Source organism: Babylonia areolata, chromosome 23, assembly GCF_041734735.1.
Source record: "Babylonia areolata isolate BAREFJ2019XMU chromosome 23, ASM4173473v1, whole genome shotgun sequence".
NCBI lineage: Eukaryota > Metazoa > Mollusca > Gastropoda > Neogastropoda > Buccinidae > Babylonia > Babylonia areolata.
In genome coordinates, this window is record NC_134898.1 from 28,981,836 (window position 1) to 29,053,924 (window position 72,089).

Consider the following 72,089-nt stretch of genomic DNA (forward strand, 5'->3'; position numbering starts at 1 on the left):
GACTCACACATGCATGCATGTATACACATGCATACATATACACACATTTCAATTGATACCACCAACACTGTCATTAACAGGACAGTTTGCAGTTATGCAGTGTGCATTGCTAAGCTGTTTGTGATTATGCAATCATTTTCTTTTTGGTTGGCTGGTGGTGCAAATTGGACATGCTTTTGCCATATTTCTTTACAAAGCTGATCAGTAGTTTGATTTAAAGTAGTGTGTTTGTGGTTGTTGTTGTTTTTTTTTGGGGGGGGGGTTGTTTTTTTTCCCAAATTGTTTATTTGCATTTATATGCTGCAGATGATGTACATTGTAATGTTTGTATGTATGTGACATATTACAGAGGGTGTGTTTGTTTTCAAAGTAGCGTGTGCATGCAGTTCTGGTGCAGAGGCTGTGTAAATTGTGTATCTGTTGATCATATTATTAGTTGAACTACAACAGGTGAATGGATTGAGGAAACAAGAGGGTTTGTTTTTTTTAAAGAGGCCTCAGGTAGTGTCTTGTATGCAGCAACATTTTTTAGAAAATTAATTTCAGAAAACCAATTTTTATCTTTTGTCGTTTCAGTCCATACACATCTGCTCTTGTTGGTTTTAGTCCTTACACATTTTAGCTTGAAATCATGGGTAGATGCTGCGCAACACTGGGACTGTTCAGTCCATAGATTCTATCGTCATTTGTGGTCAGTGTTTGGGCAGGGAAAATTTGAAACCCTCTGGATGTGAAAAGGTACAGTAATCACTATCTGCCAGTTCCAGAGGCATGATATTGCAGGCTATAGATATGTAGACATACAGAGAATCATTTCAAAGACATGTTTGCAGTGAATAAACATTTGTTCGCTGTCAGTGTACGTTGATGGGCAGCTGTAGATCTGTAACATATGTAAGCCATTGCTGTAGATGCGTAACGCGTGTAAGCCATTTCTAGCAAAGCCTTCCTCCGGTGGGAATGAAAACTTGTCTTGCATTCTGTGTTTGAGACTGCAGAAACTTTTACCGATGATCTCCCCTGTGTCACGTCTTTTTTTCTCCTTCACACCCTCATTGCTGAATTGTTGTTACTGGTGTACATCCTCGTTGTTTTACATTTTGTATTCTGACATGTAGACAGGTGTACATTCTTGTTGTTTTACATTTTGTATTCTGACATGTAGACAGGTGAAGAACGATGGTTTCTTTGATGGATTTTACCATCTGTCTAAAACATCCTACTTCCAAGCCTTTTTGATGTTTGAATTTTGTGTCCTGGATATGTTAAAGAGGCAAACAAAGAAATTTCTATCCTGGTTGACCTATGAAAAAAGGGGGGGAAAGATGTTTTATTTATAGAGCATATTGCACAGGTGATATTATGACATGAATGACTAGATGAGTGGTAACTCTGTAGTGTTGCTGTGATCCTGAGCCTCTGATCAAACCTCATTTGCTGTTATGCATGCTGGGAGCACTGGGTTCCTTGGGGCAACATCCATCTTTACTGCTGTGCTGAAAAAGGAGGGTGGGGGGTTGATGCGTGGGGTGGGTTGGGGGGAGCATTTTACAGGTGGTGCTTATTCAACAGTCCTTGACGTTCAACATCTCGACATACTTTCAAACGTTCAGATTTCTTTTAGGTCATTGTGTTGGCTTTTCCCCTCCCATTTTCAAGTTGAAGAGTTTTTGTCTTTTTATCAATATATAAAGAAATCACAGATACCTGACAGCCTGCAGTGAATACTGAATGCTGTTATTGTGATCACTCCTTTTCAGGCCTCTACTGGAACATGTCAAGTTTGAAAGTAGGATTTTTTTTTCTTCTGCATCATCTGTCTTCTGATCTCCAGTCACTTGGTTCCTGGTTTGGACAGAGAATCTGTCTTCACACTCTCAGCAGATAAACTTGAAGGTTTTGAATTGATATTAACTCTCAACAATATTGCTTGGTGTTTGCAGTATGACTGAGATGAACGGGACTAGGTGTGTGAGATTTGAGAACAAACTGTACTCGTTTATCAGATTCATATTATCAAGTGAAGTCCCACTTTCTATTCTTGTAATCTCCTTTATCACATACCAAACTTTTTCTTTGTCATCAAGCTCACGCACATGTTGCGTTGATATTTTCATTAACTTCTGTGTTGTCAGCTTCACTTTCCCACTCCCACCCCACATTTCCATTATTGTTTTATCTGGTTAAACTTTCTGTTCTGGTGATCCAGCTTTTAAACTGTTTTCTTTATCTTTTACATCAACATGCATGTGGCTGCTGAACATTTGTGTAGTCAATAGTTTAGCACAAGTTTTAAGTGACAAAGCATATTTTTTTGTACCTTTTACAGATAATAATTATTTTAGAGAGATTAAGTATACATGTAACGATGTTCCATCTAAGTGACATCATGATGAAATGGGTGCCTGAAGACTTAGGGGGTTGCCTGAAGACTGAGGGGAAAAAAAAAGCTGTCATCAGTGTTTAAGGTCAAACCAAGCCTTCACTGACAAGCTTGCTTGTCAACAGCAGTCAGAATAGTTTGTTGCTTTTGGCAGGAATAGATTATTTTCTCATGATCACTATGGTTCGGTTTAGTCATTGTGTTCCACAGATCTCGTCTGTATCGTTGTGATACGGATCACTTTGAAATCTTCAGATGGTATTATGATAGACATTGTGTAGAGTCTGTGGCTTTTTTCCTTTAGAAGTTGCTGTGTTGACATCATTAAGTATCACGAACACTGTCACAAACACACACATACACAATAACAGGGGTGAAATGTAATGCAACATTACACAGATGATTTTTACTCCGCTGTGAAAACATCAGTACCCCTGAAAACAAGAGTATGGTTTCCTACATGGCAGGGTAGGGTAGGTATGGGTAATTGCAAACAGCGTGTAATTGCGAATAATTCGTATACCACCGCACTTCAAAGCGTTCTTAACGGTTAACCGCCTTTCACAATTTAACGTCTGCTTTGACCTTTTTCTAATACCATAATGAATATCCATTTCCAAAAACCAGTCAAACAGCTATTTCAGGCTATTTCCGCGCTCCTCCTTCTCTTCGCACACCACTGCCAACCAGTTATAAATGTGCTCTCAAAATCCTAAAACAAATGGAAGGTGAAATAGTTGATTTGATCGGGTATTTCGAATGCATATTACCAGTGCTGGGACAATTCAAGAAAGTATACTGGTGACAGATCAGAACGTCAGTTTTGACAGGAATCTGCAATGGTGTCATTTGCAATTAGACCATTGGATATTTTGACGCAAGTCTATTTGCGAACGATACTGTAGTTACTGAGCACTCTCAAAAGGGTGTGTTGGTGTGGGGTGTGTGTGTTTAAACTTCTGTGTGTTTGTGTGCATGCATGATTAAAACCAACAATACAACAGTCTGGTGCGATGTTCAAATAGTATGTAATGTCTAATGAGTTAAAGACCTGCCTCTGTTTTGATTGTCTACATGTAGCCAAAGCCATCGTTCGCAAATTAGACTTGCCTGTTCGCAGTAACCCTCAGGCACCCCTGCTATTTCAAGCATCGACAAAACGATGAATAGAAAGAGCAGATGGACTTTCTGGTGCAACCTGCCATAGCCTTCAAAAACAAAAGAACTATGTTAGACGATCGTTCGATGTTTTCTTTACAGTACACATGTTGAGCTGGTCGCTTCGACTGGACCATTCGCAATTAGGCATACCTACCCTAATAACGCCTACTTGTATGTATACGAGTGAATGTGGGAGATGCAGCCCATGAATACTAGAGAAGAAAAAGGTGTGGGTAGACATTTAGGTGTCGGCTGTCCAGTCCAGAGCAAACTGCTGCAGTCAAACGGTGACCCTGTGGAGGGTCTCCCTGGTTCAGTCAGTTGGTTGAAGGGAACTGTATGGCTTGGGCTTCAGTATCAGACTGTGGGATCCACCTCATTACTGCTTTTTCTCTTCAATTTTTACTTTATTCTAAGAGGCAGTTATATGACTCTTCTATTTGGAATGTTGTGGGGCATCCCCACTTAGTATTGGTGTTTTTTTTGGTTTGTTTTTTTGTTTTTTCTTCACATTTTCACATTAGATGAGGGAAGGTTGTGTCAGTATAAGAGATTTATATACAAATCTAGCATGCGTTTTTGGGGGCAGCCCTGAGGCGGTTGTCCAAATCAATATGAAAACCATTGCTCATTTATAACTGTTCGTCCTTTCAGTTGCAGCATGGACAATAATTTATAAAAGCAAGACCTGTATTGGCTCATTTTTGTTGTTCCATTGTTTGAAACACTGCTTAAATAACTGTCACCAACTTCAGAAATTGTACTTCTGATCAGGAATACAGTGTTTTCTTTTGTAAAGTTAATCTGACATAAACCCTAAACTGACTGTCACTGATCATATCTGATGAAATGTCAGAGAACTTGAAATGACATTATGAACTCGCGTTGTCAGGTGGCGTTTCTTAACGAAGGTTGCTGCACCATTGTGAATTAAGGAGTGCTGTGTTCAACAAGTGTATGGCCTTTATCCTGTCAATCCATCCATCAGCTGTCTCTGTGCCTTGTGACGGTGTCCATGTCTCTGGGGGCATGGGCGAAGGGGAGAGAACAAACACACAAGCCGTGTTGGACGCGGTGTCCACAGGCCAAAGTCACCGACATTTCTGGGGCTGGGCGATGAAGGGGAGAACGTTCCCTGGCGGTCAGCATCTTGTGTCATGAAAGAGCAGTGCTGTTGATGCCATTGTCTTCTTATACAGTCCGTTGCAAACAGGACGCATGAATACAATGTTGTCAGAAAGAACTGCAAAGAAACGCAGTTTCATGAAAAGAAATTCATCTCCAGCAGTCCGTTTCAGAAAGGTTCACCAGCCATCAAGGGAACACCATTTCCTGGTGTTTCTTGCAAGAGGACACAGAAGGGAGTTGATGATTAGTGAGATCTTCAGCAACAGACTCTTGCAGATTGTTTTCTTTTCTTTGCAGATTGTTTTCTTTTTCTTTTCTTGTATTTGGAAAAGTCAGGAAATGGAATCCCATTTTTCTTGACAAATGAAGTGTTGGTGACATGAACAAAATAATTCTGTACAGAGCTGTGTTTTTCTCTCTCCTCATCCCATGCTTGCAACTACTGACATTTTCCTGAAGCTTATACTGAAAACAAATGCAATATTGGAGGCTATCAAAGCAAAAGCTGCAACTGCATGAAGTTTCAACTGTAACACTGAAAAATGGCAGTTCTATATATTACCATTGTTGCAGAAACCTTTCATGGTGATGAACCTATACTGAAGGTATTTACTACATTTTACCTAGATGTTTAAACATTTACAATAATGCTGCTAAAATATTTTATGGAATAGGTGTGTATCATGTCATCATCAGTGTCTGGTTTTGTCTGGAATGAACTGTGCAGCTGCATTGTTGTGAAGAACTGAATGTACAGTCACTATTTACAGTGTTCGGGGAGGAGAAAGGGAGAGTGTTGAAATCATGTGCCTTGAAAACTGAATATCAAGAAGACAAGAAATAGTTTATCATGTCGTTTGTTGAACGCCACATGTGCTCTGCATTCTTCACTTTCATTGCATTCTTTATGATGTTCAGTTAAAAATTCGTACGTGAGAAAGAAATTCGTATATGAGAGATAGTGCACTTGACACCTGTACAACATGTGTGTACACACACACACGTTTTACATACTTTTATTTTTTCCGCAAGTTCATGAGGATGGCATGAAGAAGTGAATGAGAAGTTTTTATGTTGATCATTTTTAGAAAGAAAAAAGAATGACAGGGTTTGGAGAAGCCCGTGTGTGTCAGAGTTGTGTCAGAAGGGTGGATATCGACTGCTCCTGGGTAATTGTGTACACTGATTTAGCGAGCTGCCTGCTGTGTGTCATTGACTTTACAGTGTGTTCAGTCACTGGTCGGTCTTCATGGAGTGTACTACTTTTACAGGCCTTGTTCATGTTAAAGCAAACTCTAATATATACTTACATTATCATGACTATATACAATTACTGTTTGTTAAAATAAAATCTGCTTTCAGAATCAAATGTGTGTCGGCTTACCGTTTTGTTACTTGGTATTTAGAATGTGTGGATTAACTGAGATCTTTTGTCACACTGCCACTGTCTGACACAAATTTTTCAGCTCTGTCCAAACAAAGCAGAACAAGTCAATCCTGGAGAACATGCTTTTGAAAATGCTTTTGAAAAAGGAAACAAAAGCAAAAGAAACCAACAAAAAACTCTAAAAAAAAAAAATTAAAAAATCACAGCAACATACAAACACAAAACCACAAGTGATACACAGACACAACAAACATAAAAGTAGCACCCAAACTCGTGCGCAAAGATTCATTATTAACTTTTACTTTTTTTCTTCTTTCTGTAATAAGTGTTATCCATTAAATATTGCTTGGAGAGCGTGTCGAGAGCTCCTGAAGCCCAGCAGTACGACAGTACCACAGGAAGCAAGCAAGAGCGTAACACAGACACGGCACCACAGACAGTGCCGTAAACAAAGACTAACAACTTCTACACCCAGGGAGACAGGGGCCTATGTACACATGAACACCGCCTACATACCTACCCTGCCGTCAGAGCGCAAGGCAAGCAGTAGAGAGCAACAGACTGGGGCGTGGGGAAGGAAAGGGGGTTTGGGGGGGGAGAACAAATCTTTGGAAATAGAAGATTATAATAAAAACAAATTTAAAAAATAAAAATGATGAAAAAAAAAAGAAGAAAGAAATGGGTGACGTTAGGTCTTTAGTCTTGTGCATAGCTGGGTTAAAAAAAACAAAAATGGCTCCCTCACCCTTGCATTACTGATGATTGAAAAAGAACAAGACATGTTCTGGCTGGCAATCGGTGTTCTGTTACAAGCTCCACATGGAACAATGCTGGCTGTCAATTTCTTACTTCTATTCTCCACTTGTCCATGAGATGGTAACAAACAGGACAAGGATTCCTGCCACAACAGACAGGAAAACCAGTGAGCTTTTCTATGCTGTGACAAGACAGGGCGACAAGACGAAGCCCGGATCCTGCACCGTTTCCATGGAAATCCAGACGCGCAGTGTGAGGTACTGACTGGCATGTCATGCCAGCATGGACCAATCAGCTCGCTCCTAACTGCACGGCATGCGGAGTTGTGAACGGCACACATCACAAGTCTGTCCAGTTGTGTGTGGGACCTGCACACCAGCAGTCCACAAGACCAGACAGGGAGGGTGGGGACAGAGCCAGTCCCTGATGACCAAAGACTAAACCAAAGACTCTAATGACCCAACAGTCAGCTCTGACAGAAGAAACAAAGAGCGAAAGACAGGGAAAGGGGAGGGAGGGGCGAGGGGCAAGAGAAGCTAACGCCTGCAGCCTGCAACAGGAGTGGTGAAGGTGTGAGTGTCCTTTAACACCATATTTACCCAAATCGATAGGCACATGTGATACAGTCTGGCTACAAGCGGCATCATCAATGTTAGTACTGTGGTAGTAATGTGCTCATGGTGTGTTTTCCAGTGCCTGCAGCCATCACACCGTCTTGTGTTCCATCGTCGCATCTCATCATCAGCGTGTTCTTTTGTTCTTGATTTTTTCTAAATCTGCCATGGCTAGCAGCTCCCGTGTTGAATGAACGTCACTTTCAGTGCAGAACAGTCCGTGAAGCACAGGCCTCGATGTTGTCAACGCTCTCTGACCATCTTCACACAGCTTCTTGCGGAGCTTGGACATGTCTGTCTGTCCAGTGGTCACTGGTATGCCACTGGGAGTTGTCATGGTGACCACTGACCCTGGGGGTCACGTTGACGTTGACAGGCAACTGGTGTCATGTCCTTTGTCTTGTTTCTTGCTCCCCAAGAGCGTGGTGGGTCGTCCTTGCACAGGGAATGAAGGGAGGCAGGGAAGGGGGCACAGGGGGTGAGAGGGAAGAGAGAAAAGACTGGCCAGGTTGGTTCAACTGCATAACCGGTTGTGGCTGACACACACCACTGTTCTTTCTGCTCCACTCACACACTCTTCCTCTCGCTCTCTCTCTCTCATGTTAGATTAAACCCGTCATCTTGCACGCATGCACAGATTTACATTGTGACAACTGACTGCATGCAAACACACACACACACACAATTCCCACATACACTCTGCATCACACACAGTCCCATACACTCTTGCCACACACTGACCCACACAGTCATCAGCACACACCAGCACACGCCTGAAGCATTCCATCACAGTGAGTGAACAACAATGATCACAGTCAGGGCCGCCTCACAAAGCCAGGGCGTCGCTCAGCTTTGTGTCAGACGTACACTGGAGAATTGGAATCCGGATCCTCTAATGTCGTTGCCATGGGGTGTCCACCGTCGTCGAAAAATCTCCGAAACGTGAACTCAAAGAAAGCATGTTCTGGGTGCTTCCCGTTTTCCAGTTTCTCCACTTTTTTGTTTTCCTCAGAATCGCTGTTGCGCAATTTGTCCGGGTCGACTGGGTCGAAGTTTGAGGTGTCGGTCGCGTGACGGATATTAGGGACGTATGGAGGCCGCTGCTTGCGAAGTGTCTCAAAATTGATTCCAGAGAAAAACGGGTGAGCCTTGATCTCGCCGGCTCCTTTCACGCCGAGCCGATCTTCAAAGCCACAGCATAGCCTGACGATCAGGTCTTTGGCGGCTTGGGTCAGGTTGGATTCCCGTGGAATCTTCAGCGTTTCTTTCCAGTTTATAACCTGAAACAAAGGGTACCGCACCATCAGCACCACACCCAGTTTGAGTTTTCAGTCAGGAGACGTCACTGAGTTTAGACAAATTCATATAAGCTAAACCACATCTGCTGGGCAGATGCCTGACAGCAGCATTACCTGACGCGCTAGTCAGGCTTTCAGTGCATGCTTATACAATTGTATGTTTTTGTGTACCTATCACAGTGGATGTCTTCTACTGAATTTTGTCAGATAACACATTTTGCTGCCATAGGTTCTTTTTCAGTGCGCCAAGTGTGTGCTGCACATGGGACCTCAGTTTATCATTTAATCCGAAAGACTAGATGCTTAGTTTGATTTTCCAGTCAAACGTGGGAGACAGGACGACAGCGGGATTGAATCCAGACCCTCAAGGACACTGTATTGGCAGATAAGCATCTTAACCATTCTACCACTTTCCTCCTGTGCCCATGTGACGACGAGCACATTTAAATTATTACAGTATGATGCCTGCAATCATGATCACTGGTGATCAACTTTTTATTCTTAGCATTCTTTCATCAAGATTTAGATTTTAGCTTTTGCTCTCGAAACCTGTAGAAAGCCAGATGTAAAACTATACCTGCAACATCTAATATTACTCTTATTCAACGCAGCTTTTTTTCTCAAATTCTGCAAACATTTTTCCCCATCATTTTACGGACCCCCCCCCTTCCACCCCCCCAAAAAAAGAAAAAAAAAAGGGGCACAACTTCTAAGCTTTGGCTCTGTTGTGGGCAACTGAGTCACAACAAAGAAATGAGTTAACTCAGTCACTCTGGCAGTAAACATGAACACAAACATCCAACACACATGCTGGGCAAACGCCCCAAGGAAGTGGCAGCTGCTGCTTCCATGCATCATACAGACAGAGGGAGCAGCTCACACACACCTCAGCCAACACACACACCACCGGAGGGAGCAGCTCACACACACCTCAGCCAACACACACACCACCGGAGGGAGCAGGTCACACACACCTCAGCCAACACACACACCACTGGAGGGAGCAGCTCACACACACCTCAGCCAACACACACACCACCGGAGGGAGCAGCTCACACACACCTCAGCCAACACACACACCACTGGAGGGAGCAGCTCACACACACCTCAGCCAACACACACACCACCGGAGGGAGCAGCTCACACACACCTCAGCCAACACACACACCACCGGAGGGAGCAGCTCACACACACCTCAGCCAACACACACAACACCGGAGGGAGAGGCTCACACACACCTCAGCCAACACACACACCACCGGAGGGAGCAGCTCACACACACCTCAGCCAACACACACACCACCGGAGGGAGCAGCTCACACACACCTCAGCCAACACACACACCACCGGAGGGAGCAGCTCACACACACCTCAGCCAACACACACACCACCGGAGGGAGCAGCTCACACACACCTCAGCCAACACACACACCACCGGAGGGAGCAGCTCACACACACCTCAGCCAACACACACACCACCGGAGGGAGCAGCTCACACACACTTCAGCCAACACACACACCACCGGAGGGAGCAGGTCACACACACCTCAGCCAACACACACACCACCGGAGGGAGCAGCTCACACACACCTCAGCCAACACACACACCACCGGAGGGAGCAGCTCACACACACCTCAGCCAACACACACACCACCGGAGGGAGAGGCTCACACACACCTCAGCCAACACACACACCACCGTGCCAGCAGGAACTCTGCCACAGCACCCAGGGTTCACAGAAAGTTCAGGCCATGCCAAAAAAGGACCTTGCAAGGACTTACCAGGACCACTTCCTCTTTGTGTAAGGACCTATCCGCATCAAAGACAAGTGGAGCAATATCTCATAAACTGCACATCCTGCATAATTAATGCTTATCTTTTGAACCTCTGATCAGTCAGTCCCAATATTCTTCCTCTTCAAGCCATGGAAGCTGTAACCAACACTTGCCTGGCATTCAGAATGACTTGAGCGGACTTGAACAAGCAACAAGAAAACAAAAGTTTCCAAGCTTTAATCTGAAGTTCAGGAATGGTATGGGGCATGGGTTGAAGTGCTACTGTGGCGATCAAATTTTTAAAATAGGATTTCACACTCAATTTTTTCACTGGTTTAAGGACTTGTGAGAACCCTGGTGTAAATTTAAGCACTTGTTAAGACCAAACTTGGGGATTTCAAAATGTCAGTACTAGTAAAGACTTGTAAAGAGCTGAGACCCTCCTGGCCCTGTGCACCCACCTTGTATTGTGTTTCAGCAGGCGTGTTAGCGTAAAAGGGAGGGCGGCCGACCAGCATCTCGAACAGGATGACTCCCACACTCCACCAGTCGCACACCGAGGTGTAGCCAGCTGAAACATGCCATCACACCCACCTTCACACATCACACACGTCTCACCTTCTTCCTACTGCTTTTAGCTTTCACCTTTATAACAACATGCTCTGATGTGTTCCAGCACATATTCTGTGACTAAATGGAATACATTATACACATCCGACCTCCTCCTTGCTGCTTTTATGTTTCATTTATAAAATAATATACTTTGATATATTCCAACACAAATTCTTTGACGAAATGGAATACATTATACTCCATTTTATGTTCTGTGAATTCTTACTATTTTGTAATTCAAAGTTTACATTCATAATATAATATGCTCAACACAGACAGAATCAATTTCATTTCCTGAAGGCTGATCATAAACAAGTACTCAAACCCAAAAACAATTTCTTTGCACTCTCTACTGAATAAATCACACCAAAAAACAGTTAGCCTATCACAAAGAATGCTTCTTCAGATACCACATATTTGTGAAACAAATGACATCACAAGAAGAATAATCATTATTTCTTGTTCATTACACCATGTATGTATCCCTCTGGGAAACAAGAAACAAAACTGCCCACTGTCCCAACACAGGGGTCAGGTTCCCCCAGTTGTGTCCAAGTGTTCAGCACTGAAAGGAGCAAATCACACTGACTGGCTGAGCCAGGTACAGACCTTAAGGCATCTCAGTACTGCGTCAGCCAGAAGAATCAGGCCATCTACCACCTATATCTTGCACCAGTTTGACATGGTCAGTAGTTATGTGGTCAGTAATGTCTAAGAGAAATTGACACAAATATGCTTTAACAGGAACATTATGCATAATTATTTTAATTCTCAACCCATTTGCTAAATACATCCCACTAGCTTAGTTTGTAAGGCATATATAACACTGCTTTAAAAAGGAACACTGTCCATTTTAATTCTCAACTCATTTACTGATATATATATATAATAATATATCCACCAAGCACTGTCTGTAACATTGTAAGACATGTATAAAACACATTTTATAATTAACACCATTCTGCATGACAACAAGCTGTCTTCTGCTACCGCCCACCTGATCGTAGGAGCACTTCGGGTGCAATGTAGTTAGGCGTGCCCACCAGGGAGTGAGCCAGGCATCGCTGTTCTCGTCTCCGCCGCCGCTCCAGAGGTTTGAGAATTTCACACTGACACTGCTCGTCCAGCTGACACTTGACCTCCATGGAGTCCTGTCGTGCGTGTGTCCCTTCTGCACACACCAGTAAAAACTGTTAAAGATCAGATCCCACACCCTTTGACCGCCCCCAGGGGTAGTGTGAATCCGCAATTAAATCCACTAAGTCTAGGGCTTGGCATAGGACTACGGAAGGTGGGGCCCACACTTCTTCTTCTGTCTCAATCAAAGTCAGGTACCCATTTACACCAGGGTGAAGTGAGGAAACCTGGTACATGTGTACTACAGTGCCTTTTCCAAGGACACTACACCATGCCCAAACGGGGCCTTGAAGCCTTGAACCTATTCACCAAAGTGTTCTGATAAACACATCTCTCTCTGCACACAACATAGTGCCCTGATTCACATGAATGCAACACAATACACATGCCATAGTGTCCTAAATAACACAACAGACTACACACATCACATTGTCCTGATTAACACAACACACTACACACACACTGTTCTGTTTAACACACCTCTCTACACATAATGATTGATAGTGTCCTGATTAACACAAAGTCTACACGCATCATGGTGTCCAGGTTTAAATAGCTATCAACACACATAGTATCCTGATTAACACACCCATACACACCCTTGTGTCCTGATAAACACACCACACTATACACAAATAGTGTCTTGATTCACATACTATGCACACCATAGAGTCCTGATGAACACACTACACACACCATTGTGTCCTGATGAACACAAAAAACTACACACACATAGTGTCCTGATTAAAAGACTAGACACACCATAGTCCTAATCAACACACTACACACACCACAGAGTCCTGATTAACACAATACGCACACCACAGTGGCCTGATTAACACAACACAGTGAAACCTAGTGGTAATTATTAGGAAGCAAGTGTCCACAAGTTTTAACCCCATATAGACCCAGATTTTTACTGCCCCCCTCGACTAGCCCTTCAGTGGTGGTCAAGGTGCTAGTCTTTCAGATGAGGAAAAACTGAGGTCCCATGTGTAGAATGAAATAAAATTAGAAAATGTGAAAGAGCCCGCAGAAGCAAAAGCATTGTTCCCCGCAAAATACAGCCAGTAAAAAAAAAAAAATAAAAAAAAAAAAAAAAAATCTACTCTGAGTCTGACAGTGAAAATGAAATAGAAATACTAGAACTAGAAGACAGTAAAAGAAATAATAAATAAATAAAATAAAATATAAATAAATAGACAACAACAAAAATTTTAATAAAAGTGAGAGACATGGTGCTGTTGTACTGAGGTGATGTCTCACCACAGGGACAGCGGCCCAAATTTCACACAGAGAAACGTGTTGTGAATAATATACATGATGACAACACTCTCTTCACACTACACAGAATCCCACACAATCACATACCTCCACAACAACAAAACACTTCACACTCCACAGTATTCTACATCAAATCACCTCTCCAAGATAACACATTACACACACCACAGTATTCTACATCGAATCACCTCTCCAAGATAACACACTACACACACCACAGTATCCTAGATTAACACACGCCTCCATGATGACAACACACTCCACAGTATCCTACATCATCACATCCCTCCTTGACAACAACACACTACGTGCACCGCAGTATCCTACATCAACACACCTCTCCTGATGAAAGCACAGTACACACTCCACAGTATCCTACATGTATCAACACACCTCTCCTGATGACAACACACTACACACACACAGTATCCTGATCAACACACCTCTCCTGACAACACACTACACACACCACAGTATCCTGATCAACACACTTCTGCATGACAACACATGACACACACCACAGTATCCTAGATCAATACACCTCTCCATGATGAAAACACACCATGTGCAGTGAATACACACACCACAGTATTCTACATCAACACACCTCTCCTGATGACTATACACTACACACACCACAGTATCCTAGATTATAAGATTTCTCCATGATGACAACACACTACACACACCATAGTATCATAGTATCCCAGATTAACACATTTCTCCATGACGACACACTACACACTCCACAGTGTCCTACATCAACACACCTTTCCAAGACGACAACACATTACACACTCCACTGTATCATACATCAACACACCTTTCCAAGACAACAACACATTACACACTCCACAGTATCCCATATCAACACACTTTTCCAAGATGACAACACATTACACACTCCACAGTATCCTACATCAACACCTCTCCATGATGAGAACACACTACATATGCCATAGTATCATAATATCCTAAATAAGTTTAACACATTTCTCACTGACGACAACACACGCACTCCACAGTATCCTACACCAACACACCTCTCCAAGACAACAACACATGCACACCTCTCCTGATGAAAACATTTAATTCTAAGTTTGATTCTTGATAATTAATTATCAAGAAATTCTGAGAAACAGAATGTTGTTGTGAATGAACATACAAATAGTGAAACTCTTAAAAATGAGTGTGATACTTTTTTTTTTTTTTTTTTTTTGCATGCAGCATACTTGAATGTATTATCTCACTCACTGTATCAGTTAGGAACTGAAGAAAACATAAAGCAATCAAGTTGGCTTTTTTCTTCTTTCTTTTTTTCAATTGAAGAGAAATGATACAACTGTATCAATCTAAATTTTATACAAATCAAACAAAAATTTTCTTATGCTTTTGTAACAGTGTTATTTTACTGTTGAAATTTCATCCAGACCCATGGACACTTTGCTGAGAAATGACGTGTGAAGTAAGTTTCTACCTCAGCCACAAATTGAAATGGCTTCACATTGTGTTGTTTGATAGTCACTCTTGTCCTGCTAAGAGCATGAGGATAGTACAGGAGGCAACTGTCGTCTCAAAGTTCCATAACAATTTGATTATATATATAATGGTCAATACTGGCTACAGTAAAATTTAATATCACCTGACAAACTTGCCAAAAGTTCTGATATTTCTTTTTGCTGCATACTTATAGTACAACAATTAAGGTTTTGTCAAATTAATTTTCACTGAAGCCAGTCAACAATGTAAGTGTAACCATTAGAGCTCAAATGCAATTTAACCATTTTCCTGATTCTGAACCTTGAAATCAAGTTCTACCAATATCATAAGCATATGTGTATTTTTGTCTATCACTTCATTGTTCTTATTAACACAAATAACAGATTCTCAAATACCACATCCACTGGTCTGCAGTCAGTATAGCCCAGTCTTGACTGTTGACATACCATGTGTGATCTACTGACCTACATCTCCAGTTTCCTCAATGCCATTTATACTTAATTCACTGTTTCTACAGTTACTGATGCCCTTTACCACTTAACTCTGAAGGACACTCAAAGGAAGCTGTAACCTCTGATAATAAAGCACCCAGACAGTTGTCCAGTGTTTTTCAAAAATGGAATTCAGTCACACTGACACACACACATGTTACAGATCTATACACATACACAACAGTGATACACCGATACAGTAGTTCTGATGAACTGGCAAAATAAAAACACACAGAAAGGTATTCATACTGAAAATGCAGGGTGATTGTTCAAGAGATAAATCAACACACTTGATCAGCAGGTAAATGTATAATTCATGAAGTTCTATTACTACAGATGGCAACTGTACTGCTGTGCATGCACAGAGACGTCTATACCATGCAACATTAATCAGCACATCAGTTCCAGTTTTAAGCTCTGCCTCAGTTAATGAAGTCTAAAAAGTGGATATAAATAAACTAAATGGATCAATACTCAATGATCCTGTCATAAATTTTCCAAAGACTGAACATATTATCAGGGGCTTGTAATGAAACAAGGCAAGATTCTAAGGACAAAGTCTGGATCCATATAAAATTTAACTTGAATTAAACACTTTGGTTACAAAACTGTTTTGTTTTTTTTCTGACCCAAAACATGCAATGCATGGATCAGGGTTTTTCTCAGTGTGTTGAAATGAGTAAATGTGTGTCTGTCCAAATCACCTTGCAAAGAACAAATGAATGCAAAGAAAATCCTAAACCATTATTTGTACCATTCATGTCAGCTGGGCATTAAACATAAATTTCCTCAACTGCTAATTTTCCAGTGCTTTCATCCAAGACAAGGATCACTAACTTAAAGACACACTGAACACAACAATAATTTGTCCAAAACATCATTTTCTTGTAATCAATTTACTAAGGAACCATTTAAAACTTTGACAGCATGAGTCAACAAACATATTCACTCTGATTCGGTGACAAACATAACTGCACAGGAAGGCCCAAATCTACTCACCTCCTTGATAATACTTGGAATTGTGAGTCCAACGAAAACCGGTACAAAGTCCAAAGTCTGTGAGCTTGATGTGACCGTTGCGGTCAATCAGGATATTGTCGGGTTTGATGTCTCGGTGAATGAAGCCCATGCGGTGTACAGACTCGATGGCTTGCACCAGCTCAGCCACGTAGAAGCGGGCGAGGGGCTCATCAAGGATCTCCATGCGAATGAGGAGTCCCATGAGGTCCCCGCCCGGCACGTAGTCCATGACGAAATACAGGTAGTTGTGGTCTTGAAACGAGTAGTAGAGCTTCACCACCCACTCGTTGTCTGCCTCGGCCAGAATGTCGCGCTCCGCCTTGACGTGAGCCACTTGGTTGCGTTTCAAAACATCGGACTTTCTCAGCGTCTTCATGGCGTACAACATGCCCGTGTCCCTCTTACGACACAGGGCCACCTCTCCGAACGCCCCCACCCCCAGAGTCTTGATCTTCTCAAACATGCTCTTGTCCATCTTGGCACGCTTCAGGCGGATGTAGTTGGACTCTTTTTGGTGCAGCATGCGACGCATCTGATGGGCGGCCTCCTCCGACAGGTTCACTTTGGCCATTTCGTTCTCCAGCTGCGTCCTGCGCCGCAGCCTCTGCTGGTGGATCTTGAGAACGTTCTCCACGTGCTGCTCCATGTAGAACTTGAAGGCCTGGGGGGAGTAGTTACGAACCTTGGTGTCCCTGCGTAACCGATCTCGCTCCCATGCCTCAGGTTTTCTCTGCGGCATGGGGGACATGCACCGATGTTTCTCCCCACCCGCCGCAGCACCAGTGTCCGTGGAGGACACTGTTTCTGTGTCAGTGTCCTCCCCTTGTTCTGACGTGGTCTCAATGCTGCTGGCAGCCTGGCCATTGTGAGAACCAGGGGGCAGTGAGGGGGGCCCAGGCTGGGAGGGCAGCATGGACGGACAACACGCAGTTCTCTGACACGGCTGTGGAACAGCCCCCGGTTGCACAGGCACATGCAGCATTACCCCCTGCATGCTGGGGGGAGGAGGGGGTGGGGGTTTGCTCTGGATGGGTACCCGCGGCGGGAGAGGGGGCTGTCGTGTGGCTGAGTGAAGACTGTAGGGGTAGGGGGGCGGGGGTTTGTCAGGGATGTCGGAGTTGGTGGAGGGGGAGGAGGTGGTGGACATCATGCTCAGCGGGGACTGACTGGTGGTGCGTGACACGGGGGAGTCGGACCGGGGTGTGGATATCGTGTCTGAGTGTGCCCGCTGGTACAGCTGGTCGAAGTTGATGCCGCCCATGTTCTGGAAGTGCATGCTGTTGGGGTAGGCGTGGGGCAGGGCGGGGCCTGAAGGAATGTGGATCTGGATGGTGGGTCGGCCAGCCAGCACAGGCTCCGTGGCGAACTGGATCCCGTTGTGCGGGTGGCTGTGCACCACGTGGTGCGGGGCCTGGCCCGTGATGTGGATCTGCAGGTTGCGCGTGTGGGTGGTGGTGGTGGTGGTGGTGGGGACGGCGGTGACTAGAGCGGCAGGCGTGGGGACTGGCCCACTGCCCGCACCACTCATGTTGACCTGGGCCTGCACCTGCGAGATGTAGCTGTGCTGTGAGGGAACCGGGGTGGCGGGGCCGGGCGGAGGGGGAGGCGGGGACTTGGGGGCTGTGGCAGTCTGGGGGACGGGCTTGTGCACCTCCTTGCTCTTCACCGACTGCATGATGACAGGCGCATGTGGCGCCATCGGCCGCCGGTCGGCCACCACGGGCAACCCTGGACCCCTGCCCGCCGGCCCCCCCATGGCCTGTCCCACCCCCATCCCCCCACTGCTGTCGCTGAGCGCTGAGGCCAGGGAGGAGGATCCGGCAGACAGGTTGAGGGGGGAGTCCTGCGGAGACAGGGCCAAGTGGTAGTCAGTCAGCTGGGCCCCCAGCATATGGGACTGCTCCACCGCCTTGTGTAGCAGGGAGGGAGTCCCTGCCCCGTGACCCTGTTGCGCCTGGGCCTGGGAGTAGGGCGGGGGCGGGGGATGGGAGAGGTTGATGGTGAGGCGGGGGCCGGACAGGGCAGGGGTGGAGGAGGCACTGCTGCTGTTGCTGCTGGCTGACGAGGTCACCGACTGCTGCTGCAGCACCAACCCCTGCTGCAGCTGCTGCGCCAGCGCCCCCGTCACCGCCCCCGCACTGGTGGCCCCATGGCCGTGGTTGTAGACAGGGCCGGCCATGGCCTGCCTGGCCGCGATGCCCGTCATGGGTCCCAGCCCCCGCTGTTGCTGCAGCCCCAGGCCCCCCAGGCCCCCGCCCACGCTCCCCGGACCTGCCGGCTGCGTCTGGTTCTGTATCACCTGACCGCGAAACTGTCCTGGTGACATTCGTTTGATCATCTGTTGCACATGGCCTGCCGGGATGTCTGCCGACGATGCCTGCCAACAGGCCCACACCACACTCAGTGAATGAGCCACCACCTCACAAAACAGTGCCATCAACAATGCCTTGTATGTCTACTGTATGATTATTGCATTGTTTGACTGTGATTACTGTATGTGGGAATTACTTTGGGTTGTTATTCAGGCTTTTATGTTTTCTGTGTAATACAGAGAATGGCTGTGATTTGCGTATATTGTTTATCTGTTTTGCACGGGTTAATTTCTCTTTGGTGATAATAAAGTATTCTGCATTCTGCCTTTAATACACATTATACAATAACACTGACATCAATTTGTCAATTCTATCATTAACAGCTATGTTCAATAAAACAGTCTCTCCAAACCTTATTTCACATTAAAAAAAAAAAAAAAAGAAAAAAGAAAAAAGAAAAAAAAAAGGGCAACCAGGACATTCACAAAAACAATTTCTCTAGATTTGATCTTTAAAAAAACAAAACAAAGCAATCACTTGGCTAACAACAACGTAAACACTTTTACTTTCAGAGAGTGACATTGATTTCTCTAACCACTGTGTTGACATTGCAAATACTGTTATCAAAAAAATCCATAAAAACGCTTCAATCATAAAATTAAAAAAGTGATATAAAATATGTTAAAATGTATTCATCATGGATACTGGTCATTCCAATAATGAGAGGTAAAATTGTAAGTTCTGCAATTAAACATGTGCTGTCATAAGTCAACATTGTGGGTCTGTTTCTATACATTGCTTTTTTTATCTACTGAAAAAAATTTTCAATACAGTTCAGGAAGTCCACTGATAATGCCTTGCTCAGTCTTCGGATAGATTTCTCACTCTCCATACCTTCTCCGCAGACATTTTTTTTTTCTTTTTTCACCTGCACTCTTAGTCTTATTAATCAATGCTAATCACATCGTGAAGTGAACCACATATTTAAAGCACACAGGCACACATACACAAGCAAATGCTCATGAACAACCACATACTCTTAACACACACACAAACAGAACACACATGCTCACACCCACACACATACATACATGAAAGCACAGACACACAAAAATAACAACGAAAAATCAAAAAATAGGGTAAACCCACCTGCGGTCCAGAACCATTTGGCGAAGCAGCGGTGCTCTCCCCTTGTGGGAGAGGGGGAGGGGTGTGGCCCCTGACATGGGGCTGGGGCGTAGCCAGGGGCTGGGAGGAGGGGTGGGCGGAGATGGGGGCGCGGGGCGGCAGGGGGGGTGGGGTCTGGTGGCCGTTGACCTGGGCCTGGCGGGCGATGCCAGACACGTTGTTCAACAGAGGGCTGTCGGAGCGAACACTGTTGGTGTCCGAGGCAGCTGGACTGGAGGGGCCGTACTTGCTCTCGAAACTTGGTCTCCGGTTGACTGGGTAGCTTGGTAGGCCTGCAGGCATGAATGAACCAATGCGTGAGTCTTGTTTTGCGCAGCCTTGCTTATTTCTCAATAAAACTTGCAAGGTTCAGTACTCTTTCTGGGATAATAGTCTTGTTTTGCGCAGCCTTGCTTATTTCTAAATAAATCTTGCAAGATTCAGTACTCTCTTTCAGAGATCATAAAGTATTATTGTATCCTGTTGTCTTCATAGTTCATACTGTCCTTTTTGTTTGGTTTGTCAGGTTGTAGTATTCTTTTTTTTATTTCCTATTTCTTTTCTTTTTTTAAACTTCAGTCAATCCCAGTGAGCAGATTTACACGATTTTGAGAGTTGTGCTTACTATAGATAAATATAGATAACGATGGAGAAGCATCCCTCTTGTCTGAGGATTCATTTGAACACGAAGAAGAATGATAACAATAGTGACGAAACTGACAGCCAATTTGGCCCATTTGATGCTAATTCAGTTTGTCTATCTAATATCTAATCAGACAGCATTTTTGAGCAGGCGACTATGACTGCCAGAGTACAAGCAGAGAATGCTGGAAGAGGGAGGGGAGTGATGTAAGATGAAAGGTTGAATGCCAGCAAGAGGGTGTAGAAGTGGGTGTGGCAGTTGGACGTCAGGGGAGAAGCCCAGATTCAAAATGTACATGTCTTCATTTTACTTCACAAAACCATTTACTTTACCATTTTCATAATTTTTTACCTAGATTTCTTCTTTAAGTTATTACCCCCAAATCCTAGAAATCCCCTGGCACAGAGAGCACTTTTATCTCTGACACTGAACCCGTTAATTTTTCATTACAAAAAATACAGTAATGCAAATAAACACAGTAATTAATACCATTACTTTAAAAAAAATGTTTTTACAACACAGTTTCTTGCAAATAAACACAGTAATTAATACCATTACTTTAAAAAAATGTTTTTAAATAGTGATAGTATTCATCAGCAAAAGAATCAATCCAGATGAAGATGTAACTGTTGTATTCCTCTTTTGTCACAAGATTTTTCTTTTGGAAATTTGGGCTGCTCTCCCCAGGAAAAGTGTGACCCTACACTGAGAGTGCGACCCCACCATTTTTTTTGTCTGTATATATATGTGTGTATTTTTCTGCATATAATTTCATTTGTTTTCTTATTGAAGTGGATTTTTCTTGAGAATTTTGCCAGGGACAACCCTTTTGTTACCGTGGGTTGTTTTTTTACGTGCGCTAAGTGCATGCTGCACACAGGACCTCGGTTTATCATCTTGTCTGAATGACTAATCATTCTAATTAAACTTTTTTTCTATTCTTCTTTTTTTTAATCTTAACTTAAACTAAAACCATGTTTTAAAAAGTTAGAAAAAAACCTTTTAAAACCAAAAAAATAAGTAAAGTTATCTGCATTCCATCTCCCTTTCAATTCAAATGACCCAAGAAAGACACAATTCTTTACTTTTTTTCACAATAAATTCAGCAGTGGGCAACCTCACCTACAGTACAATCTACATCACAAGCATCCTGAAAAAAAAAACAACAACAACAACAAAACAGGGAAATAAATGGTGGTGTGTGCATAGCAATTGTCCATACTTAACATTTTTTCAAAAAAAAGCTTAGATAATTATTCCTTCTTTAGTTTTTAATACATTCAATTCTAATCCTCTTTGCCTGCTCACACTAACAAATTTAATACAACTACAAGGGTGGAGTGCAATAAAGGAAACAGGTGGACAAGGAAAAATCATTTAAGCCACCATTGAAAACTGCCTGGTATGCATGCACAACACTCCAGAAATTTCAATTTAAGCAACACTGACCAAAAAAAGGAAGAAAATACCGACCATCACACTTTCTTTTTCCTGCTTTCATACAAAGAGCAACAAGGAAACATGAAACTGTCTAAACTCTGGACTACTCTCGCTTGTGCACTTACAAATACTTTACTGAGCTCTCAAGTCTCATTGTCATGATACTCACAACAGCCACAATCAACATGCTGATGACTATGTCGCATAGAGGGATGTGAGGAAGTAGAAACGCCTTGATAGAAAGTAAGAAGACTTAGATAAAAGAGGGGTACAATTATGGGAATACTACTTAATATGGGTTTTTATGGCATACTACTACTTTTCGCTTTTTGCCCCACTCAGGGGCTAGCTGATCCCAGCTATCCTAAGGATGAGCTGGACCACAAAACAAAAATAAAAGTAGCATTATAGTATTCTCTCTCTCTCTCTCTCTCTCTCTCAGTGATACCCCCTCTTCATCCCCAGGCTCCCTTCCCTCTTCCTATCTTATCACATCCCCCAGTGATGACCTCACCAGCTGAGATCTTGCTTGATCCATTGCGGTTCTCAATGATCTGGTACAGCAGTTGTACTGCACCATCCACATTGCTAGACAACTTCAGTGCCCGCACTGCGATGTCCTGCACACACACACATGCACACAAAATTATAATCATTTCATGTCATAACATGGAAGTCTGGACACTAGACATTATACATAGTGACCTTTATGCTGAAAGGAAAAAAACACAATAATTTGCATACTTCTCTTTTAGCATATATCAGAAGATGAGACCAAAACGGCAAAAGGTAAGGCCAATAATTATGATAATCTGCAAGCGACTTCTGGTGCATGAAAGCTTCCAGCAGAAACAATAATGAATAACTAACTATTCCATGTGAGAAGAAAAAAAGTATTCTGTACGTCCTAAGTTGGCAGCATCTTTTGTCTGCAAACTGTGACCCTAATAATTAAAATGTCCAGTGCAACATGATTTGATTTGGTTCAGCATAGCAGATGTCACATACACTGATACAGCACCTTCAGGCAACCACTTGTTAAAGGTTTTTTGTTACTATCTAAAAACAAAAACAAAAAAAAATTTGTTTCCAAATTAGCATTATAATTAAGATAACTAAATATGCTATGATGTTTTCTATGAGTGCGAGTTTTAATACTTATGGCCCGATGAAATATTCAGTACATCAATGGACCTATGCAAAGTGCAGTTTGTGACAGGCCTGCATTCAACCCATGGGAGTTCACAGCCTTGACAGGTTTCCCTGCCATACTGATGATGAAAAATGAAGAAAATACACAGAAATAAACCGTTTTTTCCTCCAAAGTGACAAGTGTGGACACAGCTGGAAATACTGTAGATTAAGTTAGTTCCCTTTGTTTGCAATACATGCACATCTAGGTCAATATCATTATATGCACATTATTAATAATGAAACAAATTTTGACACCATGGCAATGCTCACGTGCTGGGTAGAATGAGTTAATCAAATCAAATCATGCTGCTAATAGCCCAGCTGACTGCAAAGGTGCCATTTCTTGGCTGATTTTTTTCAAAAACCCAACATTTTTTAAAACCTGCAAAGGGGCCATTTCAAGGCTCTTATCATACCTGTCATTTCCTAAAACCTGTCAGAGAACACAAAATAATGTCAAAAGTTTGCATCCAATTAACACCACATTTTTAAAAGTCCATTTCGCTCACGTCTTGCCCAATCCCTGTGAAATCCAAATCAAGTTAAAAATGGTGTAAAAAGACAATTATGTTTCAATCCACCAAAAATATTCTAAATCAAGTTAAAAAACAAACTGATTTTCTTCAGGAGCTGCAAAAAATGTCTCAAGGGAGGACATCCAGAACAAGGATTTCATTTCAAGGAGCTAGCTGTAAAAAAGTATAATACTTTTAAATGTTTCTGCCTGATATCATGCAAATACTTGCAGTCAATCAGAAGCTGTTTGACACTTGCCCAAGTTTCCCCAAGTTTGATCCCTGGTTTCTGCACACCTGGTAGGGAAGGCTGGAGTTTTTTTCCGATCTCCCAGATCAACATAGTGTGTGCAAACTTGCTAGTGCCTGAACTCCTTTCATGTTCAACTATATATATATATACCGATACGCATCCAAAGATTAAATACGAACATGAAAGATCCTGTAATCCAAATGAGTGTTGGTGGGTTACAGAAATACCTAGCAAGCATCAACCACTACACAGTTATCAGCAAGATGATGTTGGTTGTGTAATGGCAGGGAGAGAAAAAAACGAAAGAAAAAGATGCTTCTAACTTCCTATACAGTAGCATCACAGATGTCTCATCAAAGTTTATTATCAAACTTTTTTTTTAATTCAACTAGTTCGTTAAATTACTTTTAGTCATGTATAAATATTATTGAAATAATTCTTCAACTGGTTTATTAAATTACTTTTATTCATGTACATGTAAAATCTTTATGAAAAATCTCAATGGATTACAGATCTCTAAAAAGCAGCAGTGCTGTGCATAATATCAAATAAGTTGTAACAAAGCCATCTTTGGCTTTCTTTTTAAGCAAGCAATCATGTTTCAAAACATTTACAATATCATGGTGAATGTGTTTCCAAAGTCACGAACTAATACTTTCCTTTCAAACGTCATTAGAACAGTACACAGACAAAAACATTCCAGTCCACTACTGCCCCCTACCGGTCAGCCCAGTCAACATAACTCAGATCCTGATCTAAAATAGCCCCTATCAACAACAGGCCAGCCAGACTGGACCCAGTCCATAACCACTGCCCCCATTAGCCCTGACTGTCTATCACCACCACACTCCAGACATTCCTCTCCAGACAATGAATGGAATGCAAAACTACAGAGCTGAGCAAAGGTATGGGAGGGGGGGGGGCTACGGGTATAGGTGGTGGGGGAGGGAAGGGGTGTTGAGAGACTAGGGAAGAGGGTGGTGGCGGCAAGGTATGAAGGATGAGGGTGAGGAAGGGGTGGGAGGGAAAGTGGATGTGAAGTTCAGGCAGGGGGGGGAGGGGGGGCGGGGGGGGAGGGAGGCCTGGCAGGGAGGAGGCAGGAGTCAGAAAAAGGGGTGTCTAAATGAAATGAGGTGTGTGTGTGTGTGTGTGTGTGGCACAGACAGCTCTGTGGCCAGCTTTGACAGAAGAGGAAACTGACCACAATGTTTCCTTTCCCAGTGGGCAGACCATACCACAACAGCTCTCCCAGGACTGGAGCAAAGAGACAGGGGGTTGGGGGGGATGGGGGAGGCAGTGGAGGGGGAGGGGGGACTGCTGGCGGCAAAGTGTCACAGGAAGTTTTGATGGTCAAATCCCAGATAACAACCCTGTCCCTCCATCCCAACTATGCCCCCACTGTCTCCATCCTTGCTGAAACTGTAGCCAGGGCAGCTGTCCTGGAAAGCCAGCCAGTGGCTGGGGCAGGGGCAGATGGTGCCTTTATGGAGGCAGTGTGGAATGTGAGGGGGTTATCACTGAACCTGGCCAACAATAGCATGTCTGTGCCAATGGTCTGGGGAAAAGAATGAAAGAGACAAGAGTTCTGTAGCCAGTTGAAGGCACTGAGCAACTCGGCCCTGGACCCCAGCCCCTCACCACAACAAAGCCATGGCTGAGCCCCTGATGGACTTTAATCTTCCTTTCTACGTTGGGGTTGCCTGGGTTGCCTGGGCGTTTTATCACCCCCACTCTCCCACAACCCCTCCTCCATCCCCACCTGTTCCATGTCTCTTCTGGGTGGTGCCCAGTGGCTGGTTTTTTCTTTCTTTCTAACTTAAGGTTTGACATATTTTTGAAGATGGTCTATTAATATTCTAACCTTGCTAAGAAAATGAATTTGTACAGCAAAGTATGATAAATCATTACTTATTAGCACACACACACACACACACACACACACACACACACACACACACACACACACACACACACACACACACACAAGCACACTCACACACACACACACGCAAGCACACCCACAAAAAAACACCACCACCACCACCAAAAACAAACAAAAACATCCTCAACACAGTTTGCTTTTGGTAAACAGTCACAAATGTCCTACTTTCAACTTAAGCATGCATGTAACAAAAATGAAAATGTGGGACATGGAACAGTTGGTTCAAATTCTTCCTGTGAATTCTTTCACAGCAGATGATTTATGGGGAAGAAGATTGGCATCATTTGGCCACCCACAAAACATCGTGAACATAAATCAAATTAATAGCTGATGTTGGCTGACAATGTCAACACTGACAGACAACATTGCAATCTTTTATACTAATTAGTTTTAATCACCAAAACCATCTGCTGTGCTGGTTTTGCAGTGAATAATTGGTGAAACGTCACAAACATTCATGAGCCATATTTTGGGGGTCAACAAACACTTGGTAACAGATTTCACTGGAGTTCAAGTGAATGTGTACCATTTACTTTCAGAGGGAAGTTGGCCTGCTATCTGGACAAGGCACATGCACTACGGAAATCTATATATAGATTGAAATGTCCCAGGAAGTCAGTGAAAAGAAAGGAAGTTTGTATTACATGACATTTTCCTTCCAATCATGTGAGTCATATCCAGGACATATTTAAACTGTGTCTTGTACTTAGCATGTCAAACATAAACATTTGGTATAGATGTTCACTGTACTAGAGTACAGTTGTAGGAAGCAGAAAATTTGATAAGTACAACTTCAGTTTCCTTCATTTTCATTGTTCCAGCCTTGTTCTAATTCCAGGTTTGGTCAGTCTGAAGCTTGCTTTCAGTTTAGTCAAAGGGTGGTATTTCATCCCAATCTCTGAAGTAAAAGTTAGTGATCTAATGTAGTACTTATTTCAATATTTGTCTAGTCATATTCATATGTTTGGTCAAAAACTTAAAACTAATATTAGGTTCAAAAGATTGTAATATTAATAGTAACAATACTATAACAGCTGGAATCTGTGTGTATAATAATGTGTTAATACTTTTTCAAGGCCTGACTAAGCGCGTTGGGCTATGCCACTGGTCAGGCATCTGCTTGGCAGATGTGGTGTAGCGTATATGGATTTGTCCGAACGCAGTGATGCCTCCTTGAGCTACTGAAACTGAAACTGTGCAGACTGACCGTGCAATTAAACCACTGCACATCTTTCAGAATTTAGCTTTTAAGATATTCAAAGACAAGGCAAAACAAGACCACAAAATCTACTACCTTATACTATAGTACCTTAGACAAATGTCCATCCATCACTTTCACTTCTATATAATTTTACATGTCTACCAAGACTACTAAATAACTGATGCTTCAACAAAATTAGAAACAATCCGAACTACTGATAGTATGTAATATCATAATATCAACTAAAATTCTGCTGAGCACACCTGTCATCATCCATTTAACTTGCTTAAGATTCTTGTCGATTGTCTTTCAAAACATTCCCTGTACACATGTGAGTTTGATGCTCATAATGATCAAGCACAATTAAGTTTTCTGATCTTCTAAAATTCCGCTGAACACACCTGTCATCATCCATTAAACTCGCTGGAGATTCTTGTCACTGTTGACACATGCTGAGTGTAGTTTCTGCGTTTCCATGAGTTATTCTGTCATGGGCGACAGGATCTTTAATGTGCAAGATATCAAATGAAAATATTTAATTTTCAGAATGCACAAGAAAGTGTGTTCTGGCACTGGACATTATTAAACAGGGAGATCAGAAAATTCTCCATTTACCCTCCAGACACTGTCGGAATCAAACGCAGGACCCCAAATAAAAAGTCTTATGCTCTAACACTATTTTAACCACTTGGCTACTGCACCCAATCATGATCTTTGTCAGAAACAAAAATCAAATAATTGTAGGAATAATACATTCTTGATTCCCTTTCAATTAAATCATCCTGCTGTTACCTTCAGGCCTAATGCACAGACAACCCAACTGCGATTGATAAGTAAATTTGTAAGTACAGTATCTGTATCAGAAGCATAAAACATCAGTATGAAGAATACAAAAAACAGTAATAACACAAGACATCATTTCTGGCATTCCTGAGATTTCATAGTGGACAAAGGCTAGCAGCTGACAGCCTGTCATACTGTGGCACATGCCTGAAGTTCCATTCCACCGTCTGTACTTATTTGCTTACAGCACTGCCCGCACAAAACAAAGAGTGGGCCTGTGGCCCATTACCTTTCTGACCCTTGTTTTTGTAATACCAGTATGGGCACAAAGAGACTGGCCGCCTATACAGGAGTGGGAAGAATGTGTGCGTGTGTGAGTGTGAGTGTGTGTGTGTGTGTGTGTGTGTGTGTGTGTGTGTATGTGTGTATGTGTATGTGTGTGTGTGTGTCAGACTGCACATCACTGCATGGGGAAAGCAGTGTGTATGTGCACGAGTTAAATACATGAAATGGACATTTTTTTAAATTTTATTTCTTTACATCAAATCCAAATCTAACTTGCCAACAACCATAATGGGTCTTGCATAAACTCTCTTGGATACACAGTGACCAAGAACCTAAACCGCACAGATTAAGTGAATGAAAACACCATTGAAATTATTAAATTTGTCAACATCGCTTAACTTTGATTCATCACTTTTCTTTCCACAATGACTCAATGACACTTAGAAAGTTTCTGGGGCTATAAAGAAAACAATATAAAGTGGATCATTTATATCAATAATACAATGCAAGCATTGTCTGCATAACTGATATCGCTCACTTGCTGTGAATGCATAGGGATTCTAAAATATGTATCTGTTTTCCTTCTTTGTTTAAACATATTTTCCTTCGTTTCAGTATCTGTGGAAAGTTATTTCTAATGACTGTGTTCAGGAGGCAGGAAAAATATGAGTAATTGATTTACCAGATCACTTGAATACAACTTACAAGTATTGATTAGTACTTTTACATGTTAAATATATTTTACAGTACTGTCCTGCAGTGAAACAATACCGACATTAGTCAGGGAGGCAGCACAAACAGCAATGATGGAATCAATCTCAATCTACAGCAGGAGCCAGCTGTTACCAAAACGAAACAGGACTCAACACCAGGGAAATACTATATGGTACACTAGTATAATAAATAATGTTTTTAACCAAAGTGGTGGTGCATTATTTTGTGTTTGTGTGTGTGTGTGTGTGTGTGTGTGTGTGTGTGTGTGTGTGTGTGTTTAGGAAAAAACTTCTGCATAAAAATTAAGGTCTTCTGAAATGTTCATTCAGCAAATCAAAAAAACTACATTACTGGTATATTAACTCTTTCCATACGAACGGCGAAAGAGACGACGTTAACAGCGTTTCACCCCAATTACCATCACCAAAATATTGCAAGCGGAAGGCTCTTATACTGAAGACGTGAATGTTGACAAAGAATACCACAATTCTGACGACGGAAGCTAAAGGTTGGGTCATTCAGACACCCACTGGACATCCGAGGGGTCTGTGTAGAGGGGAAGAGAGGACTGGCCATACTGAGTGAGTTAATTAACCCCTCCCCTCCCCAACCCTCCAAAAAGTATCAGTACCAAATACTGATATTATAGTGATAATTTTATTAATCAATATTGATTAATTAATGAAAGTTTAACTTAATGTACTTTGTTAAATAGTATTGATTTAATAGTAATCATAACAATTAAGAAAAACATCAGAGTTGAAGAACCAAAACAATTCACAAGGAAACTCATAATACCCTGCATATCAATTACATAACAGTAACTGATGGAATTTTTCAAAAATACATGATAAAAATTTATACAGAAACACAACAGAATAACAGAGAAATGAGAAAAGGAAAAGTACCTGACTTCAATTTACATTTTAACAAAAATGCAATATATTAGTTATTACACTCATCATTTTAGAATATCATAAACATAACTTAAGTTATGAACTATTTTTTAGGAGAATCTTCAGGAGAATCACTCCATTCTGGCGTAAGACTTCACCATCTCAATCATACTCCTAGGCAGGCAGAGAGAAATTGAAGGAACATCAAATTCAAAGCCTCTAAGTCTAATAATATATTATATAATGTTTACTGAATCATCTTAACAAAAAGAAAAAGAAAACATATTAATGACACAGGTCATTAATAGTCAGTAATGACGGCTGACCTTCCAATTTGAAGATCTGAAGATGTTTTAAAACTAAAATCAAAGCTTGTCAGCTGAGTTTATTTGAAAGATCATTTGGCTTCACCCCTACCTTCTCACCCCCAGTCCCCCGCCCCCCAAAAACAAAACAAAGACTGGGTGGCATGTCTGTGTTCACACAGTCACATCCATTAAGTTTTTAACACTGTTCACTGTATTCAAGAAGCGACTCCTATGGCAATATCACATCAAGACACTGCACAATCAAATTGCAGTTGTGGAATGAAGGTCTGGAATGGCAATGACAGAAACCTATCCATTCCAGACATAAAAACAAGTATTCAGATCAATGTTTGATGTGTGTATTATCAATTCTAGAACACATACAATGATACATTGATAAAATCAATAGCTAAAGTATGTTTTGTGTGATTTGTTACCTTGGTTGAAAAAAAGTAAACATCAACATTACTACTCACTAGTAATTAGTATTACACTAGTAATTAATATTAAAGATTATAATTAAAAAGTAAAGTCTCGCCTCGATTTCTTATTCATCGACATTTTTTGTTCTTTTCTACTTATTCAAGTTACTGAAAATCTATGGCCTGCCTTTGAGAGGTTTTGTGCAGACTTCAATGATGAATGATATGATGCATGTATGCATGTACATGTGCCACATATACACATGTGCACACATACACATGCATGGTCTTACCTGATCAACACTTTATTCATTATCATTATGATTAATAATTACATCATCAGTTACAATTTGTTTGAAATGAAGAAGCAGCGAAGATCCACACAACTTAGAATTAACCCTGAATAGAAATTTGGCAAGAAGGGCCAACTACCTGATGAAGACTGCTCCAGGAAGAACATTGCTTTAGTTTAATTAAATTCAAAATTTTGACCCTATTTACTTTTACAGTTTCACTCACTTTCAGTCTTAGGTTTTAGACCAGTGAAAATGATCTGGCATTCAGAATGAAGAATGGACACCATATCACAATCATGAAGAAAGGACGTCACATCACATTGCATTTAATCAGAATGTCCATGCATGCACAGCAGCAGCACATTTAATCATGAATCCTCTTGTTTCAATGTCTATAATAATCCCTATCTCTTAATAATAAATAAATTAATTAAAGTAAATAATGATAGTAAAAGTTATCAAATTAAGCTAACAAATCTGAGGACTACAATATCAACAAGAATAAAAAATATTAGAAATAAGATATCATGGACTTGGACTGTCGGAATGAGTGGCACTGTTCTATTTCACAAGCCGAGTCAGATTTCGTTCCAGAAATTGAAAATAAAAAAAAAATAAAAAAAAACAAGCTTAGAAACTTTACCAGTGATGTCTTTTTTTTTTTTTAATTCTAAAATCTTTAACCAGATGGTGAAGTTCAGCTGACCACTTTAATGGTTAAAAAAAAACAAAAAAAACATTGAATAATTACTGATAATCAATAATGCATGAAAAATGTACACTCACCTCATCTACTCCAAGCCTGTCCATGACCTGCTGAATCTTGCTCCGGGTAACAACATCCACTTCACATCCTTGAGACCGCTCCCTCACCCCTTGTGCATTTTGGAAAGGGCGCAGAGTCTCCCGGATCTCAGCAAGAGTCTTGGTGTGGTTCTCTAATCCTTTCTTGGTTCCCACTGGGGTGGCGGCTTTGTCAGCTAGATTGGGGGTACTCTGGGACAGCTCCGTTTTGCCCTGCTGCATCCCCACATCTCCATCTCCCTCCAGCTGACTCTTCCGCAGGTGGCTGAGGCTGTCGCGGATATCATTAAGCATCTGCCGGTTGTTGCCTACGAAAGCAGCCAGCAGAGGCCGCCTACCCCCTCCTCGCTCGGGTTCTTTACGTATCATAGGTAGTGTGCAAGCTCCAAGGTGCCACAAGCGAAAACAAAACTGGTTTCCGAAGATGAGACATGCGCACCTATTGTGCTATTTCAGGTTGTAAATAAACTTGCTCCAGCACCACATATATCTACACTCAACTGATATAACAATGCTGCCCTGGTGAAATCCAAGTTCTGAAATGTTCGTGCTCCATTATAGTGTCCATCATGGGAATCTATGTTGATCCATCCCACTTTTATAGTAAAAACAACAACACGATTTCAATGCATGAAACGAAACAGTACAGGATAAACTCAGTAACTAGGCCTCAGATAGGCTCTTGAATTATTCTCGAAAAAGTGCAGGCCAGGTAAATCCAGACAAGATGCACGTTTCAGAACTGAACTACTAAACTGTGTCAAGTAGTCTCCGAACTTGGTGCTGATCACACACTAATCAGTCACAGGTGTGTCTATAGATCCACAGATGGACACAAAAAACTGTGGAGGCTGGTGTGTGAAACCACCTGTGTGGCATCAGGTACAATGTGGGTTGATCTCCTTCACCTGCATACCAACATGATGTTGTGCTAGTAACCTGGGTTCTGTGTTGCTGGAGTGGTTGGCAGCTGGGTGCTGGTTATCCTGACCTTGGCGTTGGCTGCAAAGAGCAGTTGTTGGCAATGCATTAGAAGAAGTAAAAAAAAGGGGGTAAGAAATATTTTTACCTAGCGAGTCACACGCTCCGACATTCCTGCTCCCTCTCCCACATCTCACTCTCTACTCATGAGTGTCGACACTGCATGCACGCAGCGGCATTGCGTGGGCCAGCAATCAACTTTCAAGAAGTGCTGCTCTGTGAGACTGAAGAGTCTACATACAACCTGTAGGCCTGCCCAAGCCTCCCTCAGTACCTGGGACGTTTGGCACCTACCGGCCCCCCCAACTGAACAATCTGAACTCACAGTCATACTCCGGCTATAAAACTCTGCTGTTTAAATTACCCGTGGATTAATTTTAAGTGTAACAACAAGAAATTATCAGTTTCCAACAATGTCTTTCTTCGAACTACACGTTCGATACAAAAAAACTAGCCGCTCCACGAAAATTCCCTCTACTTGTCTACTGATGAGGTCATCACATCCAATCCAAATACCTTCCAACTTCGGACAAAGTACTGGCTCATGAACCTCTGCAATACAACTGTTCGAAAAAATATTTTTCATAAGTTATTATGTCTACAGTCCAACAAATAAATCTGTCATCACAGAGAAAACCTGGCAGCCCTGAAATATCTACCTTATAAACAAGACAGAAACCATTCTACCCTTCCGCCATGTTGCTTTCGAACACAAGCTGGCAGTGCGTCGGTAATTTTTTAGGAGTTTTACGTAAACGATACGACTTATACGGTTAGTAAACAAATGAAAAACATTGTTTGTGGTTATCAAATAAAAATATAGGACAAAAGTGCTTTAAACTTACTTGTTATTTCCTACAAGACCGAGCGCACACAGACGGGACACCGAAATCCTTAGGGCTGGCCTACTTGCTTTATTCGGGGGGTGTCAACTGTTGCAAACGTTTTCCAAGCTTTTCAGTTATTTCTATACACTTTGAACCGTTTCAACATTAGAGTTGTTCTCTGGATTTTGGCTGTTGCGAACAGGAACATAAACATTCAATACAAATTCATCGCCGGTGCCACATCACCTATATTTTTCCGTGCGAAAAAATGTAAGGTGCTACCCCTCCAAGACCCGTCCAAGCTTTCCCAGTGTAACAGTGATTGACACAAGCCACGCCTCTAAAGACATAGCTGGAATTCCTTAGTGATCATGTGTTTTATCTTGTGTCTTGATAGGGCCACGAGTTCTGCCGTCCCCGCGCGCTGTCCACTCATTCATATCAAGCGAACAGGCAGGCCGCGTTGGTCAGGTCAGGCAGGTGTTATGAGCGCGGTCCGTTGTTGGACTCGACGCGGTGGCACAGAAACCACTTGCTTTTGGTTGTAGTTGATTTGCCGCTTTGTGTCGTCGTGGACGGAGGCTATGTCACCTAATAACACGGCGTGGTTCTGGATGTTTGGAGTGACCGCGCGTGTACTTCAGACACGACCACGGCTGTTAAATCTACACTCCTCCCCCAACACCTGTCACCTTCCCTCCACCCCTCCCAATGTTGAAAACCAAAAACCATATAACGCAAATGCTCTATTTACCATTGAATAAGCGGTAAGTCAGTAATCACTATTGGACCGACAGCAAATTTGGCTCTTTTAATCAGTACTTGCTTTTGGTTGTAAGCACTCCACATTAATTTTCACTGACTGAGAATCTTGTACAGAGTGAGTTTTCGGGAAGTGTAAAGGCGCACAAACGGGGGTATGGGGGGTGGGGGTCAACTTTACAAGTTACATGGGCCGGGCTGGGAGGTCCAGTCACTGAATTCGGTCCGTGACGGCTTGAATCCCTAGTCTACAGGACTGCCGGTTTTCCCCATCCACACTGGGAATCACTGATCGGACTGCAGGTATGACCACCTGTCTGAGTGGCGTCCTGAGGCCGGAGACAGTTCTGGGACCGCTTATGTTCATCAACGATATTTCAGAGAGTCTCCACTCCAAAGTACGACTCAGTGTTCAATGCTGATGACTTTGTGCCTTACTGAACTGAGAAAAGCAGGTCACAGACAGATGAACAGAACACCTTTGCTCCAAGCTTTAGTTACAAGCAATGGCAGCTTAACGGAGCTTCGGCCAAGTGGCAATACAAAATTGTCCACAGCCAAGACCAGAGGACGACTCTGCCACACTCCGTCCTACGTGAGGAAGTGGATGAGGCAGTCCAGGCCCTTCAAACAAGGGATTCTCTGAAGTCAGCAGGACTCGAAAATCGACAAGATACCTGCAGAACTGGTTCAGGCAGGAGAGGCAATGATTACTGCTCTCACTGCCAGTGCAATAACTTGAGATCTGGAGCACTGGAATAATATGGCCAACCCCGTGAACACAGTCAAATAGAGACAATTATTTCCGAAGAACAGACAGGTTTCAGGACAGGGTGGAGCACCATCGAACATCATTTTATACTCAACCTGAGAGTAAACTGTGAAAAGTACCTCCAGAACCAACAAAACCTATATCACGTATTTATTGATTTCAAGAAGGCCTTCGACGGGGTGTAGCATCATAGTGCTGCCTTATGGTCTAGCATGACTGGGGATGTACAACATCAACCTTATGCCAACCTTATCCAAGTGATCGAGCAACTGCACAACAAGGCCACGAGCGCTGAACTCCTGAATGGGAACAATAGAGACTGGTTCCACACTCAGTTGGAGTGCATCAGGGATGCCTGCTGTAACCCACCTTTTTCAATGTCTTCCAGGGGAGGTTTAAGGGAGATGCCAAGGAAAATCATGAAGGCACAGTTTCCACTGGGGGAAGAACGATCACCAGTCTGCATTTCGCGGATGATATTGATGGTCTTGTAGGGAATGAACATGAATTGACAAGCCTTGTGGAACATTTGGACAAAGCCGCCTCTGCATTCGGCATAGAAATCAGCGCCAAAAAGACTAAACACATAACCATCACCATCCCAGGTATCCGCACTAAAGACTTAAAAGTCAGCGAGAAAAGTCACGGTTTAGAAACAGTTAAACGTTCAAATACCTTGGCTCCATCATATCAGATGAAGCCGGTTCAAAACCTGAGATCATGACAAGGATTGCACAAACAACAGTTGCGATAGCAAGACTCCAAACCATCTGGAGAGACAAGAACATCAGCCTGCACACCAAATTCTACCTACTGCGCTCCCTTGCCTTGTCAGTCTTCCTCTATGCCTGCGAAACTTGGACACTCTCTGCAAACATGCAAAGAAAGATTATGGAAACAGAAATTATACAAAACAGGAAAATCAGGCGCAGATCATGTGACAAACGAAGAGGTCCGCAGCAAGATCCAACAAGGAATAGGACCTCATGATGACCTCTGAGACGTTAAGAAACGGAAAATACGCGGCACGGACATGTTTTCCGCTCAACACGACTTGCAAAGATCGTCTTACAAGAGACAGTGAGAGGAAGCCACAGACAAGGAAGACAAAAAGGATAGATGGGAAGATGATGTCCAGGAATGGACAGGCATCAACCCGGCAGAATCCCAGAGAGCGGTGGAGGACAGAGACAGGTGGAAGATAGTGTTGGCGATGTCTTCATTAGTGCCCCAACAACATCAGCAGACGTCAAGGGATAGGTGAAGATGAAGCATTGTTTACAAGGAAATCAATAACAGCAAGGATTACAGTCTCCTACAGCCATTATTCTACTTTCTTTCCGCCATCAGTGACGCTACTGGCTCAAATCTACCATTTTAAAAACCGCCGGCGTCATCCCCAGGTTACCGCTGACATAGGAATGTTCAACAAGAGATATGGTCAGGGACAATTCGTGACGCATTTGCCCCAGAAGGTCCAATAATTTACTGTCATCTTTGTTGTGATCAATGAGTGCTGTTCTTGGGTAGCCTGTGTGGTCAACCAGTGAACGTTTTGCATGGAAGATCGTAATTCTGGTTTGTTGTCACATTCTTTTCATCCAACTGATTTGACCGAATGACGTGTCAGATTTGTTTGTTTATTCATCAGTACCCACTTCGATGTTAAAATCTAACAGTAATGTTTAATCTTCGTCAGTTTTGATTAATGACAAAACCCATTTAGCTATGATGGACCTGGGGGTGGGGAGGGAAAATGTGGTGTGGTGGTGGTGGTGGTGAGTATTTTTGGTAACCGTGATAAATGGTTTAGTTTCCCGCCACAGACGACTGGGATACATACTTTTCTTCCGAGTGCATGGCATATATAACGTGGCAGGCAGCAAATGCTGGTAGAAGTTGCGATGAATACTTTGGGAGCTACACTGAGGGAGCGAGCGAATCGGCCGGTATGTCTTCTTCCACACGTTTAGGTATGATGTTTTGCCATCCGTCTGATACGAGCAATCCAGGCCCGCTACGTTCCGGGCCAAGGCCCAACATGATAAGCGATCTTCTGTCGGACCCACCCTGTACAAGATTGGTCCGATAGCACTGAGCCGACAGGTTATTGTCCAGTAGCAATCAGACGGCAACCGATGTGTTGGCCCTCTTCTAGTCCAGTCAATACACGTTTTGAATTGGCAATAAGTGCTTTTAAAATATTTCTTGGCGCATCTTACTCAAGATGTCCTCTGCGTTTCGCGAAAAGTCCGGAACGATCACCATGGTATAGATATGTTGTTTTTTTTGTTCTTTTTTTTTCCCCGAAATTAAGTTGAGCGATTCTATCGCTCGAACCTTATTTGGCTGGCTCAATGGAAAGAGTGGCATTATCAGACAGCCAGGGTTTGACACACCACCGACAGACCTGGAGGAACGTGAACAGTTCTGTACAGCGCCCCAACAATAACTCTTCACACTGTCAGTAACGAAGTTCAAAGCTGCAGAAAAAGAAAGAAGGCTTTAGCAAACATGACTCAGTGACAGGAAATGCCTTTGCATGTATACCTATATATATATATATATATATATATATATATATATATATATATATATATACGGATAGAAAAAACAAATAAAAAAAGAATAATATGTGTTATTGTATATCGATATCGGTATGCCACTGATGAACGAGAGCGAGTTTATAAGTAGTTGTCTCTCTTTTATCTTACGTCTGTCCACTTTGTAATATTAGATTGGAGGAATGGTGGAAAGAAAGGGTCAGTCAGGTGGAGGTAAGGTCAGTGGTCAAGCAGTAGAGTCATGTGTCAGCATGTGTGCGGTGTAGGTGTTTACATATTCGGAATTAGGAGGGTGAAGTATGGACATTAAAAAAAAGCTGAAACCAAAGAACAGAGACCTATAACAAATGTCCAACAGCACTGTGCATCAAACCTATGATAGGAGATTTAATCTTGAATTTTTCTTTTAATGTGTTGAAGAGAGTTCTGAACAAAACAAAACACACACACACACACACACACACACACACACACACACACAAAAAAAAAAAAAGAGAAGAAAAAAGAAGAAGAAAAGAATGTTTCGCTCATCCAAAGTATTTTGTGGTTGCTTGAAATAGGCTGTCAAACAAACATTTTGTAACGTCTTTGTTGTATTTAGCAATGAAAGCGTTTACAAGTGTGTCACAGTGAGAGAAAGAGAGAGATAGAGAGAGAGAGGGTATTCCCTGTAATAGTAATACATATCTATAATCAAGTAAAACGTGTATATTTTCCTTGTTGGAGTCAGTCTGGAAAAAAATCATGTTTCCTACGTAGGGCCTAATATTGAGATGTTGTTCAACTGCATGAGTAATATCTTCATCAGGGGAGAAGTGTGGTGGGTGGGTGGGAGGGCGGAATTCTTTGAGATACAAAAGTGTCTGCCCTTGGGGACTTGAGGTGAACTTCGTTCTTTTCTCTGGTAGTCAGTTTTCTTGTCTTCAGTTTAAGGGAAGGAAAGAGATGCTTGTCCTGGTTAAAGCCAGTTGCTTCAGCATTCAGTCCTTAGCATTTTGGCCGGCTTGTCCTTGTCAGTGAAGCTGTGGTTTTTCTTTTTGAGAGAAATTAAGCTGCCTCTTGTAATTTGCGAGAAACAGTATTACGTGTCTTCCGTGGTTTTAGCAATTTAAACTGCATGGTTCGAGAGAAACGGCTGATTGTAGTGACCTGCATGTGATGACTGTATTGTATGTAGGCAATTTTATTCAGATGTGTTGTGCTGTGTTTTGTTGTATTGTATTACTTCCCGGCGGTGTGAAACTGTGAAATTCGAGCGGCTGTCCATGGAAAGAGCAAAAGCGCTTCGCAACCAGTTGAAAAGCAAAAACAATCAAGAAGCAAGCGGCAAATAAACGAACAATTTGCCGGTTTCGGCCGAAAACAATTAAGCTTAAAACAGAACTGTAATTGTGTGTAGTCAAAACAATTAACGTTCTAAGAACCTGACACTGTTTTATGTGCGCTCTTTTTCCTATTGTTATTACCATTGTTGTTGTTGTTGTTGTGTGTAGTCTATGCCAGTTTAAGTTTCATACATTTAACAAGCTGTGTGAATTTTTTTTTTTTTTTTTATGCAGGCTTGTGACATTTTCACATTTTACTGGTTTGCCTGTTATGGGTTTAGTCGTTAAAAAAATGTGCACAACGACCAACAATGGGGTGATTGAAATGAAATAATCCTTACTAAAAAATAACATGACTGTCACATCGATTTTTTTTTTTTTTCAGTCTGGCTCAGCACGCTTAATGACGTCAATCTCAGCTTATCCTGCTTTTGACGTCATATGCACAAACCCTGATAGAGTGACAAGATCAGACGCAGGCTGCAGCGTTCAAGCTAATTCGATCTTTAAAACCTTGGAACTGTCAGGATGGCTCTGGCGTGACAACAGAATGTAGCCGATCAGGAGCAAAACGGTCAGTGTCAACGGTGTAGCGGAACAGCCTTGAGCGTCGTGAGTACACGGCTTAAAATTCTTCACGTGAACATCATTTCATTCAGTCTGTCAGGACAGAGTGAATCTACTTATCAGTCGACTTGCTTGCTTTTGGCTATGCTGTCGGCTGACCACGAGTTCTTAACCCTCGACTTCCTTCGCATATCTTTCCTCCTTGAACTTTGCCTTACGACGAATCAATCTTTTCTACTAACAAACTCCATGTTACCAGAAGCTCAAATACTAACCTTTTCACAAAATTTTGAAGAACAAATATTCGTAAGTTTTCTTTTAGCGTTAGAGCAATTAAAGGATGGGATGCACTGAAAAATTTCAACAAAAACAGCTGAAACTATTGACCAGTTCAAGAATCTTCTAGACAGTGACTCAAAATCATTAATAAAACCATTCGATTTTGATGAATGAACATTTAAAAAATTTCATACGCACGTACACAACCCGAAACTATTTCTATATTAAGAAGGGGCGTTGAAAAGCCAAAAAGGCTTAAAAAAAAAAAAGTCCCAAATTCTGTATCTGTATCTGTATCGGCTGTGTTTACTTATGGCCCGTTAAAGCTGGTGGTATTTATGATCAGTGATTTGGTTTGGCGATCAGGATTGGGGGACTCGGGAGTTAGATGTTTGGAAGAACAGATGGGTGTGTGTGTGTGGAAAAGGGGATGTCAGATTATATAATATTTTTTAGTGGTCTTACTTGGCCTTCCGCGTAAGTAGAGTGTCAGAATAATCAATTTGGTGATTGTGGACACTCTACGGATGACGATGATGATGATGATGAGTATGCTACTGATTTGACTGACCGGCAACTGATGATTTGTGTGTTGTTCATTTTGCCAACAGTTGGACAATTAAAATGATTGGCAGAGGACAGTTAGGTTGTCGGCTGACGGTCGGATTTGAGTGGAGTTGGCTTGCACTGACTAACTTGATGACCTCGATTCTCCACTCTCTCTCTTTTAATCGAACTTAGTATGGGCGGTTGATAGCTGTTCAATTCATCACTGTTCTGCTTTGCCGCTGCAGCGCCGCAGGCGGCCATACTATGATACGTATTCTAGGTGGAAAAGAGAATTGGAGTCACAAAAAGACGGTGTGTGTTCAAGTGTGCCAGTTTGCTAACGCGGTGATGCGCCCAGCCGCGCACTGACGTCTCGGTATGTGTGTGTGTGTGTGTGTGTGTGTGTGCGTGTGTGTGTCTGTGACGGTGAGATCGGCGTGTGTGTCACGTGTGTGTGTGTGTGTGTGTGTGCGTGTCTGTATGTGTGCGTGTGCCGTGCGTGCGTGCCACTGAGTGCGTGTCAGTGTGTGCCCGGCAGTGTACTCTGTGTGTGTGTGTGTGTGTGTGTGTGTGTGTGTGTGTGTACTAGTCAGTGTGTGTGTGTGTGTGTGTGTGTGTGTGTGTGTGTGTGAGAGAGAGAGAGAGATAGCTCGGCGTGTGTGTGTGTGTGTGTGTGTGTGTGTGTGTGTGTGTGTGTGTGTGTGCGCGCCACGGTGTGTCAGTGTGTGTGTGTGTGTGTGTGTGTGTGTGCGGCCGGGTGTGTGGGTAGGTGCCGTGGGTGACTGGTGCGGCTCAGTGGAGCCTGTCAAGCGGCAACAGCTGTGCGGGTTTTCTGCCGTGCCCTTGATATTATGGTATGCAGTGCCCGGGCTGGTCAGTGGCTCAGTGACGGAAAACCAATTGAATGCCGGGGTACAGCACCAACTTCGACTGAACAAAATTGTCAAGTTCACCGATTCCACCCCAAAACGACTGACTAGTACAGTACGTCAAGAACCGAATGTTTTTCAGTGAAGGCCGGCTGTGATCGGAGCGCGTTGGGTTTCGTACTGTATGCAAAACTGAAACTAATTGGAACTACTATTCCGCAGTGCATCAGTTTATACCTTTCAACCATTTCAGTGACCGCACTGAAGAGGTGGTGAACTCGTGGAGAAGGCTGAGGGGTCCGGTCCTGTGAGGATCAAGATGGAGCGGGGAGGGTGGGTGGGGAATCGAGCTGGCCGGGACTGAAGAACTGATCGACAGTAAGAGTGAGTGATCAGTGAAATCGTCACTGTTGGCAGCTGACGTTCATCCAGTCAAGTAGTCACTCACTGACTCAGCCAGTCATGGACGTCCGTCAGTGCAGCCGCCCCGGCAAAAATCAGTTTGTTGTTTCCGTTGTAACTGCGCTGTTGTTTAAATAGGCAGACAAACACTGAGACTGACACGGCAGACAGACAGACAGACAGACAGACACACAGACACAGAGAAACAAACACAACAAAAAACGGCTGTCCTTGGCTGACAAAAGACTCGCCGTTTTCATTTGCGCATCCCGATTATCAGTATTAGTATTACTAGCTCAAGGAGGCGTCACTGCGTTCGGACAAATCCATATAACGCTACACTACACATCTGCCAAGCAGATGCCTGACGAGACCAGCTGCGTAACCCAACGCACTGAGTCAGGCCGATTATATAACAACAAATGACACATAAACGGGAATACACACACACGCACACACACACACACATACACACACACACACACACACACACACACACGCCAACACACATGGGCATACATGCACGCGCGAACGCATGTGATAATGGACTATGAAGGGACGTAATGACAGAACAGAAACTGAAAAAAAAAAAAGACAACTTGAAGCAAAGACGCAGTTGTTTCCCTTTCGGTTCCGTCTGTTTCCGACAAAGACGGGAAAATCCGAAAATGTCCATATCGAGCGGACAAACCATGACGTACAAAATTCATCAACACAGGATTGACAACAAGGAACAGTGTGATAATTGGCTCACGGAAGCTTTCGTTTCTTGTCTATTCTCCGAGAGTGGAGGTAAGTGAGAGCAGTCAGTAGGAACACTGGATCAGATAGATACCCCCGTTTGTACTGAGCTTGCCACGATGTTTTCTTGACCAGAAAATCTTCGCTTTGTTTACATCTAGCAAGGTCAGGTGGCGCAGGCGCAGAAAGCTACCTTGCACCGCTGTGTCGTGTGGTGAAACGAGCAAAGCTTCGGCCTTGGTCTATTCTGCGAAGCGTATCAAACATTTTACTCATTATTCCCCTAATTCCACCGCCTCCCATCCAGTTCGAAAGGCCTCAGATTTATTCGTCCTGTCGGTCTGAATCAAATTCGATCTGATTCGAAGAGCTGTTATTGTTAGATAGTGCAATAAATTCTTCACAGTGGAACACACGGTGTTTATCTGTGCAACCAATGCAACGAAGCATATTACAACAGAAGAAGTTTCACGTTCAGACAGCGACAGTTCCCACAAGTCGGATCGATATAGGTTTGTCTGTTGAACAGTCCACGTTACAAGGAACAGCAAACAATACAAACAAGATGATCGATTCTGTCAGTTGTCTAGCAGCAAATTACCCTGGAGGCTGTGATAGGAAAATTGCGCGCGTGAGAGTAATCGTGTATGGTTATGTCACCAGGCTTATCAAACTCCAGCACACATCAAATGACCCCGCGGTGAACCGAGTGGTGTGTGTGTGTGTGTGTGTGTGTGTGTGTGTGTAGTTTCCTAATGCAGATATAATGACAGGGAATCTGTGTAATTGCATTCTGTTTTAAAGAAAATGAGCATCAGTTATACCTTATGTGCATATTGAAATTGTGTGTGCATGTGTATTTATCTATACACTTTTTTCTGTGGGTGTGCTTCATTGCAGTTCAGATTTTCAACATTTTGCCGTGTTTCATCCCAAGACTGTCAGTCAACAGCAGTCCGTTACGCTGGATGGCAATTGTGAATGTACAATAATTTGGAGGATTGCCACAGTACATGTAGTGTGTCATTAAAGAACTTTTTTTTGGTATGCTAATGCACTGTGGAGTTATGGGTAAATTACTCTCATGGTCGAACAACCACTGTATTATGTATGTAAGTAAACATGCATATGTATGTATGTATGTATGTATGTATATATATATGTATATAATATATATATGAATATGTATGTATATGTATATATAATATATATATATATATATATATATATATATTTGTTTCCTTAATTGATTGTAAGGATCATTGCACACATACTTTGTGTACATACATGACTGGACATAAACATGTACCAAAACATAGTAACACACACACACACACACACACACACACACGAGCAAGAGAGAGAACTGCTCCAGTGAATAGAAGCCAACTAATTTATCAATATCGAAATCATCACCAGTCACTTGCGATTGTTTGAAGACTGGGTTGTCCCTCTTTCATAATAGCATTAGCAACAGTTGCAACAAGGAACATTGTGCAAATGGTTTAGAAAGGACACAGGGGAATTGTACATGTTGGTTTGAAAGGATACATGTTCCCCTGTTTAACTTTTCATTTTGAATGCTTTGTTGCAATCATGTGACTTACCAGCAGAATCAAATAGAAGAATGTCATTGATTTTCAAATATGGCTGACCTTGTATTTGCATATATATATATATATATATATATATATATGTGTGTGTGTGTGTGTGTGTGTGTGTGTGTGCATGCGTGCGTGCGTGCGTGTGTGTGTGTGTTTGTGTGTGTTTGTGCAAGTACAAGGTCAGCCATATATATAACTTTTTTTCACTTTAAAAACTTATAAATCTGGAGTCAGTGAATTGAGTGAATGGTTGATGTCATGATTATGGTGCAATTTTGTTGCTCATGAATTAAGTAGTGTAGTTATGAATGTCGTGGATTGTTTGTTGAATGTTGTGTGTTTGTTTTATGTCCAGGTGTCTGTCTATACTCTTACTAATCTTAGTCTTGCTTTTTTTAATTTAGGATTTTAAAAAATTTTTTTAGCCCTGATGTCACCTCTGTGAATGGCTACATAGGCAGTCAGGAATAATGAATTAATCAGTAAGGACGCTTCATTTTCTACAGTGACTGTTACCCCAAAATGGGACCGCTGCATATATATTATGTTGAATAGCTAGCAGGCTCCAGTTGGCTGCATTTTTCTCAGTTACGTTGTTACTGTCTATCACCTCTGTCCATTTTGTCAGACCTTACATGCAAACAAAACAGCTCACACTCACAGTAAAAGTACAACATTCAACTTTGATTATGATGCAGTTATTAACGTATTGATGTCCTTGGGGGGTGGGGGTGGGGGGGAATTACATGCATGCCGTCACACAGACTTTCCACACGCACATGCACACACAGACAGAGAGACAGACCGACCGACCAACCGACCGACCGACAGACAGACAGACAGACAGACAGACAGACAGACACACACACACACACACACACACACACACACACACACACACACACACACACACACACACACACTATCTAGTAATTCTCTTATCATTACCTTTTTTCCTGCTTTCAACAAACATCATACCCAATCAGAAATAAACCAGTAACAGAGCAGATTTGAAAAAAAAAAAAGATGGGTGTGTTCTTCACGCAGTGTGTATGTACTTGAAGGCAGAGAATATGAACCCTTGACATATTAGAAAAAAAAAAGAATACAAAAATACAATGAAGATGATCAAACCAGTCATGTATAATATATGTTCATCTGATGGATTCTTCCAGTTCATTTGACAGCATCATAACGCTAAGTTTATGGTTGAAGTGATGGATGATCTCCATTTTGGGTCAAAGGAAATTGTAACTGATGGCCTGAATTAATGTGTCTTGTTTGTTACTTGCTTATTGTTTTCTGATAATGTGTTTTTTATGTCCTCTAACCTTTATGACAAATACATTGCATTCACTTCCACTTTGTAACTGGCATCTGACAGCGAAGATAAATCATTGCAGCAATAAATCATAACTTAATTTTTTTTTTAAACCTTGTAGCACGCATGAACTGGGAGGGTTGAGTTGTACTGCACAGTTTTCACCAGCCTGCTGTAGTTTGCGTGCTGTAAGGATATAGCTGGCGCATGGCTGTGTATTGGCTGCAATCTGGATAGGGCCTGGAAACCTGTTGGGAGAGAGTGGTTGGTTTTTTTTTGTGTTTTTTGTGGGTTTTTTTTAGTGGCAGGCTGCTCATGAAGTATGCACAAGGAATGCCAGGAGAATTCAGACAAATGGACTTGCTATAAATTTGGGAAAAAAAAGTCTCTCCAGTGTTTAAAAGGAGCTTTGGTCACTAGCTGATGGTGATGATGATACTGCATAAAGCTGTTCATGACTGACATCAGTTTACAAAATGAAAAATGATCTCTGAAGGAAACTCCACCCAGATTATAAAAAAAAAGAAGAAAAAAAAGAAGAAATAAGACTGGGGGTGGGTAGTGAAGTGGGAGGGGGAATGTCAGGTCACAAAATACTGACAGTCCTGGAGGATTTACTCAGATTTTCTCATCATAATTCACAAGCATGTGGGAGATTCAGCAGGGGTTGGGGGTGGGGGGTGGAGAAGAAGAAAGAATGCTGTGTTGGATACATGTAATATCTCAGTTTGACAAGCTCAACAGGAATGAGAAGGCGAACCAGGAGGTTATTTCAGTTATTCAGTGAGTGTTCTACAAGCCAGCTGGTGGCCAGCATGAATGGCAGCAACAACAAACAGCTGTTACACTCTGTGAAAAGCTCACACAGGCTCACTGCTGTAACTCCTGATTGAGCGATAGAGCTGAAAAGAAGCATTCTAATGTAAGCAACAACAACAAAAAAACAAAAACAAAAAAAAAGTCTCAGTAATTAGGTTAGGGACGTACTGCACACCAGGAATATGCTCCACCAAAAAAGAACATGTGAGCACTGAGTTCTGCCATTCCCATGTTATTGAATATCCATGAAGAGTGTACAAGAGAGTTTTTAGGTGTTTGACCATCTTTAGCCCTGCTATTTAGGCAGCCATACTTCACTTTCAGGGCAGGGTGCTTGTTCAGTTGTTGGCAGTGGTTCAGTTTCCATAACTCACTGAACCCAGACATGAATTACAGGATCTTCAACAGATATATTTAATCTTCCATACATGTATGCATGTGAAGAGGACAGAGGCATTAGCAGGCCTCTGTGTGAGTGTAGACTGGAAGGATTGGAACAAATCTCCACCCTTCCACCAGACGGTGCTGGGGTTTGAACCACAAACTCCACAGAGCTGTGGGACAGTCGCTCTGTTGGCTTACTGCTGTTCCATTGGGAAGAATTAAAAGCATGAACAAGTCTGTCCTGTTACAAAATTGTACCTTGTGATTAGACTTGTACAGAATGGGAAGGGGGTGGGGGTGGGGGGCAATATTTAAAAAAATTAGAACGTCTGGTGTGTGCTTTCTGAGACAGTAATACTAATATTATTGAAATTAGTATGATTTTTGAGACAGTTATTCCTGAAACTAAGTTCTCTTGTGAGTGTTGTCCAAGACAATAGTTTCTGAAACTGAATTGTCCATCAAGTGTTCTCCAAGAAAATAGTTTATGAAACGAAATTCTCAAATGCGTGCTCTCCAAGACAGTAGTTACTGAAGTTAAATTATCCAGTGAGTGCTTTCCGAGACAATAGTTCCTGAAATGTCAGTCTTTGTTAAGTGCTTTAAAAAAAAAAAGAAAAAGAAAAAAAAGAAAAAAAAAGAAGAAGTAATATGTATAATTCTTGAAATGACATTCTTCAGTATACAAAGAGGAAACAGGGTTGGATGGCAAGGAGTGGGAAGAAAATGATGGAAACAAAATTCTTCAATGGATTGGATGGAATTCATTAACTAAAGTTCCTCCAAAGAGGTGGTGAGAACATGTGGCACTAACAAGCAACAGCTGTTTTGCTCTACACCAAGCTCACCAGGCTTACAGTTTCTCAGAGCTTCTGAAGACAAACACTCCTGTATTTACAAGTAAGCATAAAGGAATTTCCTGTAATCATGTATGGGGACCTCTTTCATACCTGGAACATTTCCCTCAGAGATAAACAAACATATGCACCCAGTGAAGGGAAATTTTTGATATTTTTTGGGGGATAGAACATTGTATTGAAAATTGTCTTAAAATCTAACGTTGGAAATTTATCTGACATAGCTTAATCAGGACCAGTAACAAGAATTAACAATCCACTTGTAAAAAATTGAAAAGAACACTCGTAACTGCAGCAAGATTATAACATTGGACATTACACTGCAGGCCAGAAGGGGTAGCTATAGGTGGTGGTGGTGGTGCAGGAATGCAGAAAAACCAGAATTCAGAATCATCACTCCAGGTCCTGATGTCTTCCCTTTCTAAAAAGGAAGAACAAGCATCAGAAGCCGCAGTCCTGGTATTGATTAAATGCCTCCAACGACAACACACCGACACACAGAGGGAAGCAAAGACATGCCCATTCTGACTTGTCTGTTAGCTGCCAGGCAAATGGCTGGCAGAATACTGTGCCACAGAGGAACTTTCTGATTTCCAGGGATTCGTTCTGTCATATGTGGCATTGGTTTTTTTGATGACTGTTTTTATTTTTTAATTTGGATTTTTTTTTTTTAAACACTTAGCTGCTCTCCTTAGCTGTGTTACATGCCTACTTTTTGTTTGGTCATGGTTCAAGTGTGATATTTTTCTGTGCTGAGCTGTGATGCTCCTTTCTCGGAGACAACATTTCACATTTGGAAATATTTGTTTTATTCATACACAGACTTTGATACAGAAAGACGCATGGCAGGTGCACGCTCACATGTGCGTGCGCGCGCGCACACACACACACACACACACACATACACACACACACACAACATTACAAACACACACACACACACACACACACACACACACACACGTATACATGCACATACACACACACAACATCACACACACACACACACACACAGCCACACATTTATGTACAAGAATGAACCACCAGTACACCAAAACAAACATAACAATGATAAACTGCAAGTTTTGAAAATATCAAAGCTGGACTAGATAGTGTGTTAAAGATCAGGGTAGTGTACACCGCATGTCACCACAAATCCCCTTCTCCCACTTGATCCCTTCACTCCGCTCACGTGCCCCCCCCCTCTCCCTGCCTCCCCCCCAGCCGTACAACCCCCCCAGGCCCACCCCCCACCCCCCAAAAAAAAGAAAAGAAAAGAAAGTAAAAGGTTACTGAACTAATTGTGCTGAATGCAGCAGATAAAAGTTGGGCAGCGAGGACCGTCACGTAACAGCAACAGCAACAGCGTGTCAGATTTCAAGTTTCAAGTCAACCTGTCATTATCACTGCTCTTGTTTAACTCCATTTGGCTGTCAGCCTTACACAAGTCACAGTCAAACAAATGTCTTTAGGCCTCAGAGACAGACAGAGGGGGGGCGGGGGGGGGGGGCGGGGGGGGGGGGGGGGGGGGGGGGGGGGGGGGGAGAGACAGGGGGGGGGGGGAGAGACAGACAGACAGACAGATGTCAGCCTCACAGTCAAACAAATGTCTTTAGGCCTCAGAGACAGACAGGGGGGGGAGGGGGGGGGAGACAGACAGACAGACAAAAGGAGAGACAGAGAGAGATAGACAGACAGACACTAAACAGACAGAAGGAGAGACAGACAGGGAGATAGAGAGAGAGGCAGACAGACAGAGCTGGAGAGAGAGAGAGAGAGAGAGAGAGAGAGAGTGTGAGACAGATACACACACACAGATGCACAGAGAGAGAGGCAGAGAGAAAGGGAGAGATAGAGACATACAGATAGACAGACAGACAGACAAAAAAACAGAAGGGGACAGGGGAGGAGGGGGGTGGGGGGTGGAGGCAGTTGGAAAGTGGTGGAAGGGGGTAGAAATGGAAAATTGAAGAAAACAAAGAAATGTGAGTGTAGATTTTTCAGACTGATGATTATTTGAATAGATGAAAGGGAGAGAGAGAGAGAGAGAGAGAGAGAGAGTGGGGGCAAGGGGGGTAGAAAAGGGGTGGAAGGGGGTAATAATAAGAATTAAGAAAGCAAAGAAATTGGAGTGGGTTTTTTTTCCCAGCTGATGATTATATGATTTTTTTGTTTTTTGTTTTGGTTTTGTGTGTGTGTCTGCATTGTTAAATATTGTGTGTGTGTGTGTGTGTGTGTGTGTGTGTGTGTGTGTGTCTGTGTGTGCGCCTGCATTGTTAAGACACACACACACACACACACACACACACACACACACACACACACACACACACACACACTCCTTTTGTGGAGGTCTTCACACATACACATATGATAGGAGATGATTGATGGGACAGTGTGCACAGTTGTGCATACATGCACATATATACACACATACACCGCACACACACACACACACACACACACACACACACACACACACACACACACATTCTCTTTCTACACACAATGGTAGTATGTTCTTTGCTCAAATATCATAACCACTGAACATTTATCTTTTCCCACTCTGTCTCTCTCTACCTCTTTTTCCCCCAGGAGCAGAAGTTAGACTGACAGAATTAAGTCATAAAGCACACCCTTTGAGGCTTTACTCCTCAGACGTGCTAGTTCCAACACTTGATCACTTGATAGCCTCCAAGTGAGGAGAGAAAAAAAAGGAAGGCAAGGGGGTGTGAGTGTGTGTGTGTGTGTGTGTGTGTGCAGGGGGGTGGTTGGTGGGTGAGGGTTGTGGTCCGGTGGGGTGGGAAGGATTGTGGTGGTGGGTTCTTTTTTCTTCTTCTTCTTTTTCTTTTCCTGCAGACCCTGTGATTAGTGTTTACCTTCTTCACCTTGCAGTGGGCCTTAACTTAAGTGTAGGTGTTCAGTGTTGCCAGTAGTGGCTTAGATGCTTCTTTTTTTTCCCCAAGTTGCAGCTTGCTCTCAAAATCTTGTGGCCAGGCCTTGACGCCTGCAGTGGTGCATGCAGACTGGAGATCCTGTTTGATGTTGATGTGTTGTTGTTTTTTTTATGTGTGAAAATTTGTTTTTCACTGAAGATTCTGTGTGAAGAATTTTGGAGAGGAAGAGGAGGGGAAGGAAGGCAGGGGGGGAGTTTGACAGTGTGGTTGTGTCGCACTGGCCATGTCTTTAAGTCAGAGGTACCCTCCTCTGCCTTGGTTTCAGCCTGTTGGCAGGTCTTTGTGTAGTAGGGCTTCACCCGCCACAATGCAGGCTGTTTCCATGCATCCTGTCCCAGCGAATGCTTTCGGGATTTGGCAGGAATGGCAAATCGTTGTGTGGTGTCAGGTATTGATTGTCGTGTTTTTAGTTTTAGTCTTAATGTGTGTGTGTGTGTGTGTGTGTGTGTGTGTGTGTGTGTGAGAGAGAGAGAGAGAGAGAGAGAGAGAGAGAGAGCAGGAATATGAAGTTTTTGTTTGTGTTTTGAGTTTCTTGTATGTGTGTGTTATAATACCTTGGAAAGACAAGATAATAAAGATGTCCTTACATACCCCCAAATGGAAAAGAGCGCTTAATTTTCTTAGAGGTTGATATGACAAGTTTGTAATGAAATAGTAAATGTTAAGGATTTGTTGAAAAAAAAAATGCGAAGGAAACATAGATATTGGACTTTTTAATCAAACTGGTATTGCTATTTCATGGAAATAAGTATGTTGTGAAGAGAAAGGATGTTAAAAAAAAATAAAAATCAGTGACTTAATCAAGTTAATGGATTACGTTTGCGAAGAGGGAAGTCTTTTCCTGTCCCATTTTTGTCAATTTAAGGAGTAATTGTTGGTAAAATCTGCCACCCTGGACTGTTTCTTTAGTAGTTTTTGGTTTATTAACTCATTGAGGCCTGTGCGGGAGAATTACTCTGGCGTCAAAAAATATTGTCTCGTTAAAACAGTTTTCCTGTTCTTACAGATGCATAAACCGCAAGGAAAGGGAACTGACTTCCACAGTATCGTCCACAGTGGATGTGTCCACATGGAATTTGGAAGAAAAACAGATATTCCTGCGTTCCTGCATATGGCATAGCCTGCTGAGGCTGTAAACTCTCCAGAGTTGAATTGTTGTTGTTGTTATTATTGTTATCATGTAATGTGTGTGGAAAACAATCATAGCAAAACTGCATCTTGGGAAAGACTTCCTCCCCACCCTCACCTTTGAGTTTCTGTTCCAGTGATCAGTAGATATGAAAAAAGCTGTGTAGATAACTGATTGTTGGCTAGATTTAATTTTTTTTCAGTTATAAAAATGTTAAATGTTGACGGTAATTATACTGCTTTATTTTATGATGATTAAGTTCAGTTTTTTCACCACCCTGTGTTCACAACATAGGAAAGAGACACACATGTACGGTTCTTGAGAAAGCGAGTTCTGTTATATTTTGTTTTGTCAGATTTGACTTGTGGGGGAAAGTTTTGTACATCTTTAACAGGCGGAAGGATTATCACTTCGTAGCGATGATTGCTGACCACTCAGTGTGTTAGTTCCTTTCTTCTGATGGTAGCTGACTGTTCATTGTGTTGGTCTCATTGCAGGGATGATGGATGACTGTTCAGTGTGTTAATCCCTTTGTAGGGATGGTGAGTGACCGCTCAGTGTGTTAATCCCTTTGAGAAAATGATGGCTAAGTGCTCAGTGTATCAATCCCTTTGTATGGATGATGGCTGTGTTAACAATCCCTTTTTGTTGGGGGATGATGGGTGGCTGTGTGTTTGTTTTCAGGGCAGCATGAGTATGCCTAACCAGGGCTCGCGCCAGCTTTTTCTGTACGACCACAGCCGGCCCCACTGGTCCCATGGAGGTCCCCTCTTCTACGATCGACGCATGCCTCCTCCTCCCCCACCTCCCCCAGGCCCCCATGGACCCAGCGCCCCCCACCCCCACCCCCACCCCATGGGCAACCAGTTCCAGAACCAGGGGCTGCAGGGGGCTGGGGGGGGAGGCCCGGCGCCCCAGTGGGTGAGGGGGCCCATCCTGGGGGGGCCCCCACCAGGTCACCCCCACCCCCATCCCCACCCGGCGGGGCCCCAGCACCACCAGGCCCCCATGGAGAGCTTCGGCTTCAACGTCCCCTGGAACATGCCCAACACGCACCACACGCACCGCCACAACCGCAACTTCAACCACCGGGACCACCATCAACGCAACAACGCTCGGGGTGGTGGTGGAGGTGGGGGCGGTGGAGGTGGCGGTGGTGGTGGTGGTGGTGGGGGTGGTAACAACAACAACAGGGGAGGGGGTGGTGGGCCTCGCAATGACAGCGGCGAACAGCACCGCTACCTGTGCTTCAAGTGTGGAGATTACATTCAGAACTCGCAGGAGTCAGGCGTGCACCTGTGTGACGGTAGCTTACCTGACCATCCGCAGCAGAAGACGGCCAGCAGGGAGCTTAGCCAGGAGGAGATTCAGAACAACCTGGGTGAGTGGTTTCCTTTGGCATTGCATGTGTTTGTGTGAGCGTGTGTCTGTGTCTGTGTGTGTATGTATGTACATGTATACATCATACATGTGTATGTGCATCCACATGCATGTTTTCAAAATAACTATGCATTTTCTCAGGTGTGGTGGTCAGATGGTTAGAATGCTGGATTCTCGCCCGAGTTTCCTGAGTTCAATCCCTGTTGCACCAGGTTGGTTAAGGTGGAGATTTTTTTCCGATCTCCCAGGTCAGCATATGTGAAAACCTGCTTGTTCCTGAACCCCCTTCATGTGTACACACGTGCAGAAGATCAGACATGCACATTAAAGATCCTGTAGTCTGTGTTAATGTTAGTTGAGTTATGGAAACAAGAACACACCCAGCATGCACACCCCCGAAAACGGATTGTGGCTGCTCACATGGTGGGGTAATTGAACAAAACGGTCATACTTGTAAAATGTTACATGTCTGTGTGAGTGTGTGTTTGTGTGTGACTGAAACCTCATTGAATGAGACAGGAAATGAATGATGAGTGCCCAGTGGCGGCTGTCAGTTGGCTCTATGCAGGTAGGCAGCCTGTTGTGCAAGTGACTCTGTGTTTTCAAAGCTCTTAGGGTTGGTTATGTGGCTGAGTGGGGAAGTGTGATTGAATTATTACTTCATATGCTTACAGTATATTTTTTAATTGGTTACCTTTAGTGCTACACGAAGTATCTGTGATGTTTTATTTTACTCAAGTAGATGAATTTTATGTTATGTGCACAATGTCACATTGAATGTGTAGTTCATCACAATTTTAATCTTTTGTTTTCTTATCTCTGTTGGTTCTCTGTGTCAATTTTAGCTTTAAAGTAGATTTATTAGTGGTGTGTGTGTGTGTGTGTGTGTGTGTGATGTACTTTTTTTGTGCAGTGAATGATGTGTGGGTGGTGAATCATTTTATCTCATTTTTATTATCATACTTTTGAAATGTTACATATCTGTTTTTACTGTAAAGCACGATGATCCTGCTCTTGAAAGTTGCGAACTGCGCTGTGTAAGCCTCTATATTATAATAATAATAATTATTATTATTATTGGTCTCTGACTGAAGGTAGGTGCTATATATAAGTATCCATATCATCATCATGGATGAGGTGCATGCAGACAATATTCAAAACAATTTTTCTTTTTCATTTTTAGTTGATGTGGTTTTGCAATAGCGACATTCAAACAACCAAGACACCTCACCCCAGCCCCACCCCCGATCCCCCATTACTTCCTGTCTTCCCCAATGTTTTGTTTCTGTGCAGCCCTCCTGTTGGAAGGAGAAATGTCTGTCTCTGTGTTCAGCCCTCCTGCTGGAAGGAGAAATGTCTGTCTCTATGTTCAGCCCTCCTGCTGGAAGGAGAAATGTCTGTCTATGTTCAGCCCTCCTGCTGGAAGGAGAAATGTCTGTCTCTATGTGCAGCCCTCCTGCTAGAAGGAGAAATGTCTGTCTCTGTGTTCAGCCCTCCTGCTGGAAGGAGAAATGTCTGTCTCTATGTTCAGCCCTCCTGCTGGAAGGAGAAATGTCTGTCTCTGTGTTCAGCCCTCCTGTTGGAAGGAGAACTGTCTGTCTCTATGTTCAGCCTTTCTGCTGGAAGGAGAAATGTCTGTCTCTGTGCAGCCCTCCTGCTGGAAGGAGAAATGCCTGTCTATGTTCAGCCCTCCTGCTGGAAGGAGAAATGTCTGTCTCTATGTGCAGCCCTCCTGCTAGAAGGAGAAATGTCTGTCTCTGTGTTCAGCCCTCCTGCTGGAAGGAGAAATGTCTGTCTCTATGTTCAGCCCTCCTGCTGGAAGGAGAAATGTCTGTCTCTGTGTTCAGCCCTCCTGTTGGAAGGAGAACTGTCTGTCTCTATGTTCAGCCTTTCTGCTGGAAGGAGAAATGTCTGTCTCTGTGCAGCCCTCCTGCTGGAAGGAGAAATGCCTGTCTATGTTCAGCCCTCCTGCTGGAAGGAGAAATGTCTGTCTCTATGTGCAGCCCTCCTGCTAGAAGGAGAAATGTCTGTCTCTGTGTTCAGCCCTCCTGCTGGAAGGAGAAATGTCTGTCTCTATGTTCAGCCCTCCTGCTGGAAGGAGAAATGTCTGTCTCTGTGTTCAGCCCTCCTGCTGGAAGGAGAACTGTCTGTCTCTGTGCAGCCCTCCTGCTGGAAGGAGAAATGTCTGTCTCTGTGTTCAGCCCTCCTGCTGGAAGGAGAACTGTCTGTCTCTATGTTCAGCCCTCCTGCTGGAAGGAGAAATGTCTGTCTCTGTGTTCAGCCCTTCTGCTGGAAGGAGAAATGTCTGTCTCTATGTTCAGCCCTCCTGCTGGAAGGAGAAATGTCTGTCTCTATGTTCAGCCCTCCTGCTGGAAGGAGAAATGTCTGTCTCTGTGTTCAGCCCTCCTGCTGGAAGGAGAACTGTCTGTCTCTGTGCAGCCCTCCTGCTGGAAAGAGAAATGTCTGTCTCTGTGTTCAGCCCTCCTGCTGGAAAGAGAAATGTCTGTCTCTGTGTTCAGCCCTCCTGCTGGAAGGAGAAATGTCTGTCTCTGTGTTCAGCCCTCCTGCTGGAAGGAGAAATGTCTGTCTCTATGTTCAGCCCTCCTGCTGGAAGGAGAAATGTCTGTCTCTGTGTTCAGCCCTCTTGCTGGAAGGAGAAATGTCTGTCTCTGTGCAGCCCTCCTGCTGGAAGGAGAAATGTTTGTCTCTGTGTTCAGCCCTCCTGCTGGAAGGAGAAATGTCTGTCTCTATGTTCAGCCCTCCTGCTGGAAGGAGAAATGTCTGTCTCTTTGCAGCCCTCCTGCTGGAAGGAGAACTGTCTGTCTCTATGTTCAGCCCCCCTGCTGGAAGGAGAAATGTCTGTCCTCTGTGTTCAGCCCTCCTGCTGGAAGGAGAAATGTCTGTCTCTATGTTCAGCCCTCCTGCTGGAAGGAGAACTGTCTGTTTATATGTGCAGCCCTCCTGCTGGAAGAGAACTGTCTGTCTCTGTGTTCAGCCCTCCTGTTGGAAGGAGAACTGTCTGTCTCTGTGTTCAGCCCTCCTGTTGGAAGGAGAACTGTCTGTCTCTATGTTCAGCCTTTCTGCTGGAAGGAGAAATGTCTGTCTCTGTGCAGCCCTCCTGCTGGAAGGAGAAATGTCTGTCTCTATGTTCAGTCCTCCTGCTGGAAGGAGAACTGTCTGTCTCTATGTGCAGCCCTCCTGCTGGAAGGAGAAATGTCTGTCTCTATGTTCAGCCCTCCTGCTGGAAGGAGAAATGTCTGTCTCTGTGTTCAGCCCTTCTGCTGGAAGGAGAAATGTCTGTCTCTATGTTCAGCCCTCCTGCTGGAAGGAGAAATGTCTGTCTCTGTGTTCAGCCCTCCTGCTGGAAGGAGAAATGTCTGTCTCTGTGTTCAGCCCTCCTGCTGGAAGGAGAACTGTCTGTCTCTGTGCAGCCCTCCTGCTGGAAAGAGAAATGTCTGTCTCTATGTTCAGCCCTCCTGCTGGAAGGAGAAATGTCTGTCTCTGTGTTCAGCCCTCTTGCTGGAAGGAGAAATGTCTGTCTCTGTGCAGCCCTCCTGCTGGAAGGAGAAATGTTTGTCTCTGTGTTCAGCCCTCCTGCTGGAAGGAGAAATGTCTGTCTCTATGTTCAGCCCTCCTGCTGGAAGGAGAAATGTCTGTCTATGTTCAGCCCTCCTGCTGGAAGGAGAACTGTCTGTCTCTATGTTCAGCCCTAATGCTGGAAGGAGAAATGTCTGTCTCTGTGTTCAGCCCTTCTGCTGGAAGGAGAAATGTCTGTCTCTGTGTTCAGCCCTCCTGCTGGAAGGAGAAATGTCTGTCTCTGTGCAGCCCTCCTGCTGGAAAGAGAAATGTCTGTCTCTGTGTTCAGCCCTCCTGCTGGAAGGAGAAATGTCTGTCTCTGTGTTCAGCCCTCCTGCTGGAAGGAGAAATGTCTGTCTCTATGTTCAGCCCTCCTGCTGGAAGGAGAAATGTCTGTCTCTGTGTTCAGCCCTCTTGCTGGAAGGAGAAATGTCTGTCTCTGTGCAGCCCTCCTGCTGGAAGGAGAAATGTTTGTCTCTGTGTTCAGCCCTCCTGCTGGAAGGAGAAATGTCTGTCTCTATGTTCAGCCCTCCTGCTGGAAGGAGAAATGTCTGTCTCTTTGCAGCCCTCCTGCTGGAAGGAGAACTGTCTGTCTCTATGTTCAGCCCCCCTGCTGGAAGGAGAAATGTCTGTCTCTGTGTTCAGCCCTCCTGCTGGAAGGAGAAATGTCTGTCTCTATGTTCAGCCCTCCTGCTGGAAGGAGAACTGTCTGTTTATATGTGCAGCCCTCCTGCTGGAAGGAGAACTGTCTGTCTCTGTGTTCAGCCCTCCTGTTGGAAGGAGAACTGTCTGTCTCTGTGTTCAGCCCTCCTGTTGGAAGGAGAACTGTCTGTCTCTATGTTCAGCCTTTCTGCTGGAAGGAGAAATGTCTGTCTCTGTGCAGCCCTCCTGCTGGAAGGAGAAATGTCTGTCTCTATGTTCAGTCCTCCTGCTGGAAGGAGAACTGTCTGTCTCTATGTGCAGCCCTCCTGCTGGAAGGAGAAATGTCTGTCTCTATGTTCATCCCTCCTGCTGGAAGGAGAACTGTCTGTCTCTATGTTCAGCCCTCCTGCTGGAAGGAGAACTGTCTGTCTCTATGTTCAGCCCTACTGTTGGAAGGAGAACTGTCTGTCTCTGTGTTCAGCCCTCCTGTTGGAAGGAGAACTGTCTGTCTCTATGTTCAGCCTTTCTGCTGGAAGGAGAAATGTCTGTCTCTGTGCAGCCCTCCTGCTGGAAGGAGAAATGTCTGTCTCTATGTTCAGTCCTCCTGCTGGAAGGAGAACTGTCTGTCTCTATGTGCAGCCCTCCTGCTGGAAGGAGAACTGTCTGTCTCTGTGTTCAGCCCTCCTGCTGGAAGGAGAAATGTCTGTCTCTATGTTCAGCCCTCCTGCTGGAAGGAGAACTGTCTGTCTCTATGTTCAGCCCTCCTGCTGGAAGGAGAACTGTCTGTCTCTATGTTCAACGTTTCTGCTGGAAGGAGAAATGTCTGTCTCTGTGTGCAGCCCTCCTGCTGGAAGGAGAACTGTCTCTACGTTCAGCCCTCCTGCTGGAAGGAGAAATGTCTGTCGCTATGTTCAGCCCTCCTGCTGGAAGGAGAAATGTCTGTCTCTATGTTCAGCCCTCCTGCTGGAAGGAGAAATGTCTGTCTCTGTGTTCAGCCCTTCTGCTGGAAGGAGAAATGTCTGTCTCTATGTTCATCCCTCCTGCTGGAAGGAGAAATGTCTGTCTCTGTGTTCAGCCCTCCTGCTGGAAGGAGAAATGTCTGTCTCTGTGTTCAGCCCTCCTGCTGGAAGGAGAAATGTCTGTCTCTGTGTTCAGCCCTCCTGCTGGAGCTGGAAGGAGAACTGTCTGTCTCTACATGCAGCCCTCCTGCTGGAAGGAGAAATATCTGTCTTTGTCTATCTTCACAGGGCCTACATATATCTTTGTGACCTTGTCAGTGTCTTTACTCCCTCAAGAAATCTCCGCTGTTCCTCTGTTACCCTTTGAAACTTCCTTGTGTCAATACAAGAACCTGTGATGAACGTTTTTCCTCGTTGTTGCTTCTCATATCTGGAACAATCTTCCTCATCATATCTATTCATCTGACTCTGTCTCAGCTTTTCGCTAATCACAAAAAACTCATCTTTTTAAAGCCAATCTATAAGCACTCTCAGCTTCCTTCTTCTTCAACACCATGCATGTCAGCTCTATTTGGATGCATGAAGAGTGGGAGAGGGAGAGTGGGGGGCAGGGGGTGGGGGGAGAGAGAGGGAGGGGTTTTGAGAAAGAGTGGTCATGAATGACTAATGTAATGTATAACTGTAATATTTTCTTTCATGTAAAGCGCCCTGAGCTCTTAGAGAGAAAGGGCGCTATGTAAGTGTACATTAATATTCTTCTTCTTATTATTATTATCTATGTGTGCAGCCATTTACAGCTTAGTCTTTTTGTGAAGGACTATGACTCTCAAACTAGGAGGCAAAATTGCACTGGCTCTTAGTGCTGCAGCCTTGTGGGCTAGTTGGCCTTTGGGAACTATCCCAACGCCGACTGTCCTAAAACCCTCTTGGCCCAGAGAGTGGGGATGTACTTGGGCAAGACACTCTCCACTATAATCAAATTCTAGCCCAAATAGTCGGAACAGCAGTTGCCTCCTCTGCTGTTCTGATGGTCATAGTTGGACACGACTGACTATCATATATATATATATATATATATATATGTGTGTGTGTGTGTGTGCAGCTCTCCTGCTGGAGCACGTCAAGGAGAAGTGCGCGGAGGAGATGCAGGAGCAGCCCCCAGCCCTCAGCGAGGCCCTGCAGGGCTACTTCGCCTCGCGGGTGGCCCACCTGACGGCCCTGCACCTGTCCATCGTGGGCCAGAGCAAGTGGCAGGAGGAGCAGCTGGGGGAGCTGAAGGCACGGCTGGGCGTGGTGGAGGAGCGGGACCAGCAGCTGAAGGAGCAGGACGAGCGCCTGTCCAAGGAGCGCGCGGCCTTTGAGGAGGAGTGCCGCCTGGAGCGCGCCGAGCTGGCCCGCCAGTGGCAGCAGCTGCGGGATGAGATCGCCCGCATGGAGGAGATGAACAATGTGCAGAAGGTGAGAGGGGGGTTTGGGGGTGGGGGGTCGGGGGTGGGGGTGGGGGTGGAGGTGTGTTGTGAGGGGGGGCTGTGGGGTGTGTGGTGGTGGGTGGGGTGTTGTTATTGTGTGGTGGGGTGTGTTTGGGTGTGGCTGGGGTTGGGGTTGGGGTGTGGGTGGGGATTGGGGCAGTTTTCAGTCAGTCGGTCAGCACCGGGGCATTGAATGCCAGGTGAAAGAAGGTGTTAAGTGGTGTGTGTGTGTGTGTGTGTGTGTGTGTGTGTGTGTGTGAGAGAGAGAGAGAGAGAGAGAGAGAGAGAGAGAGAGGTGTATACCTGATTGATGTTTAACTTGTGTGTCAAACCAGACATGCATTTGTCAGGTGAAACAAAGAGTGAAGTGGTGAGAGAGTGGTGTATCCCAGACATGGATAGAGGGTGTATTCCAGATATAGTGAGAGAGTGGTGTATCTCTAACAGCAAGGTTTGTGGGGGTAGGGGTGGGTGGGTGGGTGAGAGTGGTGTATCTCTAACAGCAAGATTTGTGGGGGTAGGGGTGGGTGGGTGGGTGAGAGTGGTGTATCTCTAACAGCAAGATTTGTGGGGGTAGGGGCGGGTGGGTGGGTGAGAGTGGTGTATCTCTAACAGCAAGGTTTGTGGGGGTAGGGGTGGGTGGGTGGGTGAGAGTGGTGTATCTCTAACAGCAAGATTTGTGGGGGTAGGGGTGGGTGGGTGGGTGAGAGTGGTGTATCTCTAACAGCAAGGTTTGTGGGGGTAGGGGTGGGTGGATGGGTGAGAGTGGTGTATCTCTAACAGCAAGGTGTGTGGGGGTAGGGGTGGGTGGATGGGTGAGAGTGGTGTATCTCTAACAGCAAGGTGTGTGGGGGGTAGGGGTGGGTGGGTGGGTGAGAGTGGTGTATCTCTAACAGCAAGGTTTGTGGGGGGTAGGGGTGGGTGGGTGGGTGAGAGTGGTGTATCTCTAACAGCAAGGTGTGTGGGGGGTAGGGGTGGGTGGGTGGGTGAGAGTGGTGTATCTCTAACAGCAAGGTGTGTGGGGGTAGGGGTGGGTGGGTGGGTGAGAGTGGTGTATCTCTAACAGCAAGGTGTGTGGGGGTAGGGGTGGGTGGGTGGGTGAGAGTGGTGTGTGTTCACAGGAGTTGGGGTGAGACAGAGTTGTTTCCCTAACAGCAAAGTGTGTGTTGACAGGGGTGGGTGGGGTGAGAGAGTGGTGCCTCCCTAAAAGCAAGGTGTGTGTTGACAGGGGGAGAGAGAGTTGTATATCACAGGGGTGGGGGTGGGGGTGAGAGAGAGTGGTGTCTCCCTTACAGCAAGATGTGTTGACGGGGGGGGTGGGGGGGTGGGGGTGAGAGCGGTGTTTCCCTCACAGCAAGGTGTGTTGACGGGGTGTGGGGGGTGGGGGTGAGAGCGGTGTTTCCCTAACAGCAAGGTGTGTGTTGACAGGGGGAGAGAGAGTTGTATATCACAGGGGTGGGGGTGGGGGTGAGAGAGAGTGGTGTCTCTCTTACAGCAAGGTGTGAGTTGACAGTTGGAGAGAAGAGGTATGTGACAGGGGTGTGGGTGAGAGAGAATGGTGTATTCCAAACAGCAAGGTGTGTTAACAGGGGGTGAGAGAAAAGTGATGTCTCCGTAACAGCAAGGTGAGTGTTTACAGGGAGGGAAAGAGTGGTGTATCCCTAACAGGTGTGTGGACACAGAGGGTGAGAGAGTGGTGTATCCCAAATAGCAATGTGTGTGTTAACAGAGGGGTGGGAGTGTGAGAGAGTGATGTCTCCGTAACAGCAAGGTGTGTGTGTGCGTGTGCATTGTGTAAACAGGGACGTATCAAGCTGGACGTGGGTGGGCACATCTTCACCACCTCGCAGCTGACTCTGACCCGGGAGGCAGACTCCATGCTGGCGGCCATGTTCTCCGGCCGCCACGGTCTGAAGAAGGAGGAGGACGGCACCATCTTCATTGACCGCGACGGCACCCACTTCCGCTACATCCTCAACTACCTGCGGGACGGAGGCCTGGGCACTGACGCCCTCCCGCGCAACAAGCAGACCCTGCGGGAACTGCGGAACGAGGCCGTGTACTTCCAGCTACATGGCCTGGTGCAGCACATTGAAAAGATCCTGTGAAGTTGTCGTTGGTGCGTCGTCCGCCCACCCTGGGCCTGTTGTGGACACGCACCGGTGGAGTTTGAGTGTGGTTTCGATCCTAGGATTCCCTTGCTGTTTGTGTTGTTGTGGCAACCCGCAGCCTGAGACGTCATGCACCACCATCACCAGCACTGGCCGTGGATAAAGGGGGAGAACTTTGGGGCCACCTTCTGGAGAAGGAGGGTTGTGTTGTGAAGTTGCCCCCTGGTTTTTGGGCCAGGTTTTTTGGTGTGTTCTTTGTGGTCTTGGATGTTGAAGTTCCAGTTCACCTTTTTGGGGGGGGGTCGGGTGGGGTGTGAGGTTTGGTGGGGGCTTGTTGGCTGGTTTGCTAGGGCCGAAGAGGCGGCTGGGCAGAGTTCCTTTCTTTCACTTTTTAAGAGTGTAAGTAAGTAGTAGTGGCATTTTGCGTGAGAATTCCAACACTAAATGGTTTCATGTAAGTAAGTAGTGGCGTTTTGTGCGTGAGAATTCCAACTCTACAAAGTGATTTCAGCAATGATAGCAGGTGAAGAGTTACAATCTGAATTTCATTAAAGAGAGAAAAAAATAAGAAGGGTTATATTAACATGTGCAAAAAAATCTAATGTATCATTTTTGCGTGATGGATGTCATCTTTGTGGAAAAGCTTGAACATCAGGTTTGATTAAACACCACATAGAAACTTAAAAAAATAAAAAAAACCCACCAAAAACATGCAACGAAACACCCAAAACAAAAAATAAAAAAAAGAAACAAAAGAAATTCACAAGCAACAGCAGTGCAAACACAAGTATGCACACACATAAACATGAACAGACATACAAACAGACACAGTTACACACATACATGCAGTCATACACACTTTGCACATACACACACACACACTCTGCATGCGTGCATGCGCACACAGACACACACACACACACACACATACACACACACACTCTTTTACACAGAAACACTTTGCATGCACATACTTTGTACATGCACTCTTTGTGTACGTGCGCGCTCACACACACACACACACACACACACACACTCACACCAACACAAACACACACACACTTTTTCACACACACACACACACACACTCACACCAACACACAAACACACACACACTTTTTCAATGTATGAGTTCGATCAGAAAATAACACTTTTTTTTTTCTTTTCAAAAGATGGACAAAGTCAACAGCTGACTGAATTTAACAAATAGATTTACGATTGTAAAAAAAATTTCATCTCAAGTTCCTGTTACTTTGAAAGTGTCAGCCAGCCTAAGCAGGAAGGCAAACTTTCAGAAATTATGGACTCAAATCAATATCATTGACTGAAATTCCTACGTTCCGTTTTCGGACTGCTCTCTGCTTCAGGATGTTCAATCGAGACTTGTTAGGAAAGTGATGGATCTATAGTAATATTCAATATATATATATACATATACATATAGTTTTGTTTGTTCAGTTTTGCACACGCCCATGCTGTGAAATTATCTGACCTTAGTGGTGAACGCAAATAGGTTGCTAAATCTCCAGTCTGTTGTTCAGTCCCATATGTATCGCAGCTCAGTCACACAGTAGGCACTGAAGAGTCTGCGATTAATAATAATAACCTTCTCTCTGGAAGGAACAGTCTGTGTTGGTCCACTTTGTACATCGCCCCTTCAGTACGTATTGTGAACCAGTCAGTCAGTCTGTCAGTCAGACAGTACAGCCTGCTTTCATTCATCCAATGCTGTATGATAGCTCACTCTTGCCATGGAGCCCACCTGTGTCAGGTAGGTCACTCCCTCCCTCATGGAACTAGTCGTTGCACACAGTTGGCTGGCTGTATCAGGGCTCAGTGGGACTCAGTCAGGACTCAGTCACTGTTCTCTTGACGTTGTGCAGCATTCTGCCCACCCGTTCTGTTCTGTTACGAAAAATTCTATTCGCCAGTTCTGTTGAAGGGTATTCTGTCCACCAGTTCTGTTGTGGCACGTTCTGTCCACCCATTCTGTCCACCAGTCCTGTTGTGGAGCATTCTGCCCACACATTCTGTCCACCAATTCTGTTGCCAATCATTCTGTCCACCAATTCTGTTGTGGAGGAGCATTTTGTTCACCCATTCTGTCCACCAGTTCAGTTGTGGAGAATTCTGTCCACCCATTCTGTTGTGGAGCATCATGTCCACTAGTTTTGTCTACACATTCTGTTGTGGAGCATTGTGTGCACCAGTTCTGTTGTGGAGTATTCTGTCCATTGTTCTGTTCACCAATTCTGTTGTGGAGCATTCTGTCTGCTGTCTCTGTCCACCATTTCTGTTGTGGAGCATTCTGTCCACAAGTTCTGTCCACTAATTTTTGTTGTGGAGCATTCTCTCCACTAGTTTTGTCCACCAGTTTTGTTGTGGAGCATTCTGTCCACCAGTTCTGTTGTGGAGCATTTTGTCCACTAGTTCTGTCCACCAGCTCTGTTGTGGAACATTCTGTCCACCAGTTCTGTTGTGGAGCATTCCATCCAGCTATCCTGTTGAGGGAGCTTTCTGTCCAGTATCCCAATGCCTGTAACTGACCGCTATCCACTGGCTGACTCTGTCACAGAACAGTTGGTCTGACAGCCTACTTTGAGTTGGTTTGCCCACCCTCTTGTTGAACAGTCTGCATGAGTTGGCCCATTCTGATACAGATCAGTGTTCAGTGGCTCTGTGTAGCATGTGACAGTCTGATGTCAGTCTCCCAGTCTGTCAGTCTGTGGTATAGCCCCCAAGTATTTTGATACTGTGTGTCGAACAGCCATCTGTGTCTTGGAACAGTGTTCCAGAGCCTGCTGTTGTGAAACAGTGTGTCAGATGGCATACTATTACCATCGTAAAATAATGCCCCAGGTGATTGCGTACTAATACTGTCATAAATACTGTTCCAGGTGATTGCATACTGTTAGTATCATAAATCTAAAGTGGCCAATCATGGAATGCTCTTCCAGGCTATCTGTTGACTGAGACCCATAATCTGTTTTTTGTGTGTGTTTTTTTCCCTCTCTCTCCTGAAATAGGGGTATAGCAGACCAAATGTATAGCATGGTTTTCATCAGTTTGTGAACCTAATTTCTTCAGCCATAGCACATTGATTCAGGATCTCACAGGTGTTATAGAACAGTAAAAATGTTGGCCATATATTTCATGAAGTTGCTTTATGACACATGAACATTTTGAGGGCTGTTCTGTTGTTGTTGTTTTTTTCATTTCTTTTGCTTCTGTGTTGTGGTGGTGGTGCTGCTGTTTAACTTTTTCTCTGCACACAGGAACTGTTTTGTGCCTCTGACTTCGTTGGAAGATTTCCTACACTCTGAGAATTCATGTTGATATTTTACCTCTAGGACCAATGTCATTTTTTACTACACGCAGTGGTGAGTGCATGGAGCATTATTTTAGTTTTTGCCGATGCCCTTTTATGTGTATTATATCATGCATTGATATGGTCTTTTCTACAGTTGTAGCTATACATTGTTATATATCTTTTTATCTTATTTTATTATTTTCTTTCTTTTTTAATTTTTTTTATAGAGATTTGTATATACACAGACTTACATTTTTAACCCTTTTTTCATCACTGTGTGTTTGTGCTTTGGTTGTTTCCCCCTACTGTATGCTGAGCTACAGAGATTCACTTTCTTTGGTGAAGTGAAAAAGAGTCATCTATTTGGATGGAGAATCCACAACATAGATTACATCAGTGTGTGTACCCTTCCAGTGATTGTTTAGCTGTGATATATATCGTCTTTGTTATCATTGCCATAGACAGAGATATCCTGTATCTTCTACAGTATGGTTTGTGTGTCTTTATTTTGGTGTGTGTTTGCGTGCCCGCACAAACTGTAGAAGCGAACCTGCATCTTCATAACTGTGGCGTTCAGTTTGACCATTCATAGCCTTTCCAGTTAACACACACACACCTGTGCGTACATTGCTAAAAATGCAATATATTTGTCCATCTCAGGGTTTCTGTTGAGTTTGCGGAGGGAACTACTGACCTAAACTGCATCAGGCTTGTCACCGCACCTCTCATTACCAAAGAATAAATCTCCCTTTCTTCCATTTTTTTTTTCTCTCATGGGTTTGTCACATTTGTTGGTTTGTTGTTGATGTTTAGTGTTGAAATCAAACTGGGTCATGGACATATCGAGACTTTCATAGCTGTGGTTTATATTTTTTCTGCTTTATCCTGTTTTATATATTTTTTTTTAATTCTATTTCATTTTTAAAACATTGTTTTTGTTTTTTTTAAGTGATGTCATTGCTGTGTGTCATACTACCCTCCTCTGTCTGAAATTAACTGGCAGTGTGTGGTTGGAACAATAAACTATGTCCTGTATTCAGCATTTCATGCATGTTGTGTCTCATATGAAACTAAGAGCATTTCATCAATTTTGATGTTTTTTTTTTGAAACCTGTGTTGCAGCCTCTAGAATTTTATTGGAGTATGACCAGCATGACATTATTTGAGGCGAAAAAAGCTCTTAGTTTTTTCTCTCCTGCCAAAATATCTAAAACTGATTTTTGAAAATTTTTAAATGAGTGAGTCACTCCACTTTGTCTTGACAGATTTTATCATGTTTCTCAGCTGACTGGTCTTTTTGTCATTGAAGCAGGTATGTGTTCAGGGGGAAAATTGGAACAATATTCTCAAAAGCTGTCAGTTATTTGACTTTAGCCGTGTGAAATTCATCAGAATTAGAAACGGAAAACAAACTTTCATATAATATACAATAAAGTCGTTTAAACATAAAATGAAACCAAAAAGAGAAGAAATATGGACATCTGTTTGCTTTTGATGCTGATGTATTTCAATCATATAAAAGGGAAAAACTAAAAAAAAAGAAAAAAAAAGAAAAAAAAAAGAGAGAAAAACTGGAGTACAAGTTAAAGTTTCTTACACAAGAATTCAAGGGGTTTTATTTATCGAAACCAGTTGAACAAAAATGTAACAATGATACGATGATTTTATTTAATTGTTCATTTATTTGTTTGCTTATGTACTTAATCTTTTTTTCATTCTATAAATAAAACTTATTTATATTTTGTTGAAGGTTTCATTAGCAGATTGATGTATCCAAATTTGAATGCTTCAGTCTGTAATAATATTTCCACGCTGCACTCTGTGGCAACTGGAGAGATGTATGATGGAGGGGGTCAGTCAGATCAGGAGGTCAATCCGATCAAACTGATTTTTAGCAGTGTTAACTGTTAACAGTTCTGTATGGTTTATAAGTGGCCTTCTAGGTTTCCTGTACATCCTCATTCAGTTGAATTGTTATACATAAGCTGGCTTCCACTGTTGTGTTTTCTGGATTCACCTCAATAAAAAATTGTAGAGCAAACGATTACCGCTCAGATATTTGCCTTAATTTCAGCTTTGTGTTTGGAACGAGTGCTGACTTTGGTATTAATTTTACGTTTGGTCCTTTGTTGACAGTCTCATGTGGAACTCCTTGTCAACAGTCTCATTCAGCTTAGCCATCCATTCAGTATTAGCTTTGTGTTGCCTGCTGATTCCATGTCCCGCTTCTCTTGTTCAGAGATACGTTATGCACAGGTTCACAGCGCTGCTTCAGTCAGTGACATGGCATGTGTATAAGCACTCTGATATGAACCATTTCGTGGTGTCGAATACTTTTCACGTACTTGTTGAACGATACTGACATTCGGAACATGTATGCTATTATATTTATATTCCATCAATGTACTGTATGCATGCTTTTGTGTTTATGCTCAGTTATCGGTTTCACTATCTGCAAGAGTATGGAAAGGTGGCGGTGGTGGTGGTGTAGAAAGATACTGATAAAAATTTGTAAATGGTTTTGTTTATCGGCAAAAGAGAGCAGTCCAGACCAGCATGTAGTGTTCGGTCCGTCCACCGGTACATGATTTTTTTTAAGGTTAGGTTGAGCCTGTTTTGAATCTCTTATAATCCAGCATTAAAAAAAAAAAGTGGTTTTCTCTATTTATTTAATGTTGAAATGTGCTTGACTTGATTAATTCCCTTAGCTTGTCTTTGCCTGCAAAAAGTGTAGATTTACAGCTATAAAAGAGCAACAGATTTGTAAGTAGAGAGTGCTTTTAAAATTTTTTTTATCTTATAATGTAATTTGTAGGAATGAAGAGGAAGTAAGTACAAGTGAGACATTGACATAATGCTGTGTTGTAGCATTGACTGAGCAGCAGAATTTTAACTTTTGAGCCTGATCTGCACTGCTCTGAGCATAAACAGTGTGGAAAATTCCAACCAAAGGTAGGCACAGCCCGGAATTGATGTAAAAACTTTCTAATGATGGGCAGACAAGTCCTAAAAGAGAGTCGATTTCATGATGTGGAAGAAATAATGTCCCCAAATGGCCTGGAATTCCAGAAGCGGGACAAACAAAAATCCAAACTGGTTTGAGATCCCCAAAATGGGAATTTAGCAAAGCTGAAATGGATTAAATCCCGATGGTGGATTAAACCTCCAAATTTGGGGCAAGCAGATAGTGAAACTGTTTTAATCTAACTCTAAATGTGGGGCAAGGGAAGCCATGAATTGATTGTTTCAAACTACATTTACAATTTTCACTGACTGAAGTGATTATAGTAAGGTATTGGTTTTGAGAACTCATCAGCCTGCATCTTCATTGTTCTTACTCTTGTTTGTGGAACTGGTGTGCGTCTTCATTTGAATCATAACGGTCAGCTGTTACACAAGCTTATAAATGAGCACAGTTGTCTATATGTGTGATTTTATTCATGTTTATGGAACATTTGAAATGTGTTGTTGTCCACCCGCTGATGATCTATTTTAATACATGAGAGCGTTCATTTGAACAAACAAAATACAACCGTTTTAAGAAAACATGGAATGAAGGTTCAGTTCAAAAGAATATAAACCAACCAGCTGTTTTTCTCTTTCTCCAAACTGTTAATAAGTTTGTTCAAACTTCATACATTTTCTCATGAAGTTTACTAATGTTCTTTTTATTCAGTCAGTTTAATTATTCACACTCAAATATACATCAATGTGCATATTTTCGTTCATTTTTCAGAGTTTTTTTTTCCCCATTGTATTCTTTCAAAACAGTTATTGTGCTTGTGTGTTACCGACCATTTTCAAAACATTGTTGAATGTACATTTTTGAATGCAGTTACATGTGACATGGTGACTATCAGCTGTACTGACCCAGCAAAGATCATGCAGACATCTGTCATTGACACAGACAGTTGCGGTCGTGTGGCAGTGTTCTTGTTGTTCATTGTCTTGGAATTGTCCAGACGGATTCAGTCAGTTAGTTCACCCCTTCAGCATGTGATGTTTATATTATACCTTTACATTCCTTTTTAGTCTACACTGCTTCCTTTTGGAATGTTTTTCAGTAAAAAAAAAAATGTGTGAAATTTGTGCTAGCATAGATAAGTAACTTAGCGTCATAATTTCAGTTTTGTACCCCTTTGAAAAATATTTAATTGTCTGTCACCATGCATCTTTCTCTGCCTGACCCTGAAGTGGGAATCAGATAGCCAGACTGTCTGGTGATAATAACTGTTGATATTAATGTTGGTGTATATGTGTGACAGTACATGTTTATGTTGGTGTTTATATGTGTGTCCCAATCTTGTTACAGTACCGTACCTAGATGTTACTGTTGGTCACAGCTTGGTGTATTTGTGTGACAGTATATGTTTATGTTGGTGTGTATGTCAGTGTCCCAACCTCGTTGCAGTACCTAGATGATGCTCTTGGTGTATATGTGTGACAGTAGATGTTTATGTTGGTGTATATGTGTGTGTCCCAAACTTGTTGCAGATGCCAGATGACACTGTTAGTGTATATGTGTGACAGTATATGTTTTTGTTGGTGTGTATGTCAGTGTCCCAACCTCACTGCAGTACCTAGATGTCACTGTGTGTGTATATGTATGACAGTTTATGTTTCCGTTGGTGTATATGGTGTGTGTTTCAACCTCATTGCAGTACGTAGTGTTACAACATCGCTTGTGGCCATGGTGTTTCGTGTCAAAGCCCCCGAAACCAATACCCTCTAGGCAGCTGACTTCCCAGAACCATTGTGCAGTTTGAACTGTTGCGGCCACTGTCACTTCTAGCAGTCTCTCTTCTTTGTCTGTAACCATGTTGTGTTCTGTGTCATAGTGCATCAGGTACACAGGTTCATGGCATTTTTATCACAGCAGTTCTGGTGGAGTGGCTGTGGTGTTTGCAAATGTGTTGACATTAAGTACACAGAATTCTGTTCACTGCATTATCATCGCAGTTCTGTTGGAGCTGCCGTGGTATTTGCATATGTGTTGACATCAGGTAAACAGATCCCTATTTATGGCATTATCATAGTGGTGTTGACAACAAGTACACAGACCCCTGTTCACAGTGTTGTGATAGCAGTTTTGTTGGAGCTGCTGTGGTGTTTGCTAATGTGTTGACACTAGTAGCCAGAGGAGAATTCACATTAAATTCACATTTAAGCTCTAATTTCTTTTTTTTCCTCCAGTGTTATTTCTGTAGGAATCTTTTCACTTATTTTATCACCTTTACATTTACCCAAATAGATAACATATGTGATACATCACTTCCCTGATTTATAATCATATTGCATGTTTTTTGTGTTCACCACTTGTGGTGTCACCAGTGCATTATTGGGGCCATTGCTTTTTACTTGATTCTCAGTCAGCTTGTTGTGTATAGCTGTTCAAAGCTTCAAACACATCGAATGAAAACTGTGCTTAATGAAGACTGTAAAAAGTTTAATCTTTCCAGCTATATGTCCTTGCATCTTGTTTATCTTTGTCTCCTAAAACCTTTCTCTTTATGTACCCTGGTATGTATTGTTGGAAGAGAGGCAAAGATTTCCCATTGATTTGATTCTTGTGCTTGTGAACAGCATTTCTGTCAGGATCTTGTGTTGTAACTTCAGCAGTCCAGCCGATATCAATAGGGCAGAGGTCCGACCTCCCCCCCTCCCCCCAAAAAAAACCCAACCCATGACAACAAAAGGGTTGTCCCTGGCAAAATTCTATAGAATATTCCACTTTGATGGAAAAAATAAATACACTTGAAGGCTGAAAAAAAGGCGTTGCTGTCTCTCTAGTGAGGCAGTCTTCCAGGGGAGAGCAGCGTGAATTTCACTCAGAGAAACCTGTTGTGTCAAAAGAGTAATAGAGAACAGTATAATAAAGAAATGCCTTCGTTGTGTGGAAGTCCAATTTGTTTATTTAACACAGCCAATGTATTGTGGAGTGTTAGATGTGGTGATCCTGTACACAGTCCAGAAGTGATTTTTTTTCAGGGGAAGCTACTTTCAGCTTGCTAAGATGAAACAAAAAAAAAGGCAACACAGTTGTGTCTCCTTGTATTGATGACTGAAAGCGTTGAATGAAGGTGAAGAGTGAAATGAAACATGTTTAAAAAAAAAAACAATACAAAAAACAAACAAAACGACAATGCGCTTAAATGTTTTTGTTCATGCTTTTGTAACTGGAAAGTAAAATATCCCCTGACCCCCCACCCCCCCTTTTTAATTTGTTTATTTATTTATTTATTTATTTTATTACTCTTGTTCACATTCATTGAAAACATTATTGTTGTTTCTTGCTTGATTATTTGGTTCAGAGTTTTGCTATGTTACTTTTATTGCAGATACGAAAAGGTAATGTCATCATAGCATGATCATTGTTTATCTATTTACTTTTTAGGTTTTTTGAATTCATTATTTAGATGCCTGGTATACAATGAATTCATACAACACTTTCCCATTTTGAATCTTTTCTTTCTTTCTTTTATTGTTTGTTTATTTATGTCATTTTTTTGGTTTCTTTTTATGGACTAACTATGATGCTAACTTTTTTATTTATTTGATTTTGTTGTTGTTTGTTTCTTTATGCGTGACTAAGTATCTCACGAACTTTGTGTGTGCTTTGTTGGTTACAGTCAAAGTGAATAATCAGAGCATTCCTCCTTTGTTTTGAAGGCCTGGTTGTTAAGATGCCAGACTGAAAACTTATTCAACGTACACAGGCTTCCAGTTTCAGCCTGTGTCAGTGTTCCTCAGGTTTTTTTTGTTTTTGTTTGTTTCGAGTTTTGTGTGTCTTGCACAAGAACAGGATTGACGCAAATCTTTGTTTGCAATTGCTTTTATTCGTAAACCTTTTTCTTTTATGTAAAGCACACTGAGAGAAAGAGTATGATACAAATGTACATGATTAGTATTATCATAGTTATTTATTCCTGAGCATTACATTTCTTTGTGTCAGAATAGCACAACATCAGCTGCAGGCTTATTAACATTGTTTACCGGGATGTAGCTGTTGCTTTTTGTAGGTGTTTTACATCTACTTTAAAACAGTTTTGTGTCAGATATACAGTGTAGTTGTACATTGTATTCAGTAGATCTTTATTCTTGGTTAAACATCGACACTCATCTCAGGTTCAGTGACTGATGGGGAGAACCATCCCCGGACAGTGGAGGGGTTGGTGGGGGTGGGGGCTGGGTGGATGGAGCCTGTTGAACAC

General features: G+C 43.1%; 2 protein-coding genes across 2 annotated transcripts; one reads left to right on the top strand and one right to left on the bottom strand.

Moving 5' to 3' along the window:
• Positions 1-6,337: 6,337 nt before the first annotated feature.
• Positions 6,338-33,707, bottom strand: LOC143298122 (uncharacterized). Its single transcript, XM_076610831.1, has 8 exons — positions 33,549-33,707; positions 31,705-32,724; positions 22,624-22,729; positions 20,009-20,319; positions 16,527-18,924; positions 12,113-12,286; positions 10,965-11,074; positions 6,338-8,709 (listed from the first exon to the last, which is right to left on the bottom strand). Exons 2-8 carry the CDS (start codon positions 32,089-32,091, stop codon positions 8,287-8,289), a joined length of 3,909 nt encoding a protein of 1,302 aa, XP_076466946.1. The 5' UTR covers positions 32,092-32,724; positions 33,549-33,707; the 3' UTR covers positions 6,338-8,286.
• An 18,414-nt stretch (positions 33,708-52,121) lies between these two features.
• Positions 52,122-61,844, top strand: LOC143298203 (uncharacterized). Its single transcript, XM_076610979.1, has 3 exons — positions 52,122-52,812; positions 59,091-59,446; positions 61,260-61,844. Exons 1-3 carry the CDS (start codon positions 52,122-52,124, stop codon positions 61,563-61,565), a joined length of 1,353 nt encoding a protein of 450 aa, XP_076467094.1. The 3' UTR covers positions 61,566-61,844.
• The last annotated feature ends 10,245 nt before the right edge of the window (positions 61,845-72,089 follow it).

Excerpts from the sequence above, each read along its gene's own strand:
- LOC143298122 (XM_076610831.1), bottom strand. The coding sequence starts at position 32,091 with ATGATACGTAAAGAACCCGAGCGAGGAGGGGGTAGGCGGCCTCTGCTG. Across the intron at positions 22,730-31,704 it reads ACAGGCTTGGAGTAGATGAG|GACATCGCAGTGCGGGCACT; the intron begins GTGAGTGTACAT and ends GTGTGTGTGCAG. Across the intron at positions 20,320-22,623 it reads ATCAAGCAAGATCTCAGCTG|GCCTACCAAGCTACCCAGTC; the intron begins GTGAGGTCATCA and ends TCATGCCTGCAG.
- LOC143298203 (XM_076610979.1), top strand. The coding sequence starts at position 52,122 with ATGAGTATGCCTAACCAGGGCTCGCGCCAGCTTTTTCTGTACGACCAC. Across the intron at positions 52,813-59,090 it reads GGAGATTCAGAACAACCTGG|CTCTCCTGCTGGAGCACGTC; the intron begins GTGAGTGGTTTC and ends GTGTGTGTGCAG. Across the intron at positions 59,447-61,259 it reads AGATGAACAATGTGCAGAAG|GGACGTATCAAGCTGGACGT; the intron begins GTGAGAGGGGGG and ends TTGTGTAAACAG.